Below are 62943 nucleotides of genomic sequence, written 5' to 3'. Positions count from 1 at the left end.
CGCTGCCAAAGGAATGGAGAAAAATGCATTAGCAATGTCAATTGTGGCATACCACTTAGCTGCCTTTGATTCCAGTTCATATTGAAGCTCTAACATATCTGGCACAGCAGCGCTCAGCGGTGGCGTGACTTCATTCAGCCCACGATAATCTACTGTTAGTCTCCATTCCCCACTAGATTTCCGCACGGGCCATATGGGACTATTAAAAGGCGAGCGAGTCTTGCTGATCACTCCTTGGCTCTCCAACTGGCAAATCAGCTTATGGATGGGGATCAGGGAGTCTCGGTTGGTGCGATATTGCCGCCGGTGCACCGTCGTGGTAGCAATTGGCACGTGTTGTTCTTCAACCTTCAGCAACCCCACAACCGAAGGGTCTTGAGAGAGACCAGGCAGGGTAGACAGCTGTTCAATCTCCTCCGTCTCCAATGCAGCTATACCAAAGGCCCAACGGTACCCTTTTGGGTCCTTAAAATACCCCCTCCTGAGATAAGCTACACCAAGGATGCACGGGGTCTCTGGGCCAGTTGCAATGGGGTGTTTATGCCACTCATTCCCGGTTAGACTCATTTCAGCTTCCAATACGGTTAGCTCTTGGGATCCCCCTGTCACACCAGAGATACAGATGGGTTCTGCCCCTTTATAACTTGATGCCATTAGGGTGCATTGTGCACCAGTGTCTACTAGAGCCTTATATTCCTGTGGGTCGGACGTGCCAGGCCATCGAATCCACACTGTCCAGTAGACTCGGTTGTCCCTCTCCTCCACCTGGCTGGAGGCAGGGCCCCTCTAATCCTGGTTAGAATATCCGTTACTCACTTTTCACACACGTGAATCAGAAGTCCCTTCAAGAGGATCAGAAATGGCATCAGCCCATCTACTGCATCTGGGGGACTGCTCACGGGAAACTGGAGCAGCAGCTTTCCAAGAAGAATCCTCTTTTCTGGTTGCTTTTTCTCGCAACTCCTTGTCCTGGTTTCAGCTGGGATAGAGTTAACTGTCTTCCTAGTAACTGGTACGGTGCTATGTTTTGAGTTCAGTATGCGAAGAATGTTGATAACACTGATGTTTTCAGTTGTTGCTCAGTAGTGTTTAGACTAATGTCAAGGATTTTTCAGCTTCTCATGCCCAGCCAGTGAGAAAGCTGGAGGGGCACAAGAAGCTGGCACAGGACACAGCCAGGGCACCTGACCCAAACTGGCCAACGGGGTATTCCATACCATGGGACGTCCCATCCAGTATAGGAACGGGGAAGTGGTGGCAGGGATTCGCTGCTCGGGGACTGGCGGGGTGTCGGTTGGCGGGTGGTGAGCAATTGCGCTGCGCATCATTTGTACATTCCAATCCTTTCATTATTGCTGTTGTCATTTTATTAGTGTTATCATTATCATTATTAGTTTCTTCTTTCTCTGTTCTATTAAACCGTTCTTATCTCAACCCACAGGTTTTGCTTCTTTTCCCGATTTTCTCCCCCATCCCACTGGGTGGGGGGGAGTGAGTGAGCGGCTGCGTGGTGTTTAGTTGCTGGCTGGGGTTAAACCACGACACTCCTGTACCCGTGCATCCAGGACTGAGGTAGGTTTTCCATCCCACTTCCTCATGTCCTCTCCATGGTCACGCAGGTAAAACCACAGGTTAGCCCGTCGTGTGTACTTTCTCTCTCCTCTCTCTTGGGCAGAGGAGTGCTTACTCCCAATAGCTGCGATGCGGGCCTGTACAGGTGGGGAGGAGGACACATCCACTTTGAATTGCTGGAACTCTCGGGACAATTCCTCTACAGCTGAGACACAGGCCCGTAGGGAGGAAGAGACACTTCCTTCGTATTGCCGGAGTTGGACAGCCAATTCATCCACCGTTTGTCCATTGCCTTCTTTCCAGGACATTACTGCCAATGAGTTGGCATAGGTTGGTGGCGCGCTTCGTAGAAACTTCCGCCACATCGGTTGTGTGCATTGGACTTCATCTGGATCTGCGGGTGACTGCGCATTTTCTGGATCATTATAAATCACCTCCAGCACAGCTAATTCCCTCAGGTACTGGATACCTCTCTCCATGGTGGTCCACTTGCCTTGGTGACATGTACCTTCATCCTTGAAGGGGTATCTTTCCTTTACAGCTAACAGAAGTCGCCTCCAGAGGCTGAGGACTTGTGTTTTTCTCCCAATCGCCTTGTCGATGCCCCCTTCCCTAGACAGAGATCCCAACTGCTTGGCTTCCTTACCCTCTAATTCCACACTACTAGCCCCATTACCCCAGCATCGGAGCAGCCAGGTAACAATGTGCTCACCTGGGTGGCGGCTAAAATCTTTTCGCATGTCACGCAACTCACTCAGGGATAGAGATCGGGTAATTATTTCAGGTTCTGCCTCTTCCTCCTGTTCTCGCGATGACCCTGGTTCATCTTCATCTCTCACTAAGCGAACTGATTTCTTTGTGTGTTTCTTTTTCTGTACAGGGGCGACTGATACTGGCACAGGTTGGTTCTCTGGTTTAGCTGCAGTATCTGTCACCGGGGTTGGGGTAGCCACACTGCCTGTTGCCGGGGTTGGGGTAGCCACGGTGTCTGTGGTCAGGGTAGGGGTAGCCACGGTGCCTGTCGTCGGGGTTTGGGCAGCCATGGTGCCTGTCGTCCTGTTTTTCATCTTTTCCCCTTTTTCCCCCTGAGGGTGCTGCCTAATATCAAGCAGTGTTTGGTAGATACTGGCCAGGGCCCAGCACAGTGCAGCAAGTTGTACGTCTTTGGAATAGCCACAGCATTTTTCTTTCAAATGTTCTACCACTTCATGAGGGTTCTGTAGTTGTTCGGGAGTGAACTTCCAAGCCACTGGAGGTGAGAAGTTCTCTAGATACCTGCCCATATCCTCCCACATGCCGTGCCACCCATGAATATCCAGCTTTGGGGCAGATCTCTGGGTGGTACTCTTAAAGAGCCTTTTTGTAGCCCTAAACAAGACCTGAAACATATTCAGGAGGCATAGCACTAACAGCACACTGGCTTGCGCATCCCAAGGATATTCAAAATTCTCAAAAGCTGTTGTAATTAGTCGGAAGGAGAGAAGGGAGGCGAACGGACGGGGGGAAGTATCCCCCCCTAACTTCCCCATGGAGTGAGTGTAATTACCAATAAAATCCGATAGAAGGTGCCCAAAGTATGGAAATGATATCACTGCCTCATACAGATACCAGCTTAACCTCATGACCAGTGATGTAATCATTTCACAAGTCGACATTGCCCAGTACAGCAAAATGATAATCCCAATCACTCTCCCAGAGGTGAGAAACGTGACTACAGGCAATACATAGAGCACATAAGAACTTACAAAACGCCACCATGTAAACAAATGAATCAACATTGTGACTAACATCTATTTATCTAATATAAGAAATGCGTATGACAAATTTGTTTCAACACGTTCTGGCCAGATCTATCGTTATCTCAACCCTTCCTGCCCCACGTAGGGCTCCAAAAAGGACTGTCGTGGTTTCGGCCCAGCCGGTAACAAAGGACCACGCAGCCGCTCGCTCACTCCTCCCGCCCCCCTCCGGTGGGATAGGGAGGAGATGGAGGAGAGAAAAGAAAAAAACCTGGAACCTCGAGGGTTGAGACAAGGGCAGTTTACTGGGACAACACAAAAAAAAAAGGTTACAACAACAACGGTACTAATGAAAGAATATACAAAAAAAGAGTGATGCACAGTGCAACTGCTCACCACCCGGAACCCGACGCTCCGCCACCGAAAGTCCAGCGCCCTCCCCCCGGCCCGCTCCCCATTTATATACTGAGCATGATGGCACATGCTATGGAATAGCTCCTTGGCTAGTTCAGGTCGGCTGCCCCGGCTATGCCCCCCCCACCTCCCAGGTTCCTGAAAAAATTAACTCTATCCCAGCTGAACCCAGGACACCACCCCATCTCTTAGTGTCCCCATCCTGGCTCCCACTGTCCCCATCCCTTGCTGTCCACATCCCCAGCTCCCGCTGTCCGTCCCCCTCCTTCCCCGTGTCCCCGTCCCCCGCTGTCCCCCCTTGTCCCCCGCCCTGCAGCAGGCACCAGTAGCGGCTGCCGGGGCGCAGGAGCTCCTTGGGGGACTCCAGCTCGTGCAGTCGTCCCCCCTCCAGCACGGCCACCCGCTGCGCCCGCATGGCCAGGGCCACCTGCCCTGTCACCAGCAGCTCCGCGCACCCGGCCCTTGCGGCTCCGAAGATCTCCTGCTCCACCTGCGGCAGGCGGCATCGTCAGTGGGGACCCCCGGGGTGTGGGGACAGAGGGGACATGGGGACCAGGGACCCACAGGACGCTGGGATTGGGGACCCCCCCCAGGACCAGGGGGCTGCGGGGAGTGGGGACCCAGGGGACATGGGGACCAGGGTCCAAGGGCACACCAGGACTGGTGGCCAAGGGAACCCAGGTGCCAGGGACCTGGGGACACCAGGACCAGGGACCGCAGGGACACAGGGACATCGAGGAGGGGGACACACCTCCGACCTGTGTCATAGCCCAGGGGCAGGCGGGTGATGAAGGTGTGGGCACCCGCCTGGTGGGCTGCCACCACCAGCTGCGCCTGGCTCCACTCCCCCCGGAGGGAGTGGGAGAAGAGCACCGGCTCCTGGGGGACGACGGCCACCTGCGGCGGAGGGGACGGCTGGGGACGCGGTGGGGACATGGTGGGGATGTGGCAGGGGACACGGCAGGGGATGTGACAAGGATGTGTGTGGTGGGCTGACCCTGGCAGGACCCCAGGTGCCCCCCAAAGCCGCCCTGTCACTGCCCCCCCTCAGCTGGAAGGGGGACAGAAAATATAGCGAAGGGCTCGTGGGTCGAGATGAGGACAGGGAGATCGCTCAGCAATTACCATCACGGGCAAAACGGACTCGACCTGGGGAAATGAATGTAATTTATTGCCAACCAAACCAGAGCAGGGTCATGAGGAATAGAACCAAATCTTAAAACACCTTCCCCCCACCCCTCCCTTCTTCCCGGGCACACCTTCACTCCCCAATTCTCTCCCTCCTCCCCCCCAGCGGCGCAGGGGGACGGGGAATGGGGGTCAGGGTCCCCTCATCCCACCTTGGCTCTGCCGCTCCTTCCTCCTCGCACTCTTCCCCTGCTCCAGCACGGGGTCCCACCCACGGCACACAGTCCCCCACAAACTTCTCCAACGTGAGTCCTTCAGGGCGCATCCCCCTGCTCCGGCGTGGGGTCCTCCCCGGGCTGCAGGTGGACATCTGCTCCAGCGTGGACCTTTGTGGGCTGCAGGGGGACAGCCTGCCTCACCGTGGTCTTCCCCACGGGCTGCAGGGTGGATATCACTGAGTACTTGTGACAAGAAGACATCTTCACCAACCTCCAGGCATCTCCCCGACCTGCTCGTCACAGCAGTGTGGCATTCCCAGCTGACGCCTGGGACGTTGAGGTGTCTGGTAAGGACAAGGGCGACCGATCCAGACATTTCTGCTGACTGTCTGTGGAATAACTCATCGGCGCTGGCATCCTGGCTGGGCGACAGGTAGCGGACACCCACTGTGCCATCTCCTTTCTCTTCCATCCCCTAATCCTCGCCCAGAGGCTGTCGACCACGTCGTCCCAAACCGTAACGGCCGTGCGGTCAAAGCTCTCCTTTCCATCGAGTGCGACTCCTCCACCTCACCTGCCCTGCCCACCCCTCCTGAAGGGCTGAGCGCCCTCCATCCCAGCAGTCCAGGTGTGTCTCCTGCTCAGAGAACATGAACAGGGGCCCTGAGAAGAAGGTCTTCTGCTCCGAGGTCACCCATGAGGGCCCTGAGAAGAAGGTCTTCTGCTCCGAGGTCACCCACGAGCGCCCTGAGAAGAAGGTCTCCAGCTGCGAGGTCACCCATGAGGGCCCTGAGAAGGTCTCCAGCTCTGAGGTCTCACAGACGGGTGCTGAGAAGGAGGTACCCGCCCCCCCCGGCCCCAGGCTGGGGGACACCAGTCCTTGGGGACAGCGGGAAGGAGGGACAGCAGGAGCAGGATGGACGTTGGTGTTAGGGGGACACTGGCGTGAGGGACAGCGGGAACGGGGGACACTGGGGGACACTGGGGGACACTGGGGGACACTGGGGGACCCCGGGTGGGGGCTGGGGAGGGTCCCGGGGGTGGGCTCCGAGGGTCCCGGGGGGTGGCGGGGTCCCGGGGGGGTCCCGCGGGTCCCCTGTCCCGTCCCCCCCTTCGCCCGTCGCCCGTCGCCCTTCCTCCGGCGCTTTCGCTTTCGCTTCCAACCTGCGGGAACGCGATCTGCCTGGCACCCGGTGACGTCCGAGGCGGCTCCAGGCTGCCATTGGCGGGCGGGAGGGAGCGGAGCCAATGGCTGGGAGGGGGCGGGGCTTGAGCCACACGGCGTTTGACAGTCCGAGCGGGGCCGCAGAGGAGCGGAGCAGCGCGATGGGGCCGGGCCGGGGACTGGGACCGGGACCGGGACCGGGACTGGGACTGGGACTGGGACTGGGGCTGGGGGTCCTCGTCGGGGCGGCGAGCGGTGAGCGCGGGCGGGGACGCGGGAGGACCCCCCCCACACCCCCGGGCACCGGGACCCCCCTGGACCCCCCCGGACCGCCCTTCTCTTGGCACCGCGAACCCTCCCGGGCACTGGGACCCCTTCGACCCCCCCTTTCCGACCTCCCCGGTCCCCCTCCCCGGTCCCAGGGACCCCCTGGGAACACTCCCCCACCCCTCCGGTTCCCCCTTCCCGGGCCCCCCCCCGGATCCCCATTTCCGAGAACCGGGACACCTCTCCCACCCTGCCTCGGACCTTCCTGCTGCCTTGGACCCTCCCCCAGATCTGCTTTCTTGCACCTCCCTGGCCCCCCCTTCCCGAGCATCCCAGGTCCCCACCCCTCGGACACCTCTGGGACCCCCCTTTCCTTGGCACCAGGAACCAGGACCCCCCTCCCGCACACAACTCACTCCCCCAACATCCCCCCACCAGCCACATCCCCCCTGAAGCTGTCCCCCCCCATCACCCCAATCTGCTCCCCTGGGACCCCCACCCAGCCTCAGTGCCCACCCCTGGGACCCCTCACCCCTGTCTCCCCCCACTGCCCCCCACCTCTAACCACTCCCTGTGTCCCCACAGCATTCCACTCCCTGCGCTACTTCGATGTTGCCATGTCAGAGCCCAGCCCGGGGGTGCCCCAGTTTGTCATTGTGGGGTACGTGGACGGGAACCTCATTGTACGCTACGACAGTGAGACGGGGAAGATGGTGCCCCGGGCAGACTGGATGGCGGACAACCTGGACCAGCAGTACTGGGACACCCAGACCCAGATAGGACAGAGCAATCAGCAGATTGACCGCATTAGCCTGAACACACTGCGGGACCGCTACAACCAGAGCAGGGGTGAGTGTGGGGCTCCGTGGGGCTGGGCTGGGGCTCGGTGGGACAACAGAGTTCCTTTCCCTCCTGCTCCAAGATCCTGCCCTGCCCCACGCTGCTGCCCCGTGTTGTGCCGGCCCTTCCCTGCCTGGTGTCACTGTCAGAGGGCTCCCAGCCACCCTGTCCCCCAGCCCGAGGGGGTCCCGGCTGCCCTGTCCCAGCCCCACAGTGCTTGGGATCCCCTGTCCTGGATCCAGGGGGGGCTTCTGGCCACCCCAGCCCAGCGCATCCCCCCCCCACCACACACACACGGTGCCCAGGACTCCAGCCCAGGAGTGGCCGCCACGTCCCAGCCCCTCACCATCCCCACGGCAGTGGAGACCCCCAGAGCCAGAGGGGCTCCCACCCCCAGTGTCCCAGGCCCTCGCCCTCCCCATGGTGCTCAGGCCCCCCATCCCAGAGCCAGAGGGGCTTCCCCCACCCCATCCCATCTCCTTATCATCCCCGGCCCCAGCATTTGGGACCCAGCCCAGCCCCGCGCTGTCCCGGGGTGCCGTGGGGCTGGGTGCCAGCCCAGCCACGTCCTGGGTGCAGGGGGTCTGCGTCACGGCTTTACGTGACACCCTGAGTGCTGTGGGCCCTGGGCAGGAGGGTGGGCAGCTCTCGTGCCGGTACCCGATCCCCCCCAAGGGTCATGCAGGGTTGGGGCGGGGGGCACTGCCGGGGGTCCGTGCCCCACTGAAGGCCCAGGGCTGCAGCAGCCCCTCAGCCCCATTTCCCTGGTCGTGTTTCAGGGGCTCACACGCTGCAGCACATGCACGGCTGTGACATCCTGGAGGATGGCAGCACCAGGGGGTATTGGCAGTACGGCTACGACGGGAGGGATTTCATCGCCTTCGACTTGGACACGATGACATACACCGCGGCAGACACGGCGGCGCAAATCACCAAGAGAAAGTGGGAGAAGGACGGGACTGTCGCTGAGCAGTGGAAGCACTACCTGAAGAACACCTGCATCGAGTGGCTGAGGAAATACGTGAGCTACGGGCAGGCCGTGCTGGAGAGGAAAGGTGAGGGCGAGACGGGGACCCTGGGGACGGGCTGCTGTGGGTGCGTGTGCCGGCTCTCACCGCCACCCCCTCCCCAGAGCCCCCCATGGTCCGAGTGTCAGGGAAGGAGGCCCACGGGATCCTGACCTTGTACTGCCGCACTTACGGCTTCTACCCGCGGCCCATCACCGTCAGCTGGCTGAAGGATGGCGAGGTGAGGGACCAGGAGACCGAGTGGGGCAGCATCGCGCCCAACAGCGATGGCACCTACTACACCTGGGCCTCCATCGAGGCCCTTCCAGAGGAGAAGGACAAGTACCGGTGCCGCGTGGAGCACGCCAGCCTGCCCAAGCCCGGCCTCTTCATGTGGGGTGAGCGCGGTGGCCTTGGGCACGTGGAGCAGTGGTGGGCTGGGGTGGTTCCCCTTCCCCTCCTCACGGTCCTGCTCTCCCCCAGAGACGGAGTCCAAGCTGGTCACCATCATCCTGGCGGTGGCTGTTGCCATCCTGCTTGTGATCGCCATCATGGCCGGATTCGCCTTCTGGAAGTACAAATCAGGTAAAGTGATGGGGCCGGCGAGGCAGAGGGGTGCGGGAGGAAGGCAGGGGCTGGGGGGCCGGAGGGGCTGTGGGCATGAGCCGCTGTGCTCTGGGGAGCCTCTGAGCGTGGTGGCCACGGTGGATGCTGATGCCTCTTTCTCTCTGCAGGGAGGAAGAAGGAGGGTTATGATCTGGCGGAAGGTGAGTACCGGCAGCAGGTCCGGCTCCAGCCGCTGCCCAGTGCTGGGGCGGTCTTGTGGCTCAGGTTTCTGGCCGCTGCCAGCATTTCCCGATCCCCCATCCTCCCTGTGCTGCCCCTCTTTAAATCCCCGTAGCGGGGACGTATGGAGGAGATCGTGTCTCCTCTCTGGTGCTCACGGCTCCATCCTGCTCTCCCAGTGGCTGCAGAGCGGCCGTGGCTCCCGGGCCGGCTCCTGGCACGTGCGCCGTGCCCGTAGCGAGGACGGGGCTGGCAGCTCACGGCTGTTTCTCTCTCACAGGCACGGACGGCGGGGTTGGCAGCTCAGCCACAGGTATGGTGTGGGACCAGGGGGGATGGACGGGGCACCCCAGCTCTTTGTGCTCCCCCATGGTACCCGCAGCCAGAGCAGCACTGTGCTACAGGAGAGGGACACGGAGACCCCCAGAGCAGCGGGTTGGGGACAGGGAGGTGGCCCTGGGTGACACTGTCTCTTCCTCTCGTCCCTGCAGGGCTCACCGTCTAACTGCTCCACGCGGGGCCAGCACGTGGTTGGATTCGGCCCCCTGCTCTATCGCCGGCTGGATGCAGAGAGGTGCTGGAGGAGGCTGAGAGCTGCCTGCAGAGAGAGCTTGTCACGCTGCGCTTGCCCACCCCTGGCTGTGGTGGTGGCTCTTCTGGGAGGGTGAACATCCTATTTTCTGATACTTTTAAAATTGAGAGCTGCAATTATTACCAATGTTCTTTAATTTTGAGGTTGAAATTGATTTCTTCCACATGCGTACATTTCCTGGCGTGCACAATAAATGCTGGTCCCCATCCTGTGTTGGGCTGTGTCTCCTCAGCTGGTGCCTCGTCTGCGCTCGCATCCTCAGGTCGATGGCTGTGCTGGTTTTGGCTGGGACAGAGTTATTTTCTTCATTGCAGTCCAGCGCGGTGCAGTGTTTAGGATTTGTGACCAGAACAGTGTTGGTAACACAGCGATGGATGTGAACAACGTCGGCAGAGCGTCAAGGACTTCTCTGTTTCTCATTCATTCAGCTTCCCCAGTGAATAGATGGGGGTTGCACAAGCTGCTGAGAGGGGACACAACCAGGCAGATGACCCAAACTAAGGAGAGATGTTGCAGGCTGTATCATGTCGTACTCCGCGATAAAAAGAGAAAAGTGGGTGTTGAGGGGAACTGGCCAGCTTTTCCTCAGGAACTAGCTGGGTATCAGCATCCTTGTGGTGGAGGTGGCGAGGTCTGAGGCCACACAGATGGGCACTGATAAGAAAGTCTCTTGCTCCAAGGCCACAGACACTGACATTGAGAAGAAGGTCTTTTGCTCAGAGGCCACGCAGACGGGCACTGAGAAGGTCTGATATGAGGCCACGCAGATGGGTGCTGAGAGAAACATCTCCCAGTTTGAGGTCATGCAGACGGTCACTGCGACTAAACCAGGGGCTCCACTCTGAACTGTAATAGTTGCTCTTGCAGTCAAGGGGTCCCAGTGAAGTCCACACAGGGGACTCTTCCCCTGAGAGGGGGCAGAGGCAGAACGACCTGGTCCCTATCCCTGAGCGGGCTACGAAATACAGGGAACGATTGTGTCTGTCAGCCAGGTGAAGACATTTGCTCCCTGGTTGCTCCGATGCTGGGATGGTGGGGCTGACAGGCTGGAACTAGAAGGTAGGGAAGCCCAGCAGCTGGGATCCATTGCTAGGGACTGTGGGATTGATGGATCGGAAGAGGGGCAGCCAGCCATGGCCTCTGGAGGTGGCTCTTATGAGTGTGAAAGCAAAGTATCTACTCAAGGAAGATCTTGTAACCCAGCGAGGTCAGTGGTCCACCAGAGAGGAACATACCCGGTACCCGAGGGTGTTTGCGGTGGTCTGCAGTCCCGTGGTCCTGGAAGCCCACAAGCAAGAATTGTGGGGGAAAAACAGTGGCGAAAAAGGGACCATCCAGGAAGATTGCTGCTCCAGCTGCTGTCGAGCAATTGCCCAGGCACAGTAGATGGGCTGAGGACACCTCTCCTCCTTCTGATCCTGATCCAGTGGACGTACATCCACGTGGGGTCGACCCTCATGCCCAGTACCATGGAAGGACCATGCTGGACCACAGTAGGATCCTACCTGTGACTACTCCCGGCAACGCAGCCTGGGCGAGAGAGACGTGGGCTCCTCTTGGGGTGAAAAGGGTTTTGGTTTGGAGTTGCAGGAGTCAGGTGATGAATGTTCTGATCAGGACGAGGGGTCCTGCCCCCGGCTGGGCAGGTGAAAGGGACAAACGGATTCGATGGCCTGGCACATCAGACCCCTGACTTGAAAGTAAGATACTTCAAGGGAGTGAAGATACTTCAGGGATCCAAAGAGGCACCGGTGGGCCACTGTAGATACGGAGATGTATCCCATGGCCTTGTGCCCAGGTGGCCAAGGCAGCCAAGAGCGTCCTGGCTTGTGTCAGAAATGGCGTGGCCAGCAGGACTAGGGAAGTGCTCATCCCCCTGTACTCGGCACTGGTGAGGCCGCACCTCGAATACTGTGTGCGGTTTGGGGCCCCTCACTACAAGAAAGACATGAGGTGCTGGATGGTGAGTCCACCACTTCCCTGGGCAGCCTGTTCCAGTGCTTGACAACCCTTTCAGTGAGGAAATTTCTCCTGCTACCCAATCTAAACCTTCCCTGGCACAACTTGAGGCCTTTTCCTCTCGTCCTATCTCACCTTGAACACTCCCAAAGATGGGGTGTCCATGACTTTTCTGGGCAAACAGGTCCATCACCTCCCCACCCTCATCATGAAACGTTTCTTATGTCCAATCTCGATCTCCCCTCTTCCAGTTTCAAACCACGGCGCTTGTCCTGTCACTACAGGCCTTGGTAAGAAGTCTCTCTCCATCTTTCGCCTTTCGAGGGACGCTGCAGAAGTCAAAGCCACCCAGCTGGCCCTAGAGCTTGCTGCCTGAGAAACGTGGCCAGTCCTCTGTCTCGCTACTGACTCGTAGAGGGTGGCCAACGGCCTGTGGGGTGGCTACAGCGATGGTCACAGAGGTAGACCTCTCTGGGCTGCTGCGTTATGGCAGCAGGACCTTGCTGCCAGCCCCATCACGTCGATGTCCGAGCACCACGCCCCTGGAGAACATCAACGCAAGGAGCAAGTAGAGCAGGCGGCAAAAAATTGGAGTGGTTCAGGTAAACGTGGACTGGGAACGTCATCGTGAGCTGTTCACAGCTCGGTGGGTGTGTGGGACATTGGGAGAGAGACAACGTACAGGTGGCCTCGTGATGGAGGGCTGGCCCTGACCCGATCACTGCAGCCATCGCGCAGGTCCTTCATCGCCATGAACAATGTGCTGGCCTCAAGCGAGTGAAGCCTCTGTGGTTTAAGGGACAGTTGGCTGCGCTATCACAAGGGGGAGGCCGGCAGATTAATTATCTCACACCGAGGCCAGTGCCACACGCTTCCCATAGTGACAGTGACAGCCGGAGCGTGAGCGCATGGCTTCGGTACCCGAGACCCTGCAGCCGGGCTGGGTGGCTCCCCCACCCCTGCACCCCAGCCAGCTCCTCTGCGGAGCAAATCTGCTTTATTTTGTACAAATTTCTGTCCCAACAGGGGCAGAGTCTCCCTCCCCCACCCCTGGCCACCCCATTGCTGCCTTTATCTCTGCACCCCCCCATCCCTGCAGCCCTTTCTACACACCACACCCCCCCACAGCTCCAGCGTCCCCCAACACATCCTGGGTACAAACAGAAGGATTTATTTCAACCTCTGTGTCCTCCAGCCAGCTCTGCTGGTCAGCAGCCTTGCTGGCAGCCCGGTCACCGTCACACAGCAGGGATATGGCAGTGTGCCCAGCCTGGCACCCCTGCTCCCCATCACAGCTGTCATGGTCGCTTCTCACAGTTTTCGGTGTTCCCATCCTTGCTCTCACTGTCCCTATCCCGGTTTGTGGTGTCCCCATCCCTGCTCTTGGTGTCCCCATCCCGTCTCTCAGTGTCCCCATCCTGGCTCCCACTGTCCCCATCCCTGTCCCCAGTATCCCCATCCTGGCTCCCACTGTCCCCATCCCTTGCTGTCCACATCCCCAGCTCCCGCTGTCCGTCCCCCTCCTTCCCCGTGTCCCCGTCCCCCGCTGTCCCCCCTTGTCCCCCGCCCTGCAGCAGGCACCAGTAGCGGCTGCCAGGGCGCAGGAGCTCCTTGGGGGACTCCAGCTCGTGCAGTCGTCCCCCCTCCAGCACGGCCACCCGCTGCGCCCGCATGGCCAGGGCCACCTGCCCTGTCACCAGCAGCACCGCGCGCCCGGCCCTTGCGGCTCCGAAGATCTCCTGCTCCACCTGCGGCGGGCGGCATCGTCAGTGGGGACCCCCGGGGTGTGGGGACAGAGGGGACATGGGGACCAAGGACCCAGGGGACATGGGGATCAGGGACCAAGGGGACATGGGGATCAGGGACCCACAGGACGCTGGGATCAGGGACCCAGGGGACCCCCCCCAGGACCAGGGGGCTGCTGGGAGAGAGACCCAGGGGACATGGGGACCAGGGACCAAGGGCACACCAGGACTGGCGGCCAAGGGAACCCAGGTGCCATGGACCTGGGGGACACTGGGACCAGGGACCGCGGGGCTGATGGAAAGAGGGGACCAAGGGCGACTCGCAGCGACCAGCGTGCTGCCGGACAGGGGGACTGAGGGGACACGGCTGTCACCTCCTACCTGCAGCTGGCTCTCGCTGTCCAGGGCACTGGTGGGCTCATCGAGGACGAGGACAACGGGGTCCCTCACCAGGGCACGAGCGATGGCCACCGCCTGCCGCTGTCCCCCGGAGAGCTGCCCCCCCAGCTCGCCCACCTCTGCGCGAGATGGGGCTCAGGGTGGGGACACGGGGACGTGGGGATGGCGACGGAGAAGGGGGACACACGTCCTACCTGTGTCATAGCCCAGGGGCAGGCGGGTGATGAAGGTGTGGGCACCTGCCCGGCGGGCTGCCACCATCACCTCTGCCCGGCTCCAGCTCCCCGGTCCGTAGGCGATGTTGGCGTGGAGCGAGCGGGAGAAGAGCACCGGCTCCTGGGGGACGACGGCCACCTGCGGCGGAGGGGACGGCTGGGGACGCGGTGGGGACATGGCACAGAAAGCTGGGGAGGGATGTGGCAGGGATGCGGGAGGGCACATCGCAAGGACGTGGCGGGGATGGCTGGGGACACAGTGGGGACATGGCAGGGACACGGAGGGGACAGGTGAGGACGCAGGAGGGATGCAGCGGTGACATGGCAGGGACATTGTGGGGATGGCCGGGGACACTGCTGGGGACATGGCAGGGACACCTGGGGACACAGTGGGGACACGGCGGGGGCACAGTGGGGATGGCTGGGGACACTGCTGGGGACATGGCGGGGATGGCCGGGGATGCACTGGGGACACGTCGGGGACAGCTGGGGATGTGGCAGGGACATCTGGGGACACAGCAGAGATGCGTTGGGGACATGGTGGGGATGGCTGGGGACATGGTGAGGGACGTGGTGGGAGAAGTGGTTGGGACATGGTGGGGACGTGGCGTGGACACGGGAAGGATGTCTGGAGACACGGGGTGGTGGTGGGGCCATGGTGGGCACAGCTGGTGACATGGGGGGCTGGCAGTGGGCCACCCATTAGGGACAGCTGGTGAAATGGGGTGGCAGTGGGGACCCACTGGGGACAGCTGGTGAGACGGGGGGGGGGGGTTGGGCAGGACCCATTGGCGATAGCTGGTGACACAGGGGGTGGCAGTGGTGACCCGCTGGGGACGTCGTGTCACAGGGCGGTGGTGGCACCTGGCAGCGCTGGTAGGGGTGCGGGCAGGCAGGGAGGGGGTGACCGTCCAGCAGCACCCGCCCGGCCCCCGGCGGGCGCAGGCACAGGACCAGGGACACCAGGGTGCTCTTCCCTGCCCCCGGGGGGGCCACCACCGCCAGCACCTCCCCGGGCCGCAGCTCCAGTGACACGCCCTGGGGGAACAGACAGAGGTGACACCCCCCCTGCCCCCTCCCCCAGTGTCCCCAGCCCTCCCCATGCCGTCCCCGCCACGTCCCCGTGTCCCCCCGCCATGTCCCCACACCCTCCCCACCACCTCTGGGTCCCCAAGCCATGTCCCCATGCCCTCCCCGCCACGTCCCCATGTCCCCCTGCTGTGTCCCCACACCCTCCCCTCCTCGTCCATATCCCCATGCCCTCCCCACTGTGTCACCATGTCCCCCCGCCATGTCCCCACTCCCTCCCCACCACCTCTGGGTCCCCATGCCCTGTCCCAATGCCCTCCCCACTCTGTCCCCACACTCTCCCCACCACATCCCCATGCTCTCCCCACCGTGTCCACCTGCCACGTCCCCACCATGTCCCCACACCCTCCCCACCTTCTCCATGTCCCCATGCCCTCCCCACCGCATCCCCCCATCAAGTCCCCGTGTCCCCCGCCCTGTCCCCGTGCCCACCTTGAGGATGGGCTCTTGGTGCTCGGGGTAGGAGAACCAGACGTCCTCAAGCTGGAGGTGGCCCCGCACGATATTGGGTTCCGGCTCCTCCGTGGGTGCCACCTGCCTCTCCTGGTCCAGGAACTCAAAGATCTTCTCTGAGGAGCCCACGGCCTTGGCCATGTTGGAGTAGTATTGGAGCAGGACCTGAGGACACAGAGGGGACATGGCTGGGAGAGCATGGGGACATGGGGAACAAGCATGGGGACATGGCCGGGAGGGTGTGGGGACACAGAGGACAGGGATGGGGATGAGTCCAGGAGGATGTGGGGACATGGGGAATGGGCATGGGGACACCACTGGGAGGGTGTGGGGACGGGGAGGACACAGGGACTTGGTGGGGGGACATGGGAGGGCACAGGGACATGGTGGGACCAGCATGGGGACGTGGCAGAGAGGATACGGGGACACAGCAGAGGACACAGCAGAGGACACAGGGACGTGGTGGGGAGGGCATGGGGACATGGGTGGCCATGGGGACAAACTGGGACTGGCACAGGGACACAGTGGGGAGGGTGCAGGGACATGGGGAATGGGCTTGGGGACACAGTGGGGAGGACGTTGGGGACTTGGCGTCCCCATGGGCTTACCTCCAAGGCCTTGGTGAACTGCATCTGGTAGATGAGGAAGGTGACAAGGTTCCCGGTGGTGATGGTCCCCCTGGCCACCAGCTGTGCCCCGTAGCAGAGGAGCCCCAACTTCAGGGCCAGCGCCGAGAACTGGGGACATGGCAGGGAGGTCACCGCTGGGGGACACTGCCGGGGGGTGTCTCCATCACCCTCCTCACCGCAGCCACCTCTCCGCAGGGACACCGAGGTCCCAGCCTTGCTCTGTCACCTCCCCCGTGCCGTCACGTTCCCTCCATGTCCCAGATATGTCATATCCCCCCCGTCACCAAGCCCCTGTGCCCCAAAGCCCCTGCGCTGCCATGCCCCGTGTCCTGATGTCCCCACATCATGTCCCCTAACCCCGTGCCACCATGTCCCCAGGTCCCCAAACCATCACACTATCATGTCCCTTAGCCACATACCACTGCATCCATGTCCCCTGTCCCCGTGCCACCATGTCCCCTTGTCCTCCATCCCTGTGCCATTATGTCTCCCAGCCCCATGCCACCCCATCCCCATGTCCCCCAGCCCCATGCCACCATGTTCCCATGTCCCATCACCCCCATGCCATCACATCTCCTATCCCCATGCCACTACATCCCCACGTCCCCTGTCCCCAAGCCACCCCATCCCCATGCCACCCCCTACCCGTGTCCCCCAGCCCCATGCCACCACATCCCCATGTCCCACCGCCCCCATGGCATCAACTCCCCCAGCCCCTGTGCCACCGTGTCCCCCGTCCCCATACCCCGCTGGCCCAGACGGTGGCCGCGTAGATGGCCGCCTCCTTCCTCTCCAGCCGATAGACGTGACGCAGGCGCTGGTGGTACCGCTCGGCCGCCCCGGCCTCGTGAGCGAAGCTGCGGACGGTGGCCATGGCCTGGAAAGTCTCCACTGCCACCTTGGTGGCCCCCGCCAGCCCCTCCTGCACCTGCCGTGACAAGCCCTGGGGACAGCGGTGTCACCTCAGGGCCGGCGGGCGCAAAGGAGGGGGGACAGGGGGAGCAGGGAGGGGAGAGTGGGCACGTGGAGGGGACAAGGGGTGCAGCGAGGGGACGGGGGCACATGGAGGGGACAGTGGGTGCACGAAGGGGACAGTGAACACATGGAGGGGACAAGGGACCCATATTATGTGTCCTCCCCCCGGTACCTGCTGGATCTTGCTGATGCCCCGGGGCAGCAGTAGGAGGACGGGCAGTGACAGGAGGGTGACAAAGGCCAGGCGGGGTGACAACCATGCCATGGCAACCAGGAGAAAAACGCTCCGTGCCAGGTACCACAGCAAGATGATGAGCACCTCGGCCACCGCCGCGTGGGTGGCCTCCACGTCCCCCGTCACCCGCGCCGTCACTGCCCCAGTCCCCATCGCCTGCAGGGAGGTGACATCCCATCGCAGGACGGCGGCGAAGACACGCCGTTGGAGACGTCCCAACACCCGGCTCAATGTCCTCGTGTACGTGACATCGCAGGCGAATTCGGTGACAGCGCTGCGGTGGTGGCACCAGAGTGGCTTAGCGTGGGGACATGCGTGTCACCCATCACCCCGTGTGACATTCCCGGTGTCACCGTCCTACCTGCTGAGCCCCAGCACGGCCATGGACCAGGCGGCCGCCACCTCGTCCTCGCTGGCCACCCAGTCGGTGACGTGCCCCATGAAGTAAGGGACGGCCACCTCCCCTGCCAGGGTGGAGGAGGGGTGGACTCGGCGTTAGGGTGACGGCCCCCCCCCCCCCCCCCAGGTCTGTGTCACCCACCCCCCAGGGTGATGGGGACCCCACAGTGTGACCTCAAGGGGCTGGGGATGCACCCACCTGCCCTCCCCCATCCCACTGGGTGCTGCCCACCCAAACTGGGTGCTGCCCCCCCCCAAAGCTCAGAGCATCCCCCACTGGGTGCTGGACCCCCCCCCAAGCTCGTTGCTGCCCCCCTCAAAGCTGGGTGCTGCTCCCCCCCCCGCCATAGCTCACAGCATCCCCTCCACTGGGTGCTGCCCCCCCCAAAGCTGGGTGCCGCCCCCCCTCCGGTACCGAGGACCGAGGCCGTCATCAGCGCTGCCATCACCGCGCAGCGCCGGCGCTCGGGGCTCAGCAGGGTCAGGAGCTGCTGGGTTGTGGTCACCCCCATCACCGCTCCGGTTTGGTCCCGGTGTCACCCAGTCTGCTCCGGTTCTGCTCCGGTTCAATCCCAGTGTAATCTGGTGTGCCCCTGGTCTGCTCCGGTTCTGCTCCGGTCCGGTCTTGGTGTCACCCGGTGTGCCCCCGGTCTGCTCTGGTTCTGCTCAGGTCCAGTCCCGGTTCTGCTCTGGTTCGGTCCTGGTGGCACCTGGTGCGCCCCTGGTTCTGCTCCTGGTGTGCCCCGCTCCAGTCCTGGTGTACTCCTGGTGCCGGTGTCCCTGCTCTGGTTCTGCTCCCGGGTCTCTGTCCCGGTCCCGGTCCCGGTCCCGGTCTCGGTCTCGGTCCCGGTCCCGGTCCCAGTCCCGGTCTCTTTCCCGGTCCCGGTCTCGGTCTCTGTCCCGGTCCTGGTCTCGGTCCCGGTCCTGGTCCCAGTTCCGGTCTCGGTCTCGCTCCTGGTCCCGGTCTCTGTCCCGGTCCTGGTCTCGGTCTCGGTCTTGGTCCCGGTCCTGGTCTCTGTCCCGATCCTGGTCCCGGTCCCGGTCCCTGTCTCGGTCTCTGTCCCGGTCTCAATCTCGGTCTTGGTCCCGGTCCCGACCTCGGTCTCGGTCCCGGTCCCGGTCCCGATCCCGGTGCCGGTCTCGGTCTCTGTCCCGGTCCCGGTCCCGGTCCCTGTCTCGGTCTCTGTCCCGGTCTCAATCTCGGTCTCGGTCCCGGTCCCGACCTCGGTCTCGGTCCCGGTCCCGGTCCCGATCCCGGTCCCGGTCTCGGTCTCTGTCCCGGTCCCGGTCCCGGTCCCGGTCCCGGTCTCGGTCTCTGTCCCGGTCCCGGTCCCTGTCTCGGTCTCTGTCCCGGTCTCAATCTCGGTCTCGGTCCCGGTCCCGACCTCGGTCTCGGTCCCGGTCCCGGTCCCGATCCCGGTCCCGGTCTCGGTCTCTGTCCCGGTCCCGGTCCCGGTCCCGGTCTCGGTCTCTGTCCCGGTCCCGGTCCCGGTCTCGGTCCCGGTCCCGGTCTCGGTCTCGGTCTCGGTCCCGGTCCCGGTCCCGGTCTCAGTCTCGGTCCCGGTCCCGGTCTCGGTCCCGGTCTCTCCCGGCAGCCGCCGCCGTTTCTCGGAAAGCGAAACCCGAGCGAGGGCGGGACCGGCGGCGGCTGCGCATGGCACCGGGGGGGGGGGGGGGCACCGGGGGGGGCACCGGGAACCGCCTGGGGGGGCACTGGGAAGGGGGGGGGGGGCACCGGGAGGGGGCTCCGGACACCGGGGGGCGGGGGGGGGCACGGGGAATCGCCGGGGGGGGGCACCGGGCACGGTCGGGGGGGGGGGTGTCCCCCTCCCCCATGTCCCTGCCCGTGGGGGTCCCTGGGGGATGGGGAGGGGGCAGGGAGGGGCAAAAGCCAGGCGGGCGGCGCTGATTGGCCGAGTCCGTGGCGTCATCAGTTGCCGGGCTGATCGAGCTGAAACAGTTTGACGCGGGGCGAGGCAGGGGGCGTGGTCGGGGGCGGGGAAGAGGGCGGGAGGGGCGGGGCCACGAAAGTGAAACCTAAAGACAGAGCGGCGGTACCCTGCTGGGAGCTGCTGGGTGCTACTGGGGGCCTGGACTGGGAGCACTGGGTGAGCCCCAGGGTGTCGGGTGGGGTCCGGGGGAGCTGAGGGGGCTGGACTGGGAGCACTGGTGTTGACTGGTGAGCACCCCAGGATGCTGGGCAGGGTCTTGGGGATCCAGGGTGGGACTGGGGGGCTGGACTGGGAGCACTGGTGTTGACTGGTGAGCACCCCAGGGTGCTGGGCAGGGTCTTGGGGATCCAGGGTGGGACTGGGGGGCTGGACTGGGAGCACTGGTGTTGACTGGTGAGCACCCCAGGATGCTGGGCAGGGTCTTGGGGATCCAGGGTGGGACTGGGGGGGTGGACTGGGAGCACTGGTGTTGACTGGTGAGCACCCCAGGATGCTGGTCAGGGTCTTGGGGATCCAGGGTGGGACTGGGGGGCTGGACTGGGAGCACTGGTGTTGACTGGTGAGCACCCCAGGATGCTGGGCAGGGTCTTGGGGATCCAGGGTGGGACTGGGGGGCTGGACTGGGAGCACTGGTGTTGACTGGTGAGCACTCCAGGATGCTGGTCAGGGTCTTGGGGATCCAGGGTGGGACTGGGGGGGTGGACTGGGAGCACTGGTGTTGACTGGTGAGCACCCCAGGATGTTGGTCAGGGTCTTGGGGATCCAGGGTGGGACTGGGGGGTGGACTGGGAGCACTGGTGTTGACTGGTGAGCACCCCAGGATGCTGGGCAGGGTCTTGGGGATCCAGGGTGGGACTGGGGGGTGGACTGGGAGCACTGGTGTTGACTGGTGAGCACCCCAGGATGCTGGTCAGGGTCTTGGGGATCCAGGGTGGGACTGGGGGGCTGGACTGGGAGCACTGGTGTTGACTGGTGAGCACCCCAGGATGTTGGTCAGGGTCTTGGGGATCCAGGGTGGGACTGGGGGGCTGGACTGGGAGCACTGGTGTTGACTGGTGAGCACCCCAGGATGTTGGTCAGGGTCTTGGGGATCCAGGGTGGGACTGGGGGGCTGGACTGGGAGCACTGGTGTTGACTGGTGAGCACCCCAGGATGCTGAGCAGGGTCTTGGGGATCCAGGGTGGGACTGGGGGGCTGGACTGGGAGCACTGGTGTTGACTGGTGAATTCCCTAGCTTGCTGAGCACCATCCAAGGGAGCTGCACTGGGAGCACTGGTCTTTACTGGTAAGCACCCCCAGCCATGGCTCTGCTCCCCGCCATCCGCCTGGCCTGCCTCCTGCTCCTGGTTGACCTGGTGGTGCTGGCAGCCCTGGCCCAGCTGGCCCCGGCACTGGCCCATTTGGGTCTGGCAGCCCTGTGGCTGGAAGCCGGGCTGCGGCTGCCGGCATTTACCGTGGCTGGACGGCTGCTGGCGCCGGGGGGTCCCCGAGGAGCCGCCGTCACGCTCAGCCTCAGCCCCGCCGCCTTCCTCACCCTCCGGAGCCTCTTGGTGCCGTACAGTGCCGCGCCGGTGCTGCTGGCCACGGCCGCGCCGGTTTGGTTGGCCTTGACCCACGGCGCGACCGCTGCGGCGCTGCTGGTTTGGGCCGTGCCGTCGCCCGGCAGGGATATCGGTACCGAGTCACCGGTGGCCGTGCGGCAGTTGCTGGCGCTGGCCTTGGCCGAGTGGCCCGTCCTCGGCGGTGCCTTTTTCTTCCTGGTGTTGGCCGTGCTGGGTGAGTGATGGCGGACGTGGGGTGGAGGGGGATCCCGGTGGTGCCGCCACACCCCCCGCGCTCAACGCCCGCCCCGACCGGTGCCCGTCCAGGTGAGACCGCGGGGCCGTACTGCACCGGCAAAGCCCTGGATGCCATCCAGCATGGGGACGGACCCACCATCTTCACCATCGGCCTGGTCCTCGCCGCCGATTTGGGCAGGTGGGGATCCCTGTGTCCCCCTTGTCTGCCTGTCTGTCCCCTGCAGCCGGGCTGACGGGGGTCTTTGTGTCCCATCCACTCCCCCCCACCCCGCTCCCAGCTCGCTGTTTACCGGCTGCCGTGGGGGTCTCTTCACCTGGGCGCAAGCCCGGCTCAAACTGGGCACCTGCTACCAGCTCTTCTCCCGCCTGCTGCGCCAGGATCTGGCCTTCTTCCAGGGGACACCAGCAGGTAGAGGGGGGGTCTCCATCATCCCCCGCCCGCCCCCAGGACCCTCAACCCCACCACTGACCCCTCACCGTCCCCACAGCCGAGCTGTCCACCCGGTTGGCCAAAGACGTGCCCTTGCTGTGCGACGTGGTGCCGATGAGCACCAATGTGGCGTTGCGGAGCTTGGGGATGGCGCTGGGGTTGGGTGGCTTCATGGTGGGGCTGTCACCCCGCCTGGCGCTGCTGGCGCTGCTGGAGGCGCCCCTCATCATCACAGCACGCAAGGTCTACGATGCCCGGTACCAGGTGACGGTGGGGACAGGATGGGATGGAGGGGACAAGATGGAGACCAGGGGGATGGATGGGAGGGGATGGTGGCAACAGGCTGGGATGGGGATGGTGGGATGAGGACGAGGAGACGCGATGGGATGGGGACAGTGAGGAGGGGGTGGGGAGCAGAGAAAGGGGATGGTGGGAACGGGAATGGTGGTGACAGGATGGGATGGTGGGGATGGGATAATGGGAGCGGTGGGGGCAAGATGGTGGGATGAGGATAGGGAGGCAGGATGGGATGGCAGGATGGGGATGGCAGGATGGGGGGGCGGGAATGGGGACAGTGGGGATGGGATGAGGACGATGGGGTGGGATGGAGACAGAGGATGGGACAGTGGGGATGGGATGGGGGCAGTGGGGATGGGATGGTGGGATGGGGACTTGCTGGTGGGCATGGCAGGGAGGGAGGGGGTCAGCGGCGACAGGATGGGGTTGGCAGGGATGGGGACGGTGGGGTGGGGACCCTGGGGTGGGGGGACAGAGGTTTGGGGCTGGTAGGGAAGGGATGGACAGGGCCAGGCCGGTGGGGATGTCCCATCGCCACCCTATGGGTGCTGAATCCGGCTGCCCCTGCCCAGGTGCTGCAGCGAGCCATGCTGGATGCCACGGCCAACACGGCGGCGGTGGTGCAGGAGGCCGTCTCCTCCATTGAGACGGTGCGGACCTTCGCCGGGGAGGAGGAGGAGGAGCGCCGCCACAGCCGGGCAGTGGCCAAGATGCTGGGGCTGAAGGACCACATTGACGTGGAGCAGGCGCTCTTCACCCTCATCCAGCGGGTGAGGCGGGCGCAGGAGGGACCCTGGCATTCGGGCATCCCTGTTCGCCCACCCCCACCTCACCCACTGACCCCCATCTCTGCAGGCGCTACAGCTGGCCATGCAGGTGCTGGTGCTCTGCCACGGGCGCCGGCAGCTCCGTGAGGGGACCATCACCACCGGCAGCCTCGTCACCTTCCTCCTCTACCAGGCTAAAGTCAGCCACCACGTGCAGGTGAGACCACATGATGCGTGTGTCCCCCCGCGCACACCCCGTGTCCATCTGTCCTCGTCCCCAGTGCCAGCGCCTCTGCCCCATGCAGGCGCTGGTGTTCGGCCACGGTGACTTGCTGAGCAAAGCGGCAGCCAGTCGCAAGATCCTGGAGTACCTGGACCGGGAGCCCACCGGGGACACTGGGGGCACGTGGGCGCCCACCACGCTGCAGGGCCACGTCGCCTTCGAGCATGTCTCCTTCGCCTACCCTGCACGCCCTGAGCACCTCGTCCTGCAGGTAGAACCGGGGGTCTTAGGGGTCTCCAAGAAGGGGATGGGGTTGTCACTGAGCACCCACCGCCGCCGCTGCATTCCCCCCACCTTTGCCCCCCAGGACGTCTCCTTCAAGCTGCACCCTGGTGAGGTGACGGCGTTGGCGGGACTCAATGGCAGCGGGAAGAGCACCTGCGCGGGGCTGCTAGAGCGATTTTACGAGCCTGGGACCGGGGATGTGCTGCTGGATGGGGTGCCGCTACGGGACTACGAGTACCGGTACCTCCACCACCAGGTGAGGGCAGCAGCAGGCGGGCAGGCAGGCAGCAAAACTGCACTGAGCTGTGCCTGGTCTCAGCCTGAGTCTGGGGGCAGGTGGTGTTGGTGGGGCAGGATCCTGTGCTTTTCTCTGGCACCATCCGGGAAAACATCACGTTCGGGCTGGAGAGCTGTGGGGAGGAGGACGTGAGGGCGGCCGCTGCCGCCGCCGGTGCCCTGGGCTTCATCTTGGCGCTGGACCGGGGTTTTGACACCGGTGAGTGCTGGGGAGCTGGTGGGGGGACCCCCAGGCACCCGTGTCCCGCTCACCTGCTGGCCTTTTGTCTTGCAGACGTGGGGGATAAAGGGGGGCAGCTGTCGGTGGGGGAGAAGCAGCGCATCGCCATCGCCCGGGCCCTGGTGCGGCGACCCACCGTCCTCATCCTCGACGAAGCCACCAGCGCCTTGGATGGGGAGGGCGAGGTGGCGGTGAGTGGCAGGAGGTGCCGGGGGGGGGGGGGGGGGGGTCCCGGCTCCACAATGGGTGCTGATGGGTGCCGGCATCTCCCGCAGCCGCAGCAGTGGGTGCGGAGCGGGTGGGCCCGGACGGTGCTGCTCATCACCCACTGCCGACGGATGCTGGAGGTGGCCGACCGCGTCGTGGTGCTGGAACGCGGTGCTGTGGTCGAGACGGGGACACCCGCCGAACTGCAGAGCTGCTGTGGGCCTTACAGCCTCCTGCTGCAGCGTGGCCCCGGTGCAGGGAGGCCAGAGACCCCAGGGACGGACTGAGAGGAGTGGTGGCCGGCTCCTGCACCGGCAGCAGGGCAGGAGGAGGGGACTGCTGCTGGAAGGACAGAAATTTGTACGAAATAAAGCAGAATTGCTCCAGAGAGGAGCTGGCTGAGGTGCAGGAGTCAGGGAGCCGCCTGGCCCGGCTGCAGGGTCTTGGGTAGCGAAGCCACGCACTCGTCCTCCGGCTGTCACTGTCACTATGGGAAACACGTGGCGCCAGCCTTGGTGTGATATAATTAATCTGCCGGCCTCCCCCTCGTGATAGCGCAGCCAACTGTCCCTTAGACCACAGAGGCTTCACTCGCTTAAAGCTGGCGCATTGTTCACGGCGATGAAGGACCTGCGCGATGGCTACAGTGATTGGGTCAGGGCCACCCCTCCGTCGTGAGCCCACCCGTATGTTGTCTCTCTCCCAATGTCCCACGCACCCACCGAGCTGTGAACAGCTCATGATGACGTTCCCAGTCAACGTTTACCTGAAACACCCAATTTTTTGCCGCCTGGTCTACTTGCTCCTTGCGTTGATGTTCTCCAGGGGCGTGGCTCTCAGACATCGACGTGATGGGGCTCTACCCAGGCAGCAAGGTCCTGCTGCCATAACGCAGCAGCCCAGAGAGGTCTACCTCTGCGACCATCGCTGTAGCCACCCCACAGGCCGTTGGCCACCCTCTACGAGTCAGTAGGGAGACAGAGTACTGGCCACATTTCTCAGGCAGCAAGCTCTAGGGCCAGCTGGGTGGCTTTGACTTCTGCAGCGTCCCTCGAAAGATGAAAAATGGAGAGAGACTTCTTACCAAGGCCTGTAGTGACAGGACAAGCGCCGTGGTTTGAAACTGGAAGAGGGGAGATCGAGATTGGACATAAGAAATGTTTCATGATGAGGGTGGGGAGGTGCTGGACCAGTTTGCCCAGAAAAGTCATGGACACCCCATCTTTGGGAGTATTCAAGGTGAGATAGGAAAATGCCTCAAGTTGTGCCAGGGAAGGTTTAGATTGGGTAGTAGGAGAAATTTCCTCACTGAAAGGGTTGTCAAGCACTGGAACAGGCTGCCCAGGGAAGTGGTGGACTCACCATCCAGCACCTCATGTCTTTCTTGTAGTGAGGGGCCCCAAACCGCACACAGTATTCGAGGTGCGGCCTCACCAGTGCCGAGTACAGGGGGACGAGCACTTCCCTAGTCCTGCTGGCCACGCCATTTCTGACACAAGCCAGGACGCTCTTGGCTGCCTTGGCCACCTGGGCACAAGGCCATGGGATACATCTCCGTATCTACAGTGGCCCACCGGTGCCTCTTTGGATCCCTGAAGTATCTTCACTCCCTTGAAGTATCTTACTTTCAAGTCAGGGGTCTGATGTGCCAGGCCATCGAATCCGTTTGTCCCTTTCCCCTGCCCAGCCGGGGGCAGGACCCCTCGTCCTGATCAGAACATTCATCACCTGACTCCTGCAACTCCAAACCAAAACCCTTTTCACCCCAAGAGGAGCCCACGTCTCTCTCGCCCAGGCTGCGTTGCCGGGAGTAGTCACAGGTAGGATCCTACGGTGGTCCAGCATGGTCCTTCCATGGTACTGGGCATGAGGGTCGACCCCACGTGGATGTACGTCCACTGGATCAGGATCAGAAGGAGGAGAGGTGTCCTCAGCCCATCTACTGTGCCTGGGCAATTGCTCGACAGCAGCTGGAGCAGCAATCTTCCTGGATGGTCCCTTTTTCGCCACTGTTTTTCCCCCACAATTCTTGCCCGTGGGCTTCCAGGACCACGGGACTGCAGACCACCGCAAACACCCTCGGGTACCGGGTATGTTCCTCTCTGGTGGACCACTGACCTCGCTGGGTTACAAGATCTTCCTTGAGTAGATACTTTGCTTTCACACTCATAAGAGCCACCTCCAGTGGCCATGGCTGGCTGCCCCTCTTCCAATCCATCAATCCCACAGTCCCTAGCAATGGATCCCAGCTGCTGGGCTTCCCTACCTTCTAGTTCCAGCCTGTCAGCCCCACCATCCCAGCATTGGAGCAACCAGGGAGCAAATGTCTTCACCTGGCTGACAGACACAATCGTTCCCTGTATTTCGTAGCCCGCTCAGGGATAGGGACCAGGTCGTTCTGCCTCTGCCCCCTCTCAGGGGAAGGGTCCCCTGTGTGGACTTCACTGGGACCCCTTGACTGCAAGAGCAACTATTACAGTTCAGAGTGGAGCCCCTGGTTTAGTCGCAGTGACCGTTCACAGGACCACAAACCGGGAGATGTTTGTCTCCATGCCCGTCTGCATGGCCTCAGACCAGGAGATCCTCTTCTCAGTGCCCGTCTGCGTGGCCTCAGAGCTGGCCACCTCCACCACAGGGATGCCAATACCCAGCCAGTTCCTGAGGAAAAGCTGGCCAGTCCCCCTCAACCCCCTCTTTTCCCTTTTTATCGTTGAGTATGACATGATATGGCCTGCAACATCTCTCCTTAGTTTGGGTCATCTGCCTGGTTGTGTACCCTCTCAGCAGCTTGCGCAACCCCCATCTATTCACTGGGGAGATGAGTGAGAAACACAGAAGGCCTTGATGTTGTGCCAACATTGTTCACATCCATCGCTGTGTTACCAACACTGTTCTGGTCACAAATCCTAAACACCGCACCGCGCTGGACTGCAATGAAGAAAATAACTCTGTCCCAGCCAAAACCAGCACAGCCATCGACCCGAGGATGCGAGCGCAGACGAGGCACCGGCTGAGGAGACACAGCCCGACACAGGATGGGGACCAGCATTATTGTGCACGCCAAGAAATGTACGCATGTGGAAGAAATCAATTTCAACCTCAAAATTAAAGAACACCGGTAATAATTGCAGCTCTCAATTTTAAAAGTATCAGAAAATAGGATGTTCACCCTCCCAGAAGAGCCGCCACCACAGCCAGGGGTGGGCAAGTGCAGCGTGACAAGCTCTCTCTGCAGGCAGCTCTCAGCCTCCTCCAGCACCTCTCTGCATCCAGCCGGCGATAGAGCAGGGGGCCGAATCCAACCACGTGCTGGCCCCGCGTGGAGCAGTTAGATGGTGAGCCCTGCAGGGACGAGAGGAAGAGACAGCGTCACCCAGGGCCACCTCCCTGTCCCCAACCTGCTACTCTGGGGGTCTCGGTGACCCCTCCCACAGCTCGGTGTTGCTCCGGCTGCGGGTCCCACGGGGGAGCACAAAGAGCTGGGGTGCCCCGTCCATCCCCCCTGGTCCCACACCATACCTGTGGCTGAGCTGCCAGACCCACCGTCCGTGCCTGTGAGAGAGAAACAGCCGTGAGCTGCCAGCCCCGTCCTCGCTACGGGCACGGCGCACGTGCCAGGAGCCGGCCCGGGAGCCACGGCCGCTCTGCAGCCACTGGGAGAGCAGGATGGAGCCGTGAGCACCAGAGAGGAGACACGATCTCCTCCATACGTCCCCGCTACGGGGATTTAAAGACGGGCAGCACAGGGAGGACGGGGGATCAGGAAATGCTGGCAGAGGCCAGAAACCTGAGCCACAAGACCGCCCCAGCACTGGGCAGCGGCTGGAGCCGGACCTGCCGCCGGTACTCACCTGATGCTGGATCATAACCCTTCTTCTTCCTCCCTGCAGAGAGAAAGAGGCATCAGCATCCACCGTGGCCACCACGCTCAGAGGCTCCCCAGAGCACAGCGGCTCATGCCCGCAGCCCCTCCGGCCCCCCAGCCCCTGCCTTCCTCCCGCACCCCTCTGCCTCGCCGGCCCCATCACTTTACCTGATTTGTACTTCCAGAAGGCGAATCCGGCCATGATGGCGATCACAAGCAGGATGGCAACAGCCACCGCCAGGATGATGGTGACCAGCTTGGACTCCGTCTCTGGGGGAGAGCAGGACCGTGAGGAGGGGAAGGGGAACCACCCCAGCCCACCACTGCTCCACGTGCCCAAGGCCACCGCGCTCACCCCACATGAAGAGGCCGGGCTCGGGCAGGCTGGCGTGCTCCACGCGGCACCGGTACTTGTCCTTCTCCTCTGGAAGGGCCTCGATGGAGGCCCAGGTGTAGTAGGTGCCATCGCTGTTGGGCGCGATGCTGCCCCACTCGGTCTCCTGGTCCCTGACCTCGCCGTCCTTCAGCCAGCTGACGGTGATGGGCCGCGGGTAGAAGCCGTAAGCGCGGCAGTACAAGGTCAGGATCCCGTGGGCCTCCTTCCCTGACACTCGGACCATGGGGGGCTCTGGGGAGGGGGGTGGCGGTGAGAGCCGGCACACGCACCCACAGCAGCCCGTCCCCAGGGTCCCCGTCTCGCCCTCACCTCTCCTCTCCAGCACGGCCCGCCCGTAGCTCACGTATTTCCTCAGCCACTCGATGCAGGTGTTCTTCAGGTAGTGCTTCCACTGCTCAGCGACAGTCCCGTCCTTCTCCCACTTTCTCTTGGTGATTTGCGCCGCCGCGTCTGCCGCGGTGTATGTCATCGTGTCCAAGTCGAAGGCGATGAAATCCCTCCCGTCGTAGGCGTACTGCTCATACCCCCTGGTGCTGCCGTCCTCCAGGATGTCACAGCCGTACATGCGCTGCAGCGTGTGAGCCCCTGAAACACGACCAGGGAAATGGGGCTGAGGGGCTGCTGCAGCCCTGGGCCTTCAGTGGGGCACGGACCCCTGGCAGTGCCCCCCGCCCCAACCGTGCATGACCCTTGGGGGGGATCGGGGTACCGGCACGAGAGCTGCCCACCCTCCTGCCCAGGGCCCACAGCACTCAGGGTGTCACGTAAAGCCGTGACGCAGACCCCCTGCACCCAGGACGTGGCTGGGCTGGCACCCAGCCCCACGGCACCCCGGGACAGCGCGGGGCTGGGCTGGGTCCCAAATGCTGGGGCCGGGGATGATAAGGAGATGGGATGGGGTGGGGGAAGCCCCTCTGGCTCTGGGATGGGGGGCCTGAAGCACCATGGGGAGGGCGAGGGCCTGGGACACTGGAGGTGGGAGCCCCTCTGGCTCTGGGGGTCTCCACTGCCGCGGGGATGGTGAGGGGCTGGGACGTGGCGGCCACTCCTGGGCTGGAGTCCTGGGCACCGTGTGTGTGTGGTGGGGGGGGGATGCGCTGGGCTGGGGTGGCCAGAAGCCCCCCCTGGATCCAGGACAGGGGATCCCAAGCACTGTGGGGCTGGGACAGGGCAGCCGGGACCCCCTCGGGCTGGGGGACAGGGTGGCTGGGAGCCCTCTGACAGTGACACCAGGCAGGGAAGGGCCGGCACAACACGGGGCAGCAGCGTGGGGCACAGCAAGATCTTGGAGCAGGGGGAAGGAACCATCCTGTCCCACAGAGCCCCAGCCCAGCCCCATAGAGCCCCACACTCACTCCCGCTCTGGTTGTAGCGGTCCCGCAGCGTGTTCAGGTCAATGCGGTAAACCTGCTGATTGCTCTGTCCTCTCTGGGTCTCGATGTCCCAGTACTGCTGGTCCAGGTTGTCCGCCATCCAGTCTGCCCGGGGCACCATCTTCCCCGTCTCACTGTCGTAGCGTACAATGAGATTCCCGTCCACGTACCCCACTTCCATAGACTGGGGGACCCCCGGGCTGGGCTCTGACATGGCAACATCGAAGTAGCGCAGGGAGTGGAATGCTGTGGGGACACAGGGAGTGGTTAGAGGTGGGGGGCAGTGAGGGGAGACAGGGGTGAGGGGTCCCAGGGGTGGGCACTGAGGCTGGGTGGGGGTCCCAGGGGAGCAGATTGGGGTGATGGGGGGGACAGCTTCAGGGGGGATGTGGCTGGTGGGGGGATGTTGGGGGAGTGAGTTGTGTGCGGGAGGGGGGGTCCTGGTTCCTGGTGCCAAGGAAAGGGGGGTCCCAGAGGTGTCCGAGGGGTGGGGACCTGGGATGCTCGGGAAGGGGGGGCCAGGGAGGTGCAAGAAAGCAGATCTGGGGGAGGGTCCAAGGCAGCAGGAAGGTCCGAGGCAGGGTGGGAGAGGTGTCCCGGTTCTCGGAAATGGGGATCCGGGGGGGGGCCCGGGAAGGGGGAACCGGAGGGGTGGGGGAGTGTTCCCAGGGGGTCCCTGGCACCGGGGAGGGGGACCGGGGAGGTCGGAAAGGGGGGGTCGAAGGGGTCCCAGTGCCCGGGAGGGTTCGCGGTGCCAAGAGAAGGGCGGTCCGGGGGGGTCCAGGGGGGGTCCCGGTGACCGGGGGTGTGGGGGGGGTCCTCCCGCGTCCCCGCCCGCGCTCACCGCTCGCCGCCCCGACGAGGACCCCCAGCCCCAGTCCCAGTCCCAGTCCCAGTCCCGGTCCCGGTCCCGGTCCCAGTCCCCGGCCCGGCCCCATCGCGCTGCTCCGCTCCTCTGCGGCCCCGCTCGGACTGTCAAACGCCGTGTGGCTCAAGCCCCGCCCCCTCCCAGCCATTGGCTCCGCTCCCTCCCGCCCGCCAATGGCAGCCTGGAGCCGCCTCGGACGTCACCGGGTGCCAGGCAGATCGCGTTCCCGCAGGTTGGAAGCGAAAGCGAAAGCGCCGGAGGAAGGGCGACGGGCGACGGGCGAAGGGGGGGACGGGACAGGGGACCCGCGGGACCCCCCCGGGACCCCGCCACCCCCCGGGACCCTCGGAGCCCACCCCCGGGACCCTCCCCAGCCCCCACCCGGGGTCCCCCAGTGTCCCCCAGTGTCCCCCAGTGTCCCCCGTTCCCGCTGTCCCTCTCGCCAGTGTCCCCCTAACACTGACGTGCGGAAAACAGACTCCACAGTCGGTGAGATTGTAAAGTAGGTATGTTCATTCAGCGCTGGGCAGCACGGGGGGTAGTCCCACCGAAGTCGTGTGCGCCTGATTTTGGCAGTTCACTTTAAATTTATACAGTCAAGTGTTACATATACATAGAGTTTCGCAATACGCCTATACATAGGCATTACCTATCCCCGCTTCATATTATAATTAGCTCTAGGAAGTCATTTCCATAGTCTCCTCTCAACTGCGCTTGCGCAGTGCCTCCTTATGGTGGTCGTCTGGTGGTCGTGAAGATGAAGGCTGTATGTCTTCTTCACAGGGAACTCTTCACCTTCTGTCCCTGCGCAGACTCAGTCGTCCCTTGGCATTTGTCCAAATCACAAGGTCGGTCTTGGCTGGTTCTTGGACTCACTGCTGATTCTTGTCAGGGACTATCTCCTGTCCCAGTCAGCCTCAACAATGGAAACGTTAAACATCACTTCTCATCCCCTGGGGCCGTGTCTCCCTCTATTGAAACTTCTTTAATTTCATTATAAGCTAGATAATTATTAAACAATTCCTATCTACATTCATATATCTACTATATCTACTAAGGTTCCTTTGGTTCCCCGTCTCAACACCAACGTCCATCCTGCTCCTGCTGTCCCTCCTTCCCGCTGTCCCCAAGGACTGGTGTCCCCCAGCCTGGGGCCGGGGGGGGGCGGGTACCTCCTTCTCAGCACCCGTCTGTGAGACCTCAGAGCTGGAGACCTTCTCAGGGCCCTCATGGGTGACCTCGCAGCTGGAGACCTTCTTCTCAGGGCCCTCATGGGTGACCTCGGAGCAGAAGACCTTCTTCTCAGGGCCCCTGTTCATGGTCTCTGAGCAGGAGACACACCTGGACTGCTGGGATGGAGGGCGCTCAGCCCTTCAGGAGGGGTGGGCAGGGCAGGCGAGGTGGAGGAGTCGCACTCGATGGAAAGGAGAGCTTTGACCGCACAGCCGTTACGGTTTGGGACGACGTGGTCGACAGCCTCTGGGCGAGGATTAGGGGATGGAAGAGAAAGGAGATGGCGCAGTAGGTGTCCGCTACCCGTCGCCCAGCCAGGATGCCAGCGCCGATGAGTTATTCCACAGACAGTCAGCAGAAATGTCTGGATCGGTCGCCCTTGTTCTTACCGGAGACCTCAACGACCCAGGCGTCAGCTGGGAATGCCACACTGTTGTGACGAGCAGGTCAGGGAGATGCCTGGAGGTTGGTGAAGATGTCTTCTTGTCACAAGTACTCAGTGATATCCACCCTGCAGCCCGTGGGGAAGACCACGGTGAGGCAGGCTGTCCCCCTGCAGCCCACAAAGGTCCACGCTGGAGCAGATGTCCACCTGCAGCCCGGGGAGGACCCCACGCCGGAGCAGGGGGATGCGCCCTGAAGGACTCACGTTGGAGAAGTTTGTGGGGGACTGTGTGCCGTGGGTGGGACCCCGTGCTGGAGCAGAGGAAGAGTGCGAGGAGGAAGGAGCGGCAGAGCCAAGGTGGGATGAGGGGACCCTGACCCCCATTCCCCGTCCCCCTGCGCCGCTTGGGGGGGAGGAGGGAGAGAATTGGGGAGTGAAGGTGTGCCCGGGAAGAAGGGAGGGGTGGGGGGAAGGTGTTTTAAGATTTGGTTTTATTCCTCATGACCCTGCTCTGGTTTGGTTGGCAATAAATTACATTCATTTCCCCAGGTCGAGTCCGTTTTGCCCGTGATGGTAATTGCTGAGCGATCTCCCTGTCCCCCTCTCGACCCACGAGCCCTTCGCTATATTTTCTGTCCCCCTTCCAGCTGAGGGGGGGCAGTGACAGGGCGGCTTTGGGGGGCACCTGGGGTCCTGCCAGGGTCAGCCCACCACACACATCCTTGTCACATCCCCTGCCGTGTCCCCAGCCACATCCCAGCCACGTCCCCTGCCACGTCCCCACCATGTCCCCACCGCGTCCCCAGCCGTCCCCTCCGCCGCAGGTGGCCGTCGTCCCCCAGGAGCCGGTGCTCTTCTCCCACTCCCTCCGGGGGGAGTGGAGCCGGGCGCAGCTGGTGGTGGCAGCCCACCAGGCGGGTGCCCACACCTTCATCACCCGCCTGCCCCTGGGCTATGACACAGGTCGGAGGTGTGTCCCCCTCCTCGACGTCCCTGTGTCCCCGCGGTCCCTGGTCCTGGTGTCCCCAGGTCCCTGGCACCTGGGTTCCCTTGGCCGCCAGTCCTGGTGTGCCCTTGGACCCTGGTCCCAATGTCCCCTGGGTCCCCACTCCCCGCAGCCCCCTGGTCCTGGGGGGGGTCCCCAATCCCAGCGTCCTGTGGGTCCCTGATCCCCATGTCCCCTCTGTCCCCACACCCCGGGGGTCCCCACTGACGATGCCGCCTGCCGCAGGTGGAGCAGGAGATCTTCGGAGCCGCAAGGGCCGGGTGCGCGGAGCTGCTGGTGACAGGGCAGGTGGCCCTGGCCATGCGGGCGCAGCGGGTGGCCGTGCTGGAGGGGGGACAACTGCACGAGCTGGAGTCCCCCAAGGAGCTCCTGCGCCCCGGCAGCCGCTACTGGTGCCTGCTGCAGGGCGGGGGACAAGGGGGGACAGCGGGGGACGGGGACACGGGGAAGGAGGGGGACGGACAGCGGGAGCTGGGGTCGGGGACAGCAAGGGATGGGGACAGTGGGAGCCAGGATGGGGACACTGAGAGATGGGATGGGGACACCAAGAGCAGGGATGGGGACACCACAAACCAGGATAGGGACAGTGAGAGCAAGGATGGGGACGGCAAAAATTGTGACAAGCCACCATGACAGCTGTGACGGGGAGCAGGGGTGCCAGGCTGGGCACACTGCCATATCCCTGCTGTGTGACGGTGACCGGGCTGCCAGCAAGGCTGCTGACCAGCAGAGCTGGCCGGAGGACACAGAGGTTGAAATAAATCCTTCTGTTTGTACCCAGGATGCGTTGGGGGACGCTGGAGCTGCGGAGGGCGGGGTGGGGGGAGGAAAGAGCTGCAGGCATGGGGGGTGCAGGGATAGGGGCAGCAATGGGGTGGCCGGGGTGAGGGGAGGGAGACTCTGCCCCTGTTGGGACAGAAATTTGTATGAAATAATAAAGCAGATTTTCTCCAGAGAGGAGCCAGCCGGGGTGGGGGAGCCGCCCGGCCCGGCTGCAGAGTCTCAGGTACCGAAGCCACGCGCTCATGCTCCAGTTGTCACTGTCACCGTGGGAAGCGCATGGCGCTGGCCTCGGTGTGAGATGATTAATCTGCCGGCCTCCCCCTTGTGATAGCGCAGCCAACTGTCCCTTAGACCACAGAGGCTTCACTCGCTTGAGGCTGGCGCATTGTTCATGGCGATGAAGGACCTGCGCGATGGCTGCAGTGATCGGGTCAGGGCCACCCCTCCACCGCAAGCTCATGTTGCATTAAAGGGTAAAGGAATTTGGCAGAAAATAAACCCCCTTGCATTTCCGCTTATCCTCAGATGTCAGAGGGGCAGGGGCCGGTTAGGTTTCGTTTCTGAGTAACGTCCAACTCAGCGCTGTAAGTCCGGTCGCACAATGACGCATGCACTTATAGCACACTGCGCTCTCAGCTTCACCGCATTCAACGCATGAGAATTACAAGACTCAGGGAGTTTGGTTGCGTTAACGAACTATCACAGCTAGATTAGTGAGCAGCGCAGTTTATTAAAGCAACAGTACAGGTTCTTTTGGATGGCCGGTGATAAATACACCGCAAAGCACGTGCCAATGATAATACAGTCGACTACAAGCACATCCAATTATGAAAGAAAAGAGCTCTAAAGAATTCCAAGTTTCCCGGGGAAGCACCCGGTACAGCCGAGCGTTCGAATCTCACCCAATAGCCGTCCCTATGCGGAGGAAGAGAGGTTCAGCCCGTCGACTGATCCCAGAAGTCAGCGATGTCCTCCTGACTTGTCTGTGATGGTGTCTTCCCTAACAGTCTTCCTCTTTTGGGGTCTTTTTATTCTTTTTTTTTTTTTTTTAGGTGGAGCTTGAGTGACTCTAGTCATACATACCTTTACTTTGATTGCTATAAAGTTCTCTCGTTTTGCTTTTAAAGGTATACGCTAGAGAAAATTCAGAGCACATGCTCCATGGAGGGATGGTTGCACCCTGGAAGTGGGTAACTTCTGCGATGGAGGTGTGGTTTTGTATTATAATGATATTATAATGAGCAAAGTTCACCCAAAGGACTTGATGTTACATATCAGTACCCCAAAACTGGGCGTGTGATATAAATCGGAAGTAGGGCATTAGCTCGACAAAACCCCCATTATTTTACCGCCTTGCTTCAGTGGATTCAACGCAGGGACCAACCGTTGTCGTTCCGATCATTCCGGTTCCCTACCCCTGCGATCACAGAGCCTGGCCGCGGCGTCTCCACTCCGCTCCACCCTCTGTGTTACTTCTCAGAGTCGGCACACCAAGCTCCCCTGGTGTTGCTAACATCTAAAGTTGCAGGTTATGTTCCTCAGGGAGCTACCATGGAACCAATTCTGGAGGTTGACCTTCCCTTGCGGTGGGGGGGGGGGTCATATCAATAAGTCACCTGCAGCAATCATTCCACAGCCCACCCGTTGTCTCTCTCCCAATGTCCCACGCACCCACCGAGCTGTGAACAGCTCACGATGACGTTCTGTATTGGTTTTGTGTGGCAAGGTTTTGGTAGCGGGGGGGGTTACAGGGGTGGCTTCTGTAAGAAGTTGCTGGAAGCTTCCCCTGTGTTCGAGAGAGAGCCCATACCAGCCGGCTCTAAGACGGACCCGCCACCGGCCAAGGCCGAGCCAATCAGCGATAGTGGTAACGCCTCTGTGATAACACTTTTAAGAAGGAAAAAAGTTGGGACAGAGGTATTCGGCAGCCGGAGAGAGGAGTGAGACCATGTAAGAGAAACAAACCTGCGGACACCAAGGTCAGTGAAGAAGGAGGGGGAGGAGATGCTCCAGGCGCCGGAGCAGAGATTCCCCTGCAGCCCGTGGGGAAGACCACGGTGAGGCAGGCTGTCCCCCTGCAGTCCATGGAGGTCCACGGTGGAGCAGATATCCACCTGCAGCCCGTGGAGGACCCCACGCCGGAGCAGGCGGGTTCCCGAAGGAGGCTGTGACCCCGTGGGAACCCCGCGCTGGAGCAGGCTCCTGGCAGGACCTGCGGATCTGTGGAGAGAGGAGCCCACGGAGCAGGTTTTCTGGCAGGACTTGTGACCCCGTGGGGGGCCCACGCTGGAGCAGTCTGTGCCTGAAGGACTGCACATCGTGGAAAGGACCCATGCTGGAGCAGTTCGTGAAGAACTGCAGCCCGTGGGAAGGACCCACGTTGGAGAAGTTCGTGGAGGACTGTCTCCCGTGGGTGGGACCCCACGCTGGAGCAGGGGAAGAGTGTGATGAGTCCTCCCCCTGAGGAGGATGAAGCGGCAGAAAATAACGTGTGATGAACTGACCGTAAACCCCATCCCCGTCCCCCTGTGCCGCTGGGGGGTTGGTAGAGAATCCGGGAGTGAAGTTGTGCCCGGGAAGAAGGGAGGGGTGGAGGGAAGGTGTTCTGAGATTTGCTTTTATTTCTCATTACCCTACTCCGGTTGATTTGTAATAAATCGAGTTAATTTTTCCCCAAACTGAGTCTGGTTTGCCCGTGACGGTAATTGGTGAGTGATCTCTCCTATCCTTATCTTGACCCACAAGCTCTTTGTTATATTTTCTCTCCCCTGTCCAGCTGAGAAGGAGGGGGAGTGATAGAACGGCTCTGGTGGGCACCTGGCGTCCAGCCAGGGTTAACCCATCACACATTCCCAGTCCACGTTTACCTGAACCACTCCAATTTTTTGCCGCCTGCTCTACTTGCTCCTTGCGTTGATGTTCTCCAGGGGCGTGGCTCTCGGACATCGACGTGATGGGGCTCTACCCAGGCAGCAAGGTCCTGCTGCCATAACGCAGCAGCCCAGAGAGGTCTACCTCTGCGACCATCGCTGTAGCCACCCCACAGGCCGTTGCCCACCCTCTACGAGTCAGTAGCGAGACAGAGGACTGGCCACGTTTCTCAGGCAGCAAGCTCTAGGGCCAGCTGGGTGGCTTTGACTTCTGCAGCGTCCCTCGAAAGGCGAAAGATGGAGAGAGACTTCTTACCAAGGCCTGTAGTGACAGGACAAGCGCCGTGGTTTGAAACTGGAAGAGGGGAGACATAAGACACGTTTGGACATAAGAAATGTTTTACAAAGAGGCTGGTGAGGTGCTGGACCAGGTTGCCCAGAGAAGTCGTGGACACCCCATCTTTGGGAGTGTTCAAGGTGAGATAGGACGAGAGGAAAAGGCCTCGAGTTCTGCCAGGGAAGGTTTAGATTGGGTAGCAGGAGAAATTTCCTCACTGAAAGGGTTGTCAAGCACTGGAACAGGCTGCCCAGGGAAGTGGTGGACTCACCATCCAGCACCTCATGTCTTTCTTGTAGTGAGGGGCCCCAAACCGCACACAGTATTCGAGGTGCGGCCTCACCAGTGCCGAGTACAGGGGGACGAGCACTTCCCTAGTCCTGCTGGCCACACCATTTCTGACACAAGCCAGGACGCTCTTGGCTACCTGGGCACAATCCGTGGGATACATCTCCGTATCTACAGTGGCCCACCGGTGCCTCTTTGGATCCCTGAAGTATCTTCACTCCCTTGAAGTATCTTACTTTCAAGTCGGGGGTCTGATGTGCCAGGCCATCGAATCCATTTGTCCCTTTCCCCTGCCCAGCCGGGGGCAGGACCCCTCGTCCTGATCAGAACATTCATCACCTGACTCCTGCAACTCCAAACCAAAACCCTTTTCACCCCAAGAGGAGCCCACGTCTCTCTCTTGTCCAGGCTGCGCTGCCAGCAGTAGTCACAGGTATGATCTTACGGCAGTCCAGCATGGTCCTTCCATGGAACTGGGCATGAGGGTCGACCCCACATGGATGTACGTCCACTGGATCAGGATCAGAAGGAGGAGAGGTGTCCTCAGCCCATCTACTGTGCCTGGGCAATTGCTCGACAGCAGCTGGAGCAGCAATCTTCCTGGATGGTCCCTTTTTCGCCACCGTTTTTCCCCCACAATTCTTGCCCGTGGGCTTCCAGGACCATGGGACTGCAGACCACCGCAAACACCCTCGGGTACCGGGTATGTTCCTCTCTGGTGGACCACTGACCTCGCTGGGTTACAAGATCTTCCTTGAGTAGATACTTTGCTTTCACACTCATAAGAGCCACCTCCAGAGATGATGGCTGGCTGCCCCTCTTCCGATCCATCAATCCCACAGTCCCTAGCAATGGATCCCAGCTGCTGGGCTTCCCTACCTTCTAGTTCCAGCCTGTCAGCCCCACCATCCCAGCATTGGAGCAACCAGGGAGCAAATGTCTTCACCTGGCTGACAGACACAATCGTTCCCTGTATTTCGTAGCCCGCTCAGGGATAGGGACCAGGTCGTTCTGCCTCTGCCCCCTCTCAGGGGAAGAGTCCCCTGTGTGGACTTCACTGGGACCCCTTGACTGCAAGAGCAACTATTACAGTTCAGAGTGGAGCCCCTGGTTTAGTCGCAGTGACCGTTCACATGACCACAAACCGGGAGATGTTTGTCTCCATGCCCGTCTGCGTGGCCTCAGAGCTGGCCACCTCCACCACAGGGATGCCAATACCCAGCCAGTTCCTGAGGAAAAGCTGGCCAGTCCCCCTCAACCCCCTCTTTTCCCTTTTTATCGTTGAGTATGACATGATATGGCCTGCAACATCTCTCCTTAGTTTGGGTCATCTGCCTGGTTGTGTACCCTCTCAGCAGCTTGCGCAACCCCCATCTATTCACTGGGGAGATGAGTGAGAAACACAGAAGGCCTTGATGTTGTGCCAACATTGTTCACATCCATCGCTGTGTTACCAACACTGTTCTGGTCACAAATCCTAAACACCGCACCGCGCTGGACTGCAATGAAGAAAATAACTCTGTCCCAGCCAAAACCAGCACAGCCCTCGACCCGAGGAAGTGAGTGCAGCCCAGGCACCGGCTGAGGAGACACAGCCCGACACAGGATGGGGACCAGCATTTATTGTGCACGCCAAGAAATGTACGCATGTGGAAGAAATCAATTTCAACCTCAAAATTAAAGAACATCGGTAATAATTGCAGCTCTCCAAGTATCAGAAAATAGGATGTTCACCCTCCCAGAAGAGCCGCCACCACAGCCAAGGGTGGGCAAGTGCAGCGTGACAAGCTCTCTCTGCAGGCAGCTCTCAGCCTCCTCCAGCACCTCTCTGCGTCCAGCCGGCGATAGAGCAGGGGGCCGAATCCAACCACGTGCTGGCCCCGCGTGGAGCAGTTAGATGGTGAGCCCTGCAGGGACGAGAGGAAGAGACAGTGTCACCCAGGGCCACCTCCCTGTCCCCAACCCGCTGCTCTGGGGGTCTTGGTGACCCCTCCCACAGCCCGATGTTGCTCCGGCTGCGGGTCCCACGGGGGAGCACAAAGAGCTGGGGTGCCCCGTCCATCCCCCCAGTCCCACACCATACCTGTGGCTGAGCTGCCAATCCCGCCGTCCGTGCCTGTGAGAAAGAAACAGCCGTGAGCTGCCAGCCCCGTCCTCGCTACAGGCACGGCGCACGTGCCAGGAGCCGGCCCGGGAGCCACGGCCGCTCTGCAGCCACTGGGAGAGCAGGATGGAGCCGTGAGCACCAGAGAGGAGACACGATCTCCTCCATACGTCCCCGCTACAGGGATTTAAAGCAGGGCAGCACAGGGAGGACGGGGGATTGGGAAATGCTGGCAGCGGCCAGAAACCTGAGCCACAAGACCGCCCCAGCACTGGGCAGCGGCTGAAGCCGGACCTGCCGCCGGTACTCACCTTCCGCCAGATCATAACCCTCCTTCTTCCTCCCTGCAGAGAGAAAGAGGCATCAGCATCCACTGTGGCCACCACGCTCAGAGGCTCCCCAGAGCACAGCGGCTCATGCCCACAGCCCCTCCGGCCCCCCCGCCCCTGCCTTCCTCCCGCACCCCTCTGCCTCGCCGGCCCCATCACTTTACCTGATTTGTACTTCCAGAAGGCGAATCCGGCGACGATGGCGATCACAAGCAGGATGGCAACAGCCACCGCCAGGATGATGGTGACCAGCTTGGACTCCGTCTCTGGGGGAGAGCAGGACCGTGAGGAGGGGAAGGGGAACCACCCCAGCCCACCACTGCTCCACGTGCCCAAGGCCACCGCGCTCACCCCACATGAAGAGGCCGGGCTCGGGCAGGCCGGCGTGCTCCACGCGGCACCGGTACTTGTCCTTCTCCTCTGGAAGGGCCTCGATGGAGGCCCAGGTGTAGTAGGTGCCATCGCTGTTGGGCGCGATGCTGCCCCACTCGGTCTCCTGGTCCCTGACCTCGCCGTCCTTCAGCCAGCTGACGGTGATGGGCCGCGGGTAGAAGCCGTAAGCGCGGCAGTACAAGGTCAGGATCCCGTGGGCCTCCTTCCCTGACACTCGGACCATGGGGGGCTCTGGGGAGGGGGTGGCGGTGAGAGCCGGCACACGCACCCACAGCAGCCCGTCCCCAGGGTCCCCGTCTCGCCCTCACCTTTCCTCTCCAGCACGGCCCGCCCGTAGCTCACGTATTTCCTCAGCCACTCGATGCAGGTGTTCTTCAGGTAGTGCTTCCACTGCTCAGCGACAGTCCCGTCCTTCTCCAACTTTCTCTTGGTGATTTGCGCCGCCGCGTCTGCCGCGGTGTATGTCATCGTGTCCAAGTCGAAGGCGATGAAATCCCTCCCGTCGTAGCCGTATTGCCAATACCCCCTGGTGCTGCCATCCTCCAGGATGTCACAGCCGTACATGCGCTGCAGCGTGTGAGCCCCTGAAACACGACCAGGGAAATGGGGCTGAGGGGCTGCTGCAGCCCTGGGCCTTCAGTGGGGCACGGACCCCTGGCAGTGCCCCCGCCCCAACCCTGCATGACCCTTGGGGGGGATCGGGTACCGGCACGAGAGCTGCCCACCCTCCTGCCCAGGGCCCACAGCACTCAGGGTGTCACGTAAAGCCGTGACGCAGACCCCCTGCACCCAGGGTGTGGCTGGGCTGGCACCCAGCCCCACGGCACCCCGGGACAGCGCGGGGCTGGGCTGGGTCCCAAATGCTGGGGCTGGGGATGATAAGGAGATGGGATGGGGTGGGGGAAGCCCCTCTGGCTCTGGGATGGGGGGCCACAGCACCATGGGGAGGGCGAGGGCCTGGGACACTGGGGGTGGGAGCCCCTCTGGCTCTGGGGCTCTCCACTGCCGTGGGGATGGTGAGGGGCTGGGACGTGGCGGCCACTCCTAGGCTGGAGTCCTGGGCACCGTGTGTGTGTGGTGGGGGGGGGATGCGCTGGGCTGGGGTGGCCAGAAGCCCCCCCAAATCCAGGACAGGGGATCCCAAGCACTGTGGGGCTGGGACAGGGCAGCCGGGACCCCCTCGGGCTGGGGGACAGGGTGGCTGGGAGCCCTCTGACAGTGACACCAGGCAGGCAAGGGCCGGCACAACACGGGGCAGCAGCGTGGGGCACAGCAAGATCTTGGAGCAGGGGGAAGGAACCATCCTGTCCCACAGAGCCCCAGCCCAGCCCCATAGAGCCCCACACTCACTCCCGCTCTGGTTGTAGCGGTCCCGCAGCGTGTTCAGGTCAATGCGGTAAACCTGCTGATTGCTCTGTCCTCTCTGGGTCTCGATGTCCCAGTACTGCTGGTCCAGGTTGTCCGCCATCCAGTCTGCCCGGGGCACCACCTTCCCCGTCTCACTGTCGTAGCGTACAATGAGATTCCCGTCCACGTACCCCACTTCCATAGACTGGGGGACCCCCGGGCTGGGCTCTGACACGGCAACATCGAAGTAGCGCAGGGAGTGGAATGCTGTGGGGACACAGGGAGTGGTTAGAGGTGGGGGGCAGTGGGGGGAGACAGGGGTGAGGTGTCCCAGGGGTGGGCACTGAGGCTGGATGTGACTGGTGGGGGGATGTTGGGGAGTGAGTTGTGTGCGGGAGGGGGGTCCTGGTTCCTGGTGCCAAGGAAAGGGGGGGTCCCAGAGGTGTCCGAGGGGTGGGGACCTGGGATGCTCGGGAAGGGGGGGCCAGGGAGGTGCAAGAAAGCAGATCTGGGGGAGGGTCCAAGGCAGCAGGAAGGTCCGAGGCAGGGTGGGAGAGGTGTCCCGGTTCTCGGAAATGGGGATCCGGGGGGGGGGCCCGGGAAGGGGGAACCGGAGGGGTGGGGGAGTGTTCCCAGGGGGTCCCTGGGACCGGGGAGGGGGGACCGGGGAGGTCGGAAAGGGGGGGTCGAAGGGGTCCAGTGCCCGGGAGGGTTCGCGGTGCCAAGAGAAGGGCGGTCCGGGGGGGTCCAGGGGGTCCCGGTGCCCGGGGGTGTGGGGGGGGTCCTCCCGCGTCCCCCGCCCGCGCTCACCGCTCGCCGCCCCGACGAGGACCCCCAGCCCCAGTCCCGGTCCCAGTCCCAGTCGCGGTCCCGGTCCCGGTCCCAGTCCCCGGCCCGGCCCCATCGCGCTGCTCCGCTCCTCTGCGGCCCGCTCGGACTGTCAAACGCCGTGTGGCTCAAGCCCCGCCCCCTCCCAGCCCATTGGCTCCGCTCCCTCCCGCCCGCCAATGGCAGCCTGGAGCCGCCTCGGACGTCACCGGGTGCCAGGCAGATCGCGTTCCCGCAGGTTGGAAGCGAAAGCGAAAGCGCCGGAGGAAGGGCGACGGGCGACGGGCGAAGGGGGGGACGGGACAGGGGACCCGCGGGACCCCCCCGGGACCCCGCCACCCCCCGGGGACCCTCGGAGCCCACCCCCGGGACCCTCCCCAGGCCCCCACCCAGTGTCCCCCAGTGTCCCCCAGTGTCCCCCCAGTGTCCCCCGTTCCCGCTGTCCCTCTCGCCAGTGGTCCCCCCTAAACACCAACGTCCATCCTGCTCCTGCTGTCCCTTCTTCCCGCTGTCCCCAAGGACTGGTGTCCCCCAGCCTGGGGCCGGGGGGGCGGGTACCTCCTTCTCAGCACCCGTCTGTGAGACCTCAGAGCTGGAGACCTTCTCAGGGCCCTCATGGGTGACCTCGCAGCTGGAGACCTTCTTCTCAGGGCCCTCATGGGTGACCTCGGAGCAGAAGACCTTCTTCTCAGGGCCCTCATGGGTGACCTCGGAGCAGAAGACCTTCTTCTCAGGGCCCTCATGGGTGACCTCGGAGCAGAAGACCTTCTTCTCAGGGCCCCTGTTCACGGGTGACCTTGGAGCAGAAGACCTTCTTCTCAGGGCCCCTGTTCATGGTCTCTGAGCAGGAGACACACCTGGACTGCTGGAACGGAGGGCGCTCAGCCCTTCAGGAGGGGTGGGCAGGGCAGGCGAGGTGGAGGAGTCGCACTCGATGGAAAGGAGAGCTTTGACCGCACGGCCGTTACGGTTTGGGACGACGTGGTCGACAGCCTCTGGGCGAGGATTAGGGGATGGAAGAGAAAGGAGATGGTGCAGTGGGTGTCCGCTACCCGTCGCCCAGCCAGGATGCCAGCGCCGATGAGTTATTCCACAGACAGTCAGCAGAAATGTCTGGATCGGTCGCCCTTGTTCTTACCGGAGACCTCAACGACACAGGCATCAGCTGGGAATGCCACACTGCTGTGACGAGCAGGTCGGGGAGATGCCTGGAGGTTGGTGAAGATGTCTTCTTGTCACAAGTACTCAGTGATATCCACCCTGCAGCCCGTGGGGAAGACCACGGTGAGGCAGGCTGTCCCCCTGCAGCCACAAAGGTCCACGCTGGAGCAGATGTCCACCTGCAGCCTGGGGAGGACCCCACGCCGGAGCAGGGGATGCGCCCTGAAGGACTCACGTTGGAGAAGTTTGTGGGGGACTGTGTGCCGTGGGTGGGACCCCGTGCTGGAGCAGGGGAAGAGTGCGAGGAGGAAGGAGCGGCAGAGCCAAGGTGGGATGAGGGGACCCTGACCCCCATTCCCCGTCCCCCTGCGCCGCTGGGGGGGAGGAGGGAGAGAATTGGGGAGTGAAGGTGTGCCCGGGAAGAAGGGAGGGGTGGCGGGAAGGTGTTTTAAGATTTGGTTTTATTCCTCATGACCCTGCTCTGGTTGGTTGGCAATAAATTACATTCATTTCCCCAGGTCGAGTCCGTTTTGCCCGTGATGGTAAACTGCTGAGCGATCTCCCTGTCCTCATCTCGACCCACGAGCCCTTCGCTATATTTTCTGTCCCCCTTCCAGCTGAGGGGGGGCAGTGACAGGGCGGCTTTGGGGGGCACCTGGGTCCTGCCAGGGTCAGCCCACCACACACATCCTTGTCACATCCCCTGCCGTGTCCCCAGCCACGTCCCAGCCACGTCCCCTGCCACATCCCCACCATGTCCCCACCGGTCCCCAGCCGTCCCCTCCGCCGCAGGTGGCCGTCGTCCCCCAGGAGCCGGTGCTCTTCTCCCACTCCCTCCGGGGGGAGTGGAGCCAGGCGCAGCTGGTGGTGGCAGCCCACCAGGCGGGTGCCCACACCTTCATCACCCGCCTGCCCTGGGCTATGACACAGGTCGGAGGTGTGTCCCCCTGTCATAGACGCTCTTGACAAATTGGAGGAGCCAATTTGTATTAAATGACAAGATCGAATTTATTAGCAAGCGATAAGAGAGCAAAACAGCGCTGGCGGCGGGGAGACAGTGCTCCGCCAAAGGCTCGCGCCGAAAATGGGGAAGAGTCCCTTTATTTATACAGTTTCTAGTTTCTGTCTACGTGACAGCTGGTATCTTCTGCATGTGTGTGCCTTTGCGCCGTTATTTGTTTGTTAGGTGGAAGGTCTTTCGTTAATCATCGGTACTTAACTGGATACTGTGGTTTTAGATAAGCGAGGAATGTCTCTACCCCCACATGCGATTTCATGACAAAGTTAACCAGTTCATTACACCCCTCCTCGACGTCCCTGTGTCCCCGCGGTCCCTGGTCCTGGTGTCCCCAGGTCCCTGGCACCTGGGTTCCCTTGGCTGCCAGTCCTGGTGTGCCCTTGGACCCTGGTCCCCATGTCCCCTGGGTCCCCACTCCCCGCAGCCCCCTGGTCCTGGGGGGGGTCCCCAATCCCAGCGTCCTGTGGGTCCCTGATCCCCATGTCCCCTCTGTCCCCACACCCCGGGGGTCCCCACTGACGATGCCGCCCGCCGCAGGTGGAGCAGGAGATCTTCGGAGCCGCAAGGGCCGGGTGAGCGGAGCTGCTGGTGACAGGGCAGGTGGCCCTGGCCATGCGGGCGCAGCGGGTGGCCGTGCTGGAGGGGGGACGACTGCACGAGCTGGAGTCCCCCAAGGAGCTCCTGCGCCCCGGCAGCCGCTACTGGTGCCCTGCTGCAGGGCGGGGGACAAGGGGGGACAGCGGGGGACGGGGACACGGGGAAGGAGGGGGACGGACAGCGGGAGCTGGGGATGGGGACAGCAAGGGATGGGGACAGTGGGAGCCAGGACAGGGGCACTAAGAGATGGGATGGGGACACCAAGAGCAGGGATGGGGACACCACAAACCAGGAGAGAGACAGTGAGAGCAAGGATGGGGACGGCAAAAATTGTGACAAGCCACCATGACAGCTGTGACGGGGAGCAGGGGTGCCAGGCTGGGCACACTGCCATATCCCTGCTGTGTGACGGTGACCGGGCTGCCCAGCAAGGCTGCTGACCAGCAGAGCTGGCCGGAGGACACAGAGGTTGAAATAAATCCTTCTGTTTGTACCCAGGATGCGTTGGGGGACGCTGGAGCTGCGGAGGCGGGGTGGGGGGAGGAAAGAGCTGCAGGCATGGGGGGTGCAGGGATAGGGGCAGCAATGGGGTGGCCGGGGTGAGGGGAGGGAGACTCTGCCCCTGTTGGGACAGAAATTTGTATGAAATAATAAAGCAGATTTTCTCCAGAGAGGAGCCAGCCGGGGTGGGGGAGCCGCCCGGCCCGCTGCAGAGTCTCAGGTACCGAAGCCACGCGCTCATGCTCCAGTTGTCACTGTCACCGTGGGAAGCGCGTGGCGCTGGCCTCGGTGTGAGATGATTAATCTGCCGGCCTCCCCCTTGTGATAGCGCAGCCAACTGTCCCTTAGACCACAGAGGCTTCACTCGCTTGAGGCCGGCACATTGTTCATGGCGATGAAGGACCTGCGCGATGGCTGCAGTGATCGGGTCAGGGCCACCCCTCCACCGCAAGCTCATGTTGCATTAAAGGGTAAAGGAATTTGGCAGAAAATAAACCCCCTTGCATTTCCGCTTATCCTCAGATGTCAGAGGGGCAGGGGCCGGTTAGGTTTCGTTTCTGAGTAATGTCCAACTCAGCGCTGTAAGTCCGGTCGCACAATGACGCATGCACTTATAGCACACTGCGCTCTCGGCTTCACCGCATTCAACGCACGAGAATTACAAGACTCAGGGAGTTTGGTTGCGTTAACGAACTATCACAGCTAGATTAGTGAGCAGCGCAGTTTATTAAAGCAACAGTACAGGTTCTTTTGGATGGCCGGTGATAAATACACCGCAAAGCACGTGCCAATGATAATACAGTCGACTACAAGCACATCCAATTATGAAAGAAAAGAGCTCTAAAGAATTCCAAGTTTCCCGGGGAAGCACCCGGTACAGCCGAGCGTTCGAATCTCACCCAATAGCCGTCCCTATGCAGAGGAAGAGAGGTTCAGCCCGTCGACTGATCCCAGAAGTCAGCGATGTCCTCCTGACTTGTCTGTGATGGTGTCTTCCCTAACAGTCTTCCTCTTTTGGGGTCTTTTTATCCTTTTTTTTTTTTTTTTTTAGGTGGAGCTTGAGTGACTCTAGTCATACATACCTTTACTTTGATTGCTATAAAGTTCTCTCGTTTTGCTTTTAAAGGTATACGCTAGAGAAAATTCAGAGCACATGCTCCATGGAGGGATGGTTGCACCCTGGAAGTGGGTAACTTCTGCGATGGAGGTGTGGTTTTGTATTATAATGATATTATAATGAGCAAAGTTCACCCAAAGGACTTGATGTTACATATCAGTACCCCAAAACTGGGCGCGTGATATAAATCAGAAGTAGGGCATTAGCTCGACAAAACCCCCATTATTTTACCGCCTTGCTTCAGTGGATTCAATGCAGGGACCAACCGTTGTCGTTCCGATCGTTCCGGTTCCCTACCCCTGCGATCACAGAGCCTGGCCGCGGCGACTCCACTCCGCTCCACCCTCTGTGTTACTTCTCAGAGTCGGCACACCAAGCTCCCCTGGTGTTGCTAACATCTAAAGTTGCAGGTTATGTTCCTCAGGGAACTACCATGGAACCAATTCTGGAGGTTGACCTTCCCTTGCGGTGGGGGGGGGGGGTCATATCAATAAGTCACCTGCAGCAATCATTCCACAGCCCACCCGTTGTCTCTCTCCCAATGTCCCACGCACCCACCGAGCTGTGAACAGCTCACGATGACGTTCCCAGTCCACGTTTACCTGAAACACCCAATTTTTTGCCGCCTGGTCTACTTGCTCCTTGCGTTGATGTTCTCCAGGGGCGTGGCTCTCGGACATCGACGTGATGGGGCTCTACCCAGGCAGCAAGGTCCTGCTGCCATAACGCAGCAGCCCAGAGAGGTCTACCTCTGCGACCATCGCTGTAGCCACCCCACAGGCCATTGGCCACCCTCTACGAGTCAGTAGGGAGACAGAGGACTGGCCACATTTCTCAGGCAGCAAGCTCTAGGGCCAGCTGGGTGGCTTTGACTTCTGCAGCGTCCCTCGAAAGATGAAAAATGGAGAGACTTCTTACCAAGGCCTGTAGTGACAGGACAAGCGCCATGGTTTGAAACTGGAAGAGGGGAGATCGAGATTGGACATAAGAAATGTTTCATGATGAGGGTGGGGAGGTGCTGGACCAGTTTGCCCAGAAAAGTCATGGACACCCCATCTTTGGGAGTATTCAAGGTGAGATAGGAAAATGCCTCAAGTTGTGCCAGGGAAGGTTTAGATTGGGTAGCAGGAGAAATTTCCTCACTGAAAGGGTTGTCAAGCACTGGAACAGGCTGCCCAGGGAAGTGGTGGACTCACCATCCAGCACCTCATGTCTTTCTTGTAGTGAGGGGCCCCAAATCGCACACAGTATTTGAGGTGCGGCCTCACCAGTGCCGAGTACAGGGGGACGAGCACTTCCCTAGTCCTGCTGGCCACACCATTTCTGACACAAGCCAGGACGCTCTTGGCTGCCTTGGCCACCTGGGCGCAATCCATGGGATACATCTCCGTATCTACAGTGGCCCACCGGTGCCTCTTTGGATCCCTGAAGTATCTTCACTCCCTTGAAGTATCTTACTTTCAAGTCGGGGGTCTGATGTGCCAGGCCATCGAATCCGTTTGTCCCTTTCCCCTGCCCAGCCGGGAGCAGGACCCCTCGTCCTGATCAGAACATTCATCACCTGATTCCTGCAACTCCAAACCAAAACCCTTTTCACCCCAAGAGGAGCCCACGTCTCTCTCGCCCAGGCTGCGTTGCAGGGAGTAGTCACAGGTAGGATCCTACGGTGGTCCAGCATGGTCCTTCCATGGTACTGGGCATGAGGGACGACCCCACGTGGATGTACGTCCACTGGATCAGGATCAGAAGGAGGAGAGGTGTCCTCAGCCCATCTACTGTGCCTGGGGAATTGCTCGACAGCAGCTGGAGCAGCAATCTTCCTGGATGGTCCCTTTTTCGCCACTGTTTTTCCCCCACAATTCTTGCCTGTGGGCTTCCAGGACCATGGGACTGCAGACCACCGCAAACACCCTCGGGTACCGGGTATGTTCCTCTCTGGTGGACCACTGACCTCGCTGGGTTACAAGATCTTCCTTGAGTAGATACTTTGCTTTCACACTCATAAGAGCCACCTCCAGAGATGATGGCTGGCTGCCCCTCTTCCGATCCATCAATCCCACAGTCCCTAGCAATGGATCCCAGCTGCTGGGCTTCCCTACCTTCTAGTTCCAGCCTGTCAGCCCCACCATCCCAGCATTGGAGCAACCAGGGAGCAAATGTCTTCACCTGGCTGACAGACACAATCGTTCCCTGTATTTCGTAGCCCGCTCAGGGATAGGGACCAGGTCGTTCTGCCTCTGCCCCCTCTCAGGGGAAGGGTCCCCTGTGTGGACTTCACTGGGACCCCTTGACTGCAAGAGCAACTATTACAGTTCAGAGTGGAGCCCCTGGTTTAGTCGCAGTGACCATCTGCATGACGTCAAACCGGGAGACGTTTCTCTCAGCGCCCATCTGCGTGGCCTCATATCAGACCTTCTCAGTGCCCGTCTGCGTGGCCTCTGAGCAAAAGACCTTCTTCTCAATGTCAGTGTCTGTGGCCTTGGAGCAAGAGACTTTCTTATCAGCGCCCATCTGTGTGGCCTCAGACCAAGAGCCCTTCTTATCAGTGCCCGTCTGCGTGGCCTTGGAGCGAGAGACCTTCTTATCAGTGCTCGTCTGCGTGGCCTCAGACCAGAAGATCCTCTTCCCAGTGCCCATCTGCATGGCCTCAGAGCTCGCCACCTCCACCACAAGGATGCCGATACCCAGCTAGTTCCTGAGGAAAAGCTGGCCAGTCCCCCTCAACACCCGTTTTTCCCTTTATATCGTTGAGTACAACATGACATGGCCTGCAATCTCTCTCTCTGCCTGGTTGTGTCCCCTCTCAGCAGCTTGCGCAACCCCCATCTATTCATCAGGGGAGCCGAGTGAGAAACAGAGAAGTCCTTGACGCTCTGCCGACGTTGTTCACATCCATCGCTGTGTTACCAACACTGTTCTGGTCACAAATCCTAAACACCGCACTACGCTGGACTGCGATGAAGAAAATCAACGCTATCCCAGCCAAAACCAGCACAGCCCTCGACCCGAGGATGCGAGCGCAGACGAGGCACCGGCTAAGGAGACACAGCCCCACGGAGGATGGGGACCAGCATTTATTGTGAAAGCCAGGAAATGCACACACACGGAAGAAATCAGCTGCAACCTCAAAATTAGTGAACATCGGTAATAACTGCAGCTCTCCAAGTATCAGAAAATAGGATGTTCACCCACCCAAAAGAGCCACCACCACAGCCAGGGGTGGGCAAGTGCAGCGTGACAAGCTCTCTCTGCAGGCAGCTCTCAGCCTCCTCCAGCACCTCTCTGCGTCCAGCCGGCGATAGAGCAGGGGGCCGAATCCAACCACGTGCTGGCCCCGCGTGGAGCAGTTAGACGGTGAGCCCTGCAGGGACGAGAGGAAGAGACAGTGTCACCCAGGGCCACCTCCCTGTCCCCAACCCGCTGCTCTGGGGGTCTCCGTGTCCCTCTCCTGTAGCCCAGTGCTGCTCCGGCTGCGGGTCCCACGGGGGAGCACAAAGAGCTGGGGTGCCCCGTCCATCCCCCCAGTCCCACACCATACCTTTGGCTGAGCTGCCAGACCCGCCGTCCGTGCCTGTGAGAGAGAAACAGCCGTGAGCTGCCAGCCCCGTCCTCGCTACGGGCACGGCGCACATGCCAGGAGCCGGCCCGGGAGCCACGGCCGCTCTGCAGCCACTGGGAGAGCAGGATGGAGCCGTGAGCACCAGAGAGGAGACACGATCTCCTCCATACGTCCCTGCTACGGGGATTTAAAGCAGGGCAGCACAGGGAGGACGGGGGATCAGGAAATGCTGGCAGAGGCCAGAAACCTGAGCCACAAGACCGCCCCAGCACTGGGCAGCGGCTGGAGCTGGACCTGCCGCCGGTACTCACCTGCCGCCGGTACTCACCTGCCGCCGGATCATAACCCTCCTTCTTCCTCCCTGCAGAGAGAAAGATGCATCAGCATCCACCATGGCCACCAAGCTTGGGGGGTCCGCAGAGCACAGCGGCTCATGCCCACAGCCCCTCCGGCCCCCCCGCCCCTGCCTTCCTCCCGCACCCCTCTGCCTCGCCGGCCCGGGTGCTTTACCTGATTTGTACTTCCAGAAGACGAATCCAGCGACGACGACAGTAAGTAGGATGGCAAAAGCCACTGCCAGGATGATGGTGACCAGCTTGGACTCCGTCTCTGGGGGAGAGCAGGACCGTGAGGAGGGGAAGGGGAACCACCCCAGCCCACCACTGCTCCACGTGCCCAAGGCCACCGCGCTCACCCCACGTGAAGAGGCCGGGCTCGGGCAGGCTGGCGTGCTCCACGCGGCACCGGTACTTGTCCTTCTCCTCTGGAAGGGCCTCGATGGAGGCCCAGGTGTAGTAGGTGCCATCGCTGTTGGGCGCGATGCTGCCCCACTCGGTCTCCTGGTCCCTCACCTCGCCATCCTTCAGCCAGCTGACGGTGATGGGCCGCGGGTAGAAGCCGTAAGTGCGGCAGTACAAGGTCAGGATCCCGTGGGCCTCCTTCCCTGACACTCGGACCATGGGGGGCTCTGGGGAGGGGGTGGCGGTGAGAGCCGGCACACGCACCCACAGCAGCCCGTCCCCAGGGTCCCCGTCTCGCCCTCACCTCTCCTCTCCAGCACGGCCCGCCCGTAGCTCACGTATTTCCTCAGCCACTCGATGCAGGTGTTCTTCAGGTAGTGCTTCCGCCGTGCAGCTTCACTCCCGTCCTTCTCCCACTTCCTCTTGGTGACTTGCGCCACCGCGTCTGCTGCGGTGAACGTCATCTTGTCCATGTCAAAGGTGATGAAATCCCTCCCATCATAGGCATCTTGCAGATACCCCCTGGTGCTGCCATCCTCCAGGATGTCACAGCCGTGCATGTGCTGCAGTGTGTGAGCCCCTGAAACACGACCAGGGAAATGGGGCTGAGGGGCTGCTGCAGCCCTGGGCCTTCAGTGGGGCATGGACCCCCAGCAGTGCCCCCCGCCCCAACCCTGCATGACCCTTGGGGGGGATCGGGTACCGGCACGAGAGCTGCCCACCCTCCTGCCCAGGGCCCACAGCACTCAGGGTGTCACGTAAAGCCGTGACGCAGACCCCCTGCACCCAGGGTGTGGCTGGGCTGGCACCCAGCCCCACGGCACCCCGGGACAGCGCGGGGCTGGGCTGGGTCCCAAATGCTGGGGCTGGGGATGATAAGGAGATGGGATGGGGTGGGGGAAGCCCCTCTGGCTCTGGGATGGGGGGCCACAGCACCATGGGGAGGGCAAGGGCCTGGGACACTGGGGGTGGGAGCCCCTCTGGCTCTGGGGGTCTCCACTGCCGCGGGGATGGTGAGGGGCTGGGACGTGGCGGCCACTCCTGGGCTGGAGTCCTGGGCACCGTGTGTGTGTGGGGGGGGGGGGGGGATGCGCTGGGCTGGGGTGGCCAGAAGCCCCCCCAAATCCAGGACAGGGGATCCCAAGCACTGTGGGGCTGGGACAGGGCAGCCGGGACCCCCTCGGGCTGGGGGACAGGGTGGCTGGGAGCCCTCTGACAGTGACACCAGGCAGGCAAGGGCCGGCACAACACGGGGCAGCAGCGTGGGGCACAGCAAGATCTTGGAGCAGGGGGAAGGAACCATCCTGTCCCACAGAGCCCCAGCCCAGCCCCACAGAGCCCCACACTCACTCCCGCTCTGGTTGTAGCGGTCCCGCAGTGTGTCCAGGTTGATGCGGTAAACCTGCTGATTCCTCTGTCCGATTTGGGTCTCACCATCCCAGTGCTGCTGATCCAGGTTGTCCGCCATCCAGTCTGCCCGGGGCACCGTCCTCCCCGTCTCGCTGTCGTAGCGTGAGATGAGGTTCCCGTCCACGTACCCCATGGATACAAACTGGGGGACCCCTGGGCTGGGCTCTGACACTGCCATGTGGAAGTAGCGCAGGGAGTGCAATTCTGTGGGGACACAGGGAGTGGTTAGAGTTGGGGGGCAGTGGGGCTGGGGGGGACAGGGGTGAGGGGTCCCAGGGGTGGGCACTGAGGCTGGGCGGGGGTCCCAGGGGAGCAGATTGGGGCAATGGGGGGGTGGGACAGCTTCAGGGGGAATGTGATTGGTGGAGGAGTGAGTTATGTGTGGGAGGGGGGTCCTGGTTCCTGGGAAGGGGAGCCCAGCAGGGTCCTGGTGTCAAGGAAAGGGGGGTCCCAGAGGTGTCCAAGGGGTGGGGACCCAGGATGCCTGGGAAGGGGGGGGCCAGGGAGGTCCCGGTGTCCAAGAAAGCAGATCTGGGGGAGGGTCCAAGGGAGCAGGAAGGTCTGAGGCAGGGTGGGGGAGGTGTCCCGGTTCTCAGAAAAGGGGGATCCGGGGGGGGGGCCCCGGGAAGGGGGAACCGGAGGTGTTGGGGGAGTGTTCCCAGGGGGTCCCTGTGACTGGGGAGGGGGACCGGGGTGGTCGGAAAGGGGGGGTCGAAGGGGTCCCAGTGCCCAGGAGGGTTCCTGGTGCCAAGAGGACGGTCTAGGGGGATCCCGGTGCCCAGGGCTCCCGCATCCCCGGCTGTGCTCACCGCTCGCCGCCCCGCCGAGGAGTCCCAGCAGCAGCCCCAGCTCCAGTCCCAGCCCTCGGCCCAGCCCCATCACGCTGCTCCGCTCCGACCCCGCAACTGCATGGACTCCCAAGCCCCGCAACCACTCAAGCCCCACCCCAGTGGCACCGCTACCTCTTTCCCTCCACCCTCCCTCCAACGTCAGCCTAGAGCCGCCTCGGACGTCTCTGGGTGCCAGGCGGATTGCATTCCCGCAGACTGGGATAAAGCGAAAGAGCTGGAGGAAGGCGGAGGCTGGGGGGACACACAGTGGACCCGCGGGACCCCCCCCGGAGCCCATCAATCCCCGGGACCCCCCCCACCCAGAGTCACCCAGTGTCCCCTCTTCCCACTGTCCCTCACACCAGTGTCCCCTGTACGGGTGTTAGAGACTGAAAGAGTTAATGTCTCAAATATTGTGGTGGGGCAAGTTCTGCCTAACAAAGAACTCTGCATGAACTCTGCCTAACAAGGAGCCACAGGTGAAGAGAAGCCGTTCAGCACTGGACATCAGCAACAGGAGGGGAAGGGCGTGCCGGAGGGTGCACAGCTCCCTGTTCTGATAACGCTGCTTTGGACAGGCTGGGCAGGGCAGCTCACCGTGCATGGCGAAAGATCACGTCTGCAGGGAGGGGGAGGTTGCTCCCCAAACGACCCCCAAGCCCAAAGGCTCACAAACTGATCAGGGCACCTAATTAGCCTAAGGAGTTCGAGTGCACTCCCAAAGGAGGGGCGAAGATGGTAAAAGCACATGAACTGAAGCCCCATGTGCACAAGCCCGCCGGAACTGGACCCCTCGGCTGACTGGACCCCTCAGCCGACTGAACCAATGCTGGATCGAGGGCCAGAGATATCGTTCTCTCTTTCTTTTTCCTTTTCTCTCCTTATTCCCTAAAGTGATGTATATGGTTACCACGGGTTACTGAGGTAGTTCCATGCCTATTCCTGTTGCAAGAAACCACGCCACCTACTGTTATACCTCCCAAACGCAGTTTGCTTCTGTCATGAATAAAATATTTAACTGATTGTTTGGTGTCGTTTCACCTTAATTTAGCCCAATGGAATTCCGAATTCAGCATGACTCCCTGGTCTGTCCAGTCCGGGTCATGACATTTTTGGTGTAGTCAGCAGGATTTCCTTGGTGTTGCTAAAGCGATCATTGGGACTAGGTCCTTACTGTGGCCCCCCTCTGAGAGGAGTCATACACAAGGGGAGATGGTACTCGGAGAACTTAATAATCTGATTTTGTTGCGGTCTCCCTGGGAGGTCCGTGTGTAGAGGTAGTCCCCAGCGGACTACTAAAAACATCTGATCCTTGTAATTGTGTCCCCATTATGCTCCCCCTAGGAGATCTGACCGTAGATCTACTTCTCTCCTGGAGAGATTAAGTGCCTACAGTGCCCAGCTCTTTCCCCTTGGTATGACTCCCACTATGCCCCACCTTGGAAACCTGACTGTAGACTCTATTTCTCTCCTGGAGAGATTAGAGGGTTACCATGCCCAACTCTTCCCCCTTGGCATAACATTGGTTTGTGTGGTTTTAGGAGCCATTCTTGTGGCAGCACCATGAAACAAACGTGTGACCTGACAAGCAGAAGGAAAGATGATAAAATCCTTTCAAGATTTAGCGAAGGTTTTGCAGGAGCATTTGGAAAATGAGACAAGAAGTGTCTCTGATCAACTTGCTGCTGAGCAAGTGACTAACCAGAGGTTACGTACTGCTCTGATGGAGGCTTTGGAGTGGAAAAGGGTATTAAGGGAGCAATTAGATGAAACTCGCTCCCAGATTGGTGTAGAAAATGTGGATGCAGACTCTGATGGGGAAAAAGAATCAAAATCATATCCTTTTGAAGACCTAGGACAGATAAGGGAAATGTTTCCTCTTGGGATGGGGGAAGTCACAATGCAGCCTTTGATTTAAGACCGAGACTGTGGATGGTGGCCAAGGAGGAGCCCAACAAGTTACCACCCACATTGTCTCTTATTCCCCCACTGATTTGGCTAAAATTCAGGAAAAATATTCCAGGGACCCCGAGAAATGGAAACTGAGTATGTGTGGAGAGTATCCCTTGCTGGGGGTGACCGCATCCTGCTAAGTGAGGATAAGGCAAGGGGATATCGGGGTCTGGGAGCTTTCCTAATTACAGATGACAATAGAGAGCCGTGGTCCCTGACCCAAAGAGTAGCATATTGAGCATGTGGATTGGATCCTATGGAGAGAGGAGACCCCTTTTCAATTAAAACACCTGCAGTGGGTCACATTTTGGAGAGTGAACAAAAGACTGCCTGTCTCCAGTTGATGCATGATCGATTCCTGGTTCCACAACAGTCATTTCCCATGCAATACACGACAGACCCTGAAAGGTTGCATCCTCTTATAAGGGGACTCTCTGATGCCTTGAAATTGTATACAGTACAACTACAAGATCGCTTGAGAGCACCCCAAAGAAAGGGAGGCCCCCAGAGATGACATGGGGAGAAATAACACAGGAATTGATTAATGACAAGAGACGGATGGGATTCACCACTCAGGGAGAGACAAAATCTAAAGCAGACTTCAGGAGGGTGGAAGAGAATGGAGAAACAGAACCTAAGCCCCTGTACGATTCTTGACTCCCACCTCCGATGAGGTTGACACGGCCTCCTGACAATAAAAGACATACGCTGTGGACAGAGTGTATCTCAAAGGGAATCATCCCCAGGGAGGTGATGGACTGGTTGCCCACTCCCAACCTGGAAGGCCTGGTGAAAGGGTGGGACAAAATAAAAGGGGCCCTATCTCCCTCAAACTTTAAAGACCAAGCCATAGCTCTCCAATCCATGTGGGCAACTGCCCCACATCAGCTTTCAAACCCAGACTAGTATTTGCTGAAAGAGCTGGAGCAATGGCATATGTATTACTGCAAGGAGACAACACTCCCGTTTTCCTCCCTTACCACAGGTTGGCTCATCGTGCTTTGTCATCTTGTACGACAAGCACGTGCCCTGAATACATTTCCGCAAGATCAACATGCAAACACTTGGATTTCGTTAGCCTCTACTGTAACTAACTCATCTGCCTTTTTTATTAAGGGAAGATTAACAGCTGCAGATCTTTTGACAACATGCTTCATTGGCATGCCAACCCCAGTAGCTGTATTACAGAATTATGCTATGCTAAGTGGTTTTGGTATTAGTGTTCCTCATTGCTACTTTTTCTAAGTAGGTAGTGGTCATATACCAATGAACATTACAAAATTGATTGGCAGTGGACCATTTCCTCCTTTGACACCATAAACACTGCTTCAATTTCAAAGGCATGTGTTCCTTCAACATAACCGATGAATCAGCCAGCACAGAGGATGACATTCAGCATCTCCAGGACTTAATGCATCAAAAGAAACAATCTACTGGTGGTGCCTGGTGGGCTGAGTGATTTAATTCCCTGACAGGATGGGTGGGACACGTGATTCAAAGCATTATTGTAGAGATACGTTTATTGCTTTTTCTGTATGTGTTTGTTGCGTGCCTTTAAGTTACTTGGTGCTACACCCCACAAGCGCAAATGGACACCTCCAGCTTTGCCAGCCCCAGTGGAAGTGGTCTCTTGAGCAAGGGAGTGGAACGTGGGAAACACAGAGGTCATCTGTGAACATCAACCAGTTTTCTTGGGCCCTCTGCTTATTATACAAGAAAAAGCTACAAGGTAAAGATGGCTTCAAAGCCCTGCGCAAGAGAACTTGACCAAGAGTGACTTCGCCTGTACAAGTGGGTTTGCTGTGAGAAAACACCAAGCCAAACTGGGGGTTTTAGCTAGTGTGTACTTCTTCTACCTTCTTTCCGATACCCGGGTATGAACTAGAAGAAAAGAAAAACACAAGCAAATCTATTTTGGTAACACCCTTCCCTCCATGATCTTATCCCACAGGATTCTTCCAAGCAGATCTTTGAAAAAGTCAAAGTGCTCTCCTGAAGTCCAGGGTTGCGACCTTGCTTTTCACCCTCTTTGCCCTCAGGATCCTGAGCTCCGCTACCTCATGGTCACTGTAGCCCAGGTCACCTTTGACCTTCACATCCCCAACAAGCATGAGCTCCAGCCACCCCCCACCCAGGGACAAAATCGCCACCTTATTCTGCTGTGACTGACCCCCAAGTTCTGCCAGGAGCAAGACCAACCTGGTGGAGAGCCGCAGCGCCAGGAACGTGGCAGGGGGGCACCGGGTCCGCTTGCATTTCTGGAGACGCAGACAAACAGCACCCAGCCACAGACCATGTTTCGAAGCACCGAGTCACCCCGAAGCTCTGATGCGACCCCAGAGGGAACTGCAGATGTGGGTGAAACAGCATTAAAACGCAGCTGGTTTTGCTAACAATATATTTGGTGGAAATAGTAACTGTGCCCGTGGGGGTAAAGTGCCCCCAAGCCCCCTACAGTAACATTCCCCCCCCTGCCCCAGCACCAGGGAGGTCTCTGCAAGTGTTTGTGCACGGCCCCAAGAGACCCTACAATAACACTATCACACACACACACACACACACACACACAGAGCACCAGAGAGGTCTCTGCAAGTGTTTGTGCGCGGCCCCAGGAAACCCTACAATAACATTCCCCTCCCCCAGTACCGTTTCATCCCACCCCGACTCACCGGCCCACCCCACTCCCAACCCGTCCGGCCACAAAATGGCGTCCCTCTCCCCTCACAGAGCCGCAGACCACCCTTCCCGCCTTTGGCGGCGCGGCCAATAGAGAGGCGAGCAACTCGTGACGTCACGGGTCGCCGGGCAGAACGGGGAGAAAGGGAGGGAAGTCGGCTCTGCCGCGGAGGCTGTCGGGATCGTGGAGGTTTCGCGGTGGGTGGGGGCCGCGCCTCAGCGGGAGGACCGGAGCGGCTGAGGCGACGGAGGGGGGGGGGGGGGTGCCGGCTCCCCCGGTCTCATTTCGGGGTCTCCCCGCAGATCCCCGCCGAGATGTTCTTCACGTGTGGCCCCAACGAGGCCATGGTGGTGTCGGGTGAGTCGCCGTCGCCCCCCTCCGTCCCAGACTCCTGGGTGTCGTGTGTCCCCCCCCCGCCCCCGGGATTCCTGGGTCGCCATTTACTTCTGTGTCCCCACAGGTTTCTGCCGCAGCCCCCCCGTCATGGTGGCTGGGGGGAGGGTGCTGGTGGTGCCGTGTCTGCAGCAGATCCAGCGGTGAGGGGACACGCTGGGGCGGGGGGGGGGGGGCACAGGAGGGGGGGACGTGGTGACACGAAGGGGGGGTGACACAGGAACTGGGGGGGGGCACAGGAGGGAGGGTGGGGGGTGACACAGGAGGGGGGGATATGGTGACAAGGGGGGTGACACAGGAACTGGGGGGGCACGGGGGGGTGACACAGGAGGGGGGATGTGGTGACACGGGGGGGTGACACAGGAACTGGGGGGGGCACAGGAGGGGGGGGATATGGTGACACGAAGGGGGGGTGACACAGGAACTGGGGGGGGGCACAGGAGGGAGGGTGGGGGGGGTGACACAGGAGGGGGGGGATGTGGTGACAAGGGGGGTGACCCAGGAACTGGGGGGGGGGGCACAGGAGGGGATGTGGTGACACGAGAGGGAATATGGGGGACACGGGGTGACAGTGGGGTGACCCGTCCTCCCCCAGGATCTCCCTGAACACCCTGACCCTTAACGTGCGCAGTGAGAAGGTGTACACCCGTCACGGCGTCCCTATCTCCGTCACCGGCATCGCTCAGGTAACCCCCCCTGTCGTCCCCCCCCCATGTTCCCATCCCATCCCCCGTGTCCCTACAGCTGCCACCACCCCTCCTCAGGAGGGACCGGTGCTGCCCCTTTTAAGTGGTGCTGGGGCGGGCCCCACCCAGTGCTGTTGGGGGGGGGGGTCCCTTAAAATAGCCCTGCCATGGGGAACCCCCCCCTCCCCAACACTCTCTGGGAGGGGGCAGCATCCCCTTCAAAGGGTCCTGTAGTGGTGGGCACCCCCCCGACCCCCTGCAAGGGGGGGGGCGGCAGCACTCTCTTAAAAGGGCACTGTCATCCCCCCCTGCTTCGGCAAGGGGCAGCAGCATTTTAAAAGGGCCTCATCATGGTGGGCCTACAGCTCTTAAAGGGGTCATGCAGCAGCGGTGGGACCCCCTGCCCTCAGGGCATGTGCGAGCATGCCAGGGGTGTGTGTGAGCGTGCAAGGCGCTCGTGCAAGGCGCTCGTGCAAGGCTGGCTGTTCTGGCCGGGTTCAGGTGAAGATCCAGGGGCAGAACAAGGAGATGCTGGCAGCCGCCTGCCAGATGTTCCTGGGCAAGTCGGAGAGCGAGATCGCCCAGATCGCCCTAGAGACTCTCGAGGGCCACCAACGCGCCATCATGGCCCACATGACTGTGGAGGTGAGGGGGGGGGAGGCCCAGCCACGTCCCTTGGGGGCCAGCCTTGCTGCTGGGGGCCAGCCACGCTCCTTTTACAAAGCCCTGCCCTCCCCGTGGAAGCCCTGCCCCTGAGGCTCCACCCCCTGGTGGGTGCCCCACCCCCCAAAGCCCCACTCCTTTGCTGAAGCCTCTCCACAAAAGCCCCACCCCCAGGTGGAAGCCCCACCCCCAGGTGGAAGCCCCACCCCCAGACATGCTGACAGAAGCATGGCCCCCTTGGCCTGTGAAGCCACACCCTTCATGGAGGCCACACCCTCTCTGCTTGAGGCCACTCCCCTGGTGGGAGCACTACCCCTTGACCCAAGCCCTACCCTGGTGGTCCCACCCCCTTGGGAGGCCACGCCCCCATGCCCCCACCCACCCTAAGCCCCACCCCTCGGTGTCCCACCCCCAGGAGATCTACAAGGACCGGCAGAAGTTCTCAGAACAGGTTTTCAAAGTGGCCTCGTCCGACCTCGTCAACATGGGGATCAGCGTGGTCAGCTACACCCTGAAGGACATCCACGATGACCAGGTGGCACCGGGGGGGGGACATGAGGGGGAACGCAAGGGGACACGGTGGGGACAAGGGTGTCAGCATGGTTAGGTACCCTCTGAAGGACATCCACGATGACCAGGTGGCACCGGGGGGGGACACAGTGGGGACAAGGGTGTCAACATGGTCAGCTATCCCCTAAAGGACATCCATGACAACCAGGTGGCACCCGGCAGGACACAGTGGGGACGCGGGTGTCAGCGGGGTCAGCTACATCCTGAAGGATGTCCACAACGGTCAAGTGGCACCAGGGACATGGGGGGTACGACATAGGCATTGGTGGGGTCAGTGGGGCTGGGGACATGGAGGTACAGGGAGCTGTGGGGATGGGGACAGTGACCTAGAGATGGAGACAGTGTCCCAGGGATGGGCGTCACAGAAGAAGGGACGTGGGGACAGAGAGAGAGATGGAAACAGTGGGACAGGGACAGAGAAATGGTGTTGTGGGGAGAGGGATATGGGGGTGGGGACATCAGGTGAAGGATGGGGACACTGGAATGGGGACAGGGGCACTGTTCCTGGGTGGGAATGGGGTCACCAGGGTGGGTGCAGGGACGGAGGACATCCAGACAGAGATGGGGACACCATAGAGGAATGGGGCCATCTCCAGTGTCCCCAGGGCCACCAGCGCTTGCTGGGGCATAGATGGCCAGGGTTGGGGACAGACAAGGAGTGTGACAGTTTCCCATGTCCCCTTGTCCCCAGGACTACCTGCACTCGCTGGGGAAGGGCCGCACGGCACAGGTCCAGCGCGATGCCCGCGTGGGGGAGGCTGAGGCCAAGCGGGACGCCGGCATCCGCGTGAGTCTGTCACCTCTGTCCCCCTGGGCCCCCTCCCTGTGTCCCATATGTGCCCACGTCCCCCCCATTTCCTCACTGAGGTCTGTAGATCCCCCCTCAATGTGCCAGTGTCGTCTCCCCCCGCACCCCTGATGTCACCAGATTGTCCCTAAATGTCTCCATGTCCCCCTTCAATGTCCCTGGGCTCCCCGGTCTCCTCCTGACCCCCCCAACGCCCTGTGTCCTGATGGGCCCCCTCTCAATGTCCCCATGCCCGTGGTTTCCCAGTATCTCCCCTGTCCCCTGGTGTCCCCATGTCCCCCAATGTCCCCCCACCTCTCTAGTCCCATGGTGTCACCATGTCCCAGCCCCCAGCATCCCCTGCTGTCCCTGTAGTGTCCCCATGCCCACCAATCTCCCCCTGTCCCCACATCCCTCTGTATCCCTCCTTGTCCCTGTGTGCCCCAGCATCTCCCATGTCCCCACAGGAGGCGCGGGCACGCCAGGAGCAGGTCTCTGCGCAGCTGCTGAGCGAGACGGCGATGGCGCAGGCCCAGCGCGACTTCCAGGTGCAGCAGGCGCTCTGCGATGCCGCCGTCAATGCCCGCAAGGCCCAGGCCGACCTGGCCTACCAGTTGCAGGTACGTCGGAACACCTGGGTGTCCCCCCAGGTGCCTGGGTGTCCCCTGTCCCGACATGCCTGGGTCTCCTCCCTGGGATGTTTGGGACCCCCACACGCCTGGGTCCCACCTTGACATGGTCTTGGACACTTGAGTCCCCTCTCCAGGTCACCTGGGTCCCCCCCGTGCAGCCCCACAGTGCCTGGGTCCCTCCCCCAGATGCCTGGGTCCTCCCTAAACACCTGTATCCCGCAGATCCCGGGGTCCCCCCTAAACACTTGGGTTCCCCCTTAAGACCTAGGTCTCCTGGGATGCTTAGGTGTCCCCCCGAGACACCCGAGTCCCCCCCAGGTGCCTGGGTCCTCCCCAGACACTCAGATCCCCTGGACACCTGGGTCTCCTCAGCACCTTGGCCCCCCCCCCGAAACACCTGGGTCCCTTGGGGTGCCTGAATTCTCCCAGCTGCCTGGGTCCCCCCCGCACCCTTTCCACCCGCCTGGGTGCCGTCACGGGGCTGAGGGGTGCCGCGGGCGCAGGTGGCGAGGACGAAGCAGCAGATCGAGGAGCAGCGGGCGCAGGTGCTGGTGGTGGAGCGGGCGCAGCAGGCGCAGCTGCAGGAGCACGAGATCGGCCGCCGTGAGCGCGAGCTGGAGGCCACCGTCCGCAAACCCGCCGAGGCCGAGCGCTACCGCCTCGAGCGCCTGGCCGAGGCCCAGCGGTGAGCCCTGCCCCTTCCCCAGCGAGCCCCCCCACCCCCCCCCCAGCCGGTGGGTCCCACTACCTTGGGGGAAGCCATGCCCCTTTAAAGAGGAGCCCCGCCCCAAGTTTTCCAAGCCACACCCCCATCTTGGTGGCTCCCACCACCGTGGATGAAGCCATTTCCCCTTTAAGGGAAGCCATGCCCCTTTAAAGGGGCACGGGGCCCCATCACTCTGAAGTCACGCTTTTTTTAAGGGAGGTGGTGCCCCTTTTG

General features: G+C 61.4%; 6 protein-coding genes and 1 long non-coding RNA gene across 10 annotated transcripts in view; 3 read left to right on the top strand and 4 right to left on the bottom strand.

The window, feature by feature from the left end:
* The first annotated feature begins 6304 nt into the window (after positions 1–6304).
* Positions 6305–9410, top strand: LOC128135846 (class I histocompatibility antigen, F10 alpha chain-like). Its single transcript, XM_052774932.1, has 6 exons — positions 6305–6491; positions 7089–7352; positions 8123–8398; positions 8476–8748; positions 8834–8935; positions 9085–9410. Exons 1-6 carry the CDS (start codon positions 6320–6322, stop codon positions 9249–9251), a joined length of 1254 nt encoding a protein of 417 aa, XP_052630892.1. The 5' UTR covers positions 6305–6319; the 3' UTR covers positions 9252–9410.
* A 3504-nt stretch (positions 9411–12914) lies between these two features.
* TAP1 (transporter 1, ATP binding cassette subfamily B member) lies at positions 12915–18370 on the bottom strand. Of its 2 annotated transcripts, XM_052774929.1 has the most exons (10): positions 18242–18370; positions 17789–17891; positions 17365–17701; positions 16963–17160; positions 16197–16325; positions 15568–15753; positions 14911–15084; positions 14026–14185; positions 13814–13950; positions 12915–13435 (listed from the first exon to the last, which is right to left on the bottom strand). In XM_052774929.1, exons 1-10 carry the CDS (start codon positions 18336–18338, stop codon positions 12986–12988), a joined length of 1971 nt encoding a protein of 656 aa, XP_052630889.1. In that variant the 5' UTR covers positions 18339–18370; the 3' UTR covers positions 12915–12985. The 2 variants fall into 2 exon arrangements, with proteins under 2 accessions (XP_052630889.1, XP_052630890.1); XM_052774930.1 differs by lacking the exon at positions 14911–15084.
* A 1477-nt stretch (positions 18371–19847) lies between these two features.
* TAP2 (transporter 2, ATP binding cassette subfamily B member) lies at positions 19848–24691 on the top strand. Of its 3 annotated transcripts, none has more exons than XM_052774926.1 (12): positions 19848–19934; positions 21013–21554; positions 21647–21755; positions 21856–21986; positions 22066–22271; positions 22877–23074; positions 23160–23288; positions 23377–23565; positions 23662–23835; positions 23916–24075; positions 24151–24287; positions 24372–24691. In XM_052774926.1, exons 2-12 carry the CDS (start codon positions 21080–21082, stop codon positions 24588–24590), a joined length of 2127 nt encoding a protein of 708 aa, XP_052630886.1. In that variant the 5' UTR covers positions 19848–19934; positions 21013–21079; the 3' UTR covers positions 24591–24691. The 3 variants fall into 3 exon arrangements, with proteins under 3 accessions (XP_052630886.1, XP_052630887.1, XP_052630888.1); XM_052774927.1 differs by lacking the exon at positions 19848–19934 and adding an exon at positions 19941–20005; XM_052774928.1 differs by lacking the exon at positions 19848–19934 and adding an exon at positions 20900–20916.
* Positions 24692–27404: 2713 nt separating this feature from the next.
* Positions 27405–30969, bottom strand: LOC128135849 (class I histocompatibility antigen, F10 alpha chain-like). Its single transcript, XM_052774939.1, has 8 exons — positions 30783–30969; positions 29921–30184; positions 28875–29150; positions 28524–28796; positions 28337–28438; positions 28155–28187; positions 27823–27855; positions 27405–27645 (listed from the first exon to the last, which is right to left on the bottom strand). The coding sequence occupies exons 1-8, from the start codon at positions 30952–30954 to the stop codon at positions 27632–27634; spliced, it is 1167 nt and encodes a 388-aa protein (XP_052630899.1). The 5' UTR covers positions 30955–30969; the 3' UTR covers positions 27405–27631.
* An 8346-nt stretch (positions 30970–39315) lies between these two features.
* LOC128135855 (uncharacterized) lies at positions 39316–40113 on the bottom strand. The gene is made up of 2 exons (XR_008233226.1): positions 39792–40113; positions 39316–39615 (listed from the first exon to the last, which is right to left on the bottom strand). It is a non-coding gene; the product is annotated as an uncharacterized LOC128135855 (long non-coding RNA).
* Positions 40114–50234: 10121 nt separating this feature from the next.
* Positions 50235–53774, bottom strand: LOC128135845 (class I histocompatibility antigen, F10 alpha chain-like). The gene is made up of 8 exons (XM_052774931.1): positions 53622–53774; positions 52753–53016; positions 51707–51982; positions 51357–51629; positions 51173–51271; positions 50991–51023; positions 50642–50674; positions 50235–50464 (listed from the first exon to the last, which is right to left on the bottom strand). The coding sequence occupies exons 1-8, from the start codon at positions 53689–53691 to the stop codon at positions 50451–50453; spliced, it is 1062 nt and encodes a 353-aa protein (XP_052630891.1). The 5' UTR covers positions 53692–53774; the 3' UTR covers positions 50235–50450.
* A 4698-nt stretch (positions 53775–58472) lies between these two features.
* The window catches only part of FLOT1 (flotillin 1), a 7558-nt gene continuing 3087 nt past the window's right edge, over positions 58473–62943 (top strand). Inside the window, 8 exon segments of the mRNA XM_052774925.1 lie at positions 58473–58629; positions 58733–58808; positions 59261–59351; positions 59853–59996; positions 60430–60549; positions 61276–61371; positions 61839–61991; positions 62507–62688. Of these exon segments, the coding sequence (XP_052630885.1) occupies positions 58587–58629; positions 58733–58808; positions 59261–59351; positions 59853–59996; positions 60430–60549; positions 61276–61371; positions 61839–61991; positions 62507–62688 (905 nt within the window). The 5' untranslated portion in view covers positions 58473–58586.

This window comes from Harpia harpyja, chromosome 25 (genome assembly GCF_026419915.1).
Source record: "Harpia harpyja isolate bHarHar1 chromosome 25, bHarHar1 primary haplotype, whole genome shotgun sequence".
In the NCBI taxonomy this organism is placed as follows: Eukaryota; Metazoa; Chordata; class Aves; order Accipitriformes; family Accipitridae; genus Harpia; species Harpia harpyja.
The sequence above is the reverse complement of the archived record's forward strand: the minus strand, read 5'-3'. Positions and strand labels throughout refer to the sequence as shown.

What these genes read in the sequence shown, in the direction of transcription:
- LOC128135846 (XM_052774932.1), top strand. Translation starts at nt 6,320, where the DNA reads ATGGCTGGGAGGGGGCGGGGCTTGAGCCACACGGCGTTTGACAGTCCG. An exon ending in CCGCTACAACCAGAGCAGGG is followed by an intron (nt 7,353 to 8,122) that starts GTGAGTGTGGGG and finishes GTCGTGTTTCAG; the next exon opens with GGGCTCACACGCTGCAGCAC. An exon ending in CTTCTGGAAGTACAAATCAG is followed by an intron (nt 8,936 to 9,084) that starts GTAAAGTGATGG and finishes TTCTCTCTGCAG; the next exon opens with GGAGGAAGAAGGAGGGTTAT.
- TAP1 (XM_052774929.1), bottom strand. Translation starts at nt 18,338, where the DNA reads ATGGGGGTGACCACAACCCAGCAGCTCCTGACCCTGCTGAGCCCCGAG. An exon ending in GATGACGGCCTCGGTCCTCG is followed by an intron (nt 17,892 to 18,241) that starts GTACCGGAGGGG and finishes CCACCCTGGCAG; the next exon opens with GGGAGGTGGCCGTCCCTTAC. An exon ending in ACAGCGAGAGCCAGCTGCAG is followed by an intron (nt 13,436 to 13,813) that starts GTAGGAGGTGAC and finishes CGCCCGCCGCAG; the next exon opens with GTGGAGCAGGAGATCTTCGG.
- TAP2 (XM_052774926.1), top strand. Translation starts at nt 21,080, where the DNA reads ATGGCTCTGCTCCCCGCCATCCGCCTGGCCTGCCTCCTGCTCCTGGTT. An exon ending in CCTGGTGTTGGCCGTGCTGG is followed by an intron (nt 21,555 to 21,646) that starts GTGAGTGATGGC and finishes GTGCCCGTCCAG; the next exon opens with GTGAGACCGCGGGGCCGTAC. An exon ending in GGACCGGGGTTTTGACACCG is followed by an intron (nt 24,076 to 24,150) that starts GTGAGTGCTGGG and finishes TTTGTCTTGCAG; the next exon opens with ACGTGGGGGATAAAGGGGGG.
- LOC128135849 (XM_052774939.1), bottom strand. Translation starts at nt 30,954, where the DNA reads ATGGCTGGGAGGGGGCGGGGCTTGAGCCACACGGCGTTTGACAGTCCG. An exon ending in CCGCTACAACCAGAGCGGGA is followed by an intron (nt 29,151 to 29,920) that starts GTGAGTGTGGGG and finishes GTCGTGTTTCAG; the next exon opens with GGGCTCACACGCTGCAGCGC. An exon ending in GCCCGGCCTCTTCATGTGGG is followed by an intron (nt 28,439 to 28,523) that starts GTGAGCGCGGTG and finishes GCTCTCCCCCAG; the next exon opens with AGACGGAGTCCAAGCTGGTC.
- LOC128135845 (XM_052774931.1), bottom strand. Translation starts at nt 53,691, where the DNA reads ATGGGGCTGGGCCGAGGGCTGGGACTGGAGCTGGGGCTGCTGCTGGGA. An exon ending in CCTCGGCGGGGCGGCGAGCG is followed by an intron (nt 53,017 to 53,621) that starts GTGAGCACAGCC and finishes GTGTCCCCACAG; the next exon opens with AATTGCACTCCCTGCGCTAC. An exon ending in CCGCTACAACCAGAGCGGGA is followed by an intron (nt 51,983 to 52,752) that starts GTGAGTGTGGGG and finishes GTCGTGTTTCAG; the next exon opens with GGGCTCACACACTGCAGCAC.